This window comes from Polyodon spathula, chromosome 19 (assembly GCF_017654505.1).
Source record: "Polyodon spathula isolate WHYD16114869_AA chromosome 19, ASM1765450v1, whole genome shotgun sequence".
NCBI lineage: Eukaryota > Metazoa > Chordata > Actinopteri > Acipenseriformes > Polyodontidae > Polyodon > Polyodon spathula.
In genome coordinates, this window is record NC_054552.1 from 20,028,600 (window position 1) to 20,089,547 (window position 60,948).

At 36.7% G+C, this 60,948-nt stretch overlaps 1 protein-coding gene across 1 annotated transcript; it reads right to left on the bottom strand.

Moving 5' to 3' along the window:
• Positions 1–24,118: 24,118 nt before the first annotated feature.
• On the bottom strand, positions 24,119–60,398 carry LOC121294520 (neuronal acetylcholine receptor subunit alpha-7-like). Its single transcript, XM_041218314.1, has 10 exons — positions 60,185–60,398; positions 51,694–51,833; positions 48,552–48,596; positions 41,244–41,353; positions 40,593–40,672; positions 37,399–37,566; positions 36,667–36,861; positions 28,252–28,338; positions 26,338–26,447; positions 24,119–24,866 (listed from the first exon to the last, which is right to left on the bottom strand). Exons 1-10 carry the CDS (start codon positions 60,396–60,398, stop codon positions 24,354–24,356), a joined length of 1,662 nt encoding a protein of 553 aa, XP_041074248.1. The 3' UTR covers positions 24,119–24,353.
• Between the last annotated feature and the right edge of the window lie 550 nt (positions 60,399–60,948).

A 60,948-nucleotide genomic window follows, 5' to 3' on the forward strand; every position in this document is an offset into this window, starting at 1 on the left:
AAATGAGCTCAGTAATGAGCATAAATGTGAAGGAAACACTTTCATAAAGTAATACTTAAAGTACAGCAATTTCCAGAGATGGAGTCTTGAGACCCGATCTCTTTCGCGAGGCCACATTTTAAGATCTTGGTATTGGTCTCGGTCTCAGGCCATCTGGTCTCGGTCTAGGGTTCGGTCTAGGCACGTCGGGTCCTGGTCTTGACAGCAGGCAGCACGTAGATTGGTCTCATTCATAAACATTCTCAAAATTATTTTATTTCCTCGATTATCATATATCCTTTTTATCCTTCAAAATGCACTCACTTTTATACATTGACAGCTATTAAATACAAAATAATGTAGCCATTATGCTCGAGTCTAGAGAGCAGCATTCAAAATGACTAAATTTAACGTATCAGACTTCGTGCTGCTACAGTGTCTCTCAGCCTCTCCCATGAAGCAAACTTTCCTCCTGCCAATGAATATATCTCTTGTAATATATTAGTTACTTTAATAAAATTGTGTCAGCAATACAAATACCTAGAAATAGTATTATCTGTACATATCTGTCAAGTCTTGATCAGGACCCTCCCGTTTTCAAAACCAATCTCCTGGTTAGAAACAATCTCCCTCCTGGGGCCCATTTAATCTAGGAATTTCCTGGTTTCTAAATTAGGCTAAGTATATTATTTTTCTCTTATTTATTAAAACATATAACAACCAAAAAACACATCTTGATTTATTGGCACAGTTAGGTTACAATTTTGGAATTATGTATCACTGTTTTTGTCAAGCGGAAAATAAAATATGTCTGCACACCTGCATTTTGTGCTTTGCTACGTTTTTTGCTACCATGTTTGAAACTGCACAGCGCTTTGAGATGCTTTGCATTTAGGCGCCATATAAAGTAAAAGTTATTTATTATTATTATTATTATTATTATTATTATTATATTATTAATTTATTATTATTATTATTATTATTATTATTATTATTATTTTATTATTATTATTATTATTATTATTATACTAATCGCCCCTACGCCCCACTGCAATAATGTATGAAGTTACAGGTATATTTTAAATGACTAAGCTGCCCGCTGGTGCATTCACAGAATAATGTACCTGATCTTATTTCCATGTGTGTGTGTGTATACACACACAGACAGATATATAGATATATATATATAAATATATATATATATATATATATATATATATATAATCGAAGCTTGCAGCAGCTTCCATCGTCGTGCTTTTTTTTTCATACGCATACGTTTTAGCACATTTTTATTATTATTATTTTTTTTTTTTGGAAGGAAACATAGCTACTGACAGATTCCATAACAAATTCAGACCTCTCAAGTTTCTATTCTCTATGAGCTGAAATGGCATTGAAGCAGCCGCCGTCATTCAGTTTGCCTACATCAATTTTGAAATTGATGAACATAATAAAAATGGACGGCAACGTGCAAGCATTGTAACACAAAGGTGACAGAAGTGCAGGGAACTTCTTTTTCAAGGTAAGCCGATTTTTTTACATGTGTATAGCTGTTCTATCTAGTGAAACCGTTTGCAGTTAGTGACAGGCTCGTGGTTTTATGAATATGCGTCATTTATTATTACAACCAAGGTTTGTGTGTTATGTTATATAAATCAAACATCAAGACACAAGGTGTAAAAACTAAAACAAAAACAAAAAAATGTGTAAATATGTTGCACTACTACAAAGGAGCTACCATCACAATTTATATATGGAGCCCTGGAGATCGGGCCAATTATTATTATTTTTTTTCTTTTCAACCACATCTCCTGGACTCCGTAACTTTACATCACAATGGCAGCTTATACTTAATTCTATATCATGCTTATTGCTTATAAGAAGAAGAAGAAGAAGAAGAAGAAGAAGAAGAAGAAGAAGAAGAAGATTTGCTGAGTTAATTTTATTTATTTCTAAAAGTTTGATGTGAAAGATGAATTTTAGAAGCGCCTATCAATGAAAACCAATCATTTACATTAACATGTTTGGAACATAATTTTAAATTTGTTGCCAAAAAATAAATTGTAATAAAATGTTAATTGTGAAGGTCATTAATGTTAATGTACCAAATGGTTTTACTGACATGAGAATGATCAGTAAGTACAGGAGCACATTTGTTAAGATAATTCCATATTCATTTTTTGTTTTCTAGGCATCTAAAGCGAAAACATCCTTCTATTCATGTTCCCGAAGCTAAGTGCAGCTTCTGCTTCTAGCTCACAGCCATTTGTTGCAGTAATGTTTTTATACACCTTTTCAGGGTGTGTTTGGAACTGGAAAAAGTCAATAAAACAGATTTTTCAGTTGTTACATTTGTTGTGTTTATTTTGTTTATTAAAAGAAAAATAGCTATCCAAAAAGAAATAGTTCTTATTATCATATGTGTTGTTCTTCTATCAAAAATTAATTTAGTTTATAAGGTTGGTCACAACAAAAATATATTGGTCTCTTAGTCTTGGTCTCGGTATGTTTGGTCTTGACTACATCACTGACAATTTCTAAGGAAAGGGTCACTGCCTCATGTGACTAGAGCAACAGAGTGAACTTTCTCAGTCAATGGATACCATGGCGAAACAACGACTGTGCTAACTTTTGAGAAAACATTTTTTTTTTTTTAAATGTACAACTCCCAACTTTGCCAATAAGAAAACTGTTTATCTTTCTAATTTATGATGCATTCATTTTTTTAGTGCACAGGTGTAGAGGTGATGCAATGCTTAGAAACAACAGTTCAACAACAGTTCAATGGTAAATAACGAAGCTTTATTAAGGGCTTTTAAATAATTATGATTATTAATAATTATTTTTAAATAATAATAAACAATTATGTGTATAGTCAGTAAAAGCACAGGTTTCAGTCCTGAAATGATAATAACAATAAACACACACTTTAAAACACCTACATGATCACCAGTCCAACAGTGAGTGCTCCGGGTGCAAGTGGTGTTGTGAATACATGAAACAGTGCTAATGGTGGTGCAGTGCAGTCCTGGTTTGATGCTGGCTGAATAACGACAGCTCTTGGATATTTAGCCATCTATATGGCAAATAACAACAGTTAATGAGACAGACAAGACAACTCTTAACACTCACGGTTTCGTTTCACTCCTCATGGTCATTCAGTAACCATAAAAGAGGAAAAGATCGCTCAGTCACGGCCCCTTTGGTAAAGCGTGCAATCACGTCTCCTCCAATCCATGACTGACACATCGCCTACTGAAGTAAGGTGCTGACTTCTAGTATTGTGGCTTCCCCCGTTTTTATGGATGGCCGACATCCATAAAAAAAAAATCAGCTCTGAAAAAGCAAAATATATTCAAATGGTCCAGCAGCTTAATATTAACTGGCCATAGCCTATTTATTATGAAAGAGCTTTACTTTAGTCTCCTTCTTTAGCTATCTACTGACACTATGAATATGTCACAGCAACCTCTATCTTGATCTTCTTTTTTTGTAAATGCAGCAACAGTACAGTTGATCTCAGTGGGGCTTTGAGGCTTGCATGACAGACACAGAGTTCATTCTCAGGCTGTGCTCTCCTAAGGTGCTCATGTCCACACTGTGCACACAGTTCAATCTTGGACTGAGGTCTCCTGAGGTGCTCATGTCCACACTGTGCACACAGTTCAATCTCGGGTCGGGCTCTCCTGAGGTGCTCATATCCACACTGTGCACACAGTTCAATCTCGGGTCGGGCTCTCCTGAGGTGCTCATATCCACACTGTGCACACAGTTCATTCTCGGGTCGGGCTCTCCTGAGGTGGTCATGTCCACACTGTGCACACAGTTCAATCTCGGGTCGGGCTCTCCTGAGGTGCTCATGTCCACACTGCATATAGTTCAATCTCGGACTGTGCTCTCCTGAGGTGCTCATGTCCACACTGTGCACACAGTTCAATCTCAGACTGTGCTCTCCTGAGGTGCTCATGTCCACACTGCACACAGAGTTCAATCTCGGGTCGGGCTCTCCTGAGGTGCTCATGTCCACACAGACTGTGCTCTCCTGAGGTGCTCATGTCCACACTGCACACAGAGTTCATTCTTGGGCTGGGTCGACCTCAGCTATGGTGCTTTAGAGTATATAACCATCTGATTGTTCACATGCTCAATAGCTATTCAGTAAGTGATCCATAGGTCCACGTGCAGCCCAGAATATAAAAATAAGTTAATAACAGATTGTGACTGCAAATGAAAAAAAGAACAATCCTCAATCACAGTAAGAGAACACATTAATGTGCACCTGGAGATAATATCCTATAATAAGCAGACTACCGATATAGAGTCCATTCCATGATCACCTAGCAACCACAGCTCAGCGAATGGCTATCATACCTGCACAAAGCAAATAGAGTTTAGAGATGTGCAAGAGCAGTTTGAAACTTCAGTTACCATCAGGAAAAGATAACTTTTCATTTTATACTGTTATTATCAATCACGGGCCCACTTTTATCACATCCCTTGTGAAAGTTTACTAAATATTTTTTTTGTACAAACACATGAGCGTTGGAGCGTTGTTTTGGATTGACCATGCTTTTTAAAATTAAAAATGTTTACTTGGTCTTATTGGTGCTACCTGTCTTTAGCACCCTGTAATGTGGTTTGATGCTTAATATTAAATATTGAGGATTGACAAACAAGTCTATGTTTAACAAGTCTATGTTTAACATAGTTATCTCATTATTTTTTATATTAATCTCAGTACAGTCCAAAATAATTCTGACAGTCTGCATAGGAGAACAACTCAATTCTTTTTTTGAACCCCTGTCAATAAAATTTCACAATGTGTCTTGGATGGCCATTCTGGCCCTTCGAACCAGCTACAAGCAGGGTGGCTTTGACTCTTGCAGAAACAGTGGAACCAGTGACTTTAATGCTAGATTACCATTAAGTTAGAAAGTTAGCTGACTGACTTTCTGCCCAATTGTATATCAACCTGTTAGTTCAAACTGTGCAGTTGTCCTATCCAGCATTATTTATATAAAAACAATTAAACCTACTGAACTCTAAAATGAGGCTTTTAAAACTTTTATGTTCGGTCCCCTTGGAGAGCCGATCCATTTTATTTATACAACCTTGCTGCAACCAGGCACTAAATTTGAGTGAGAGAGCTGTTCATGGCACAGCGAAGTGCAGCAGAGAGGAACCTATCTGTCAGCAGTTATGTCAAGCAATTAGCCAGAATGGAAATCCAAACACTGTGATCATATTTATTTGGGAGCTGGCACAATTAACTACAGTGTTTCTAAAGAAGTACTAACCACTGCTTGCAAATCCATTGATAGATGTTGTATAAAACATACATACATGTGTGGGAGGATTAGACTGTTTGGCCCAGGATCTCGACTTCTGGAACTGCAGGAGCCGCCCTCAGTTGAGGTGCAACCTACAGCATTGGTCAGGGGTCAACCAAGACTCCTCAGAAGGGAGATGCAGTTGCAACGGAGGCTGGGGAGTGACGGCAAAATATATACGAGGAACAGATAAAAGTCTTCCAGTAAATGCCCGAACCGCTCACAGCATTTTCAGGGACTCTGTGAGCAAGAGGACGAGCAGGCAATCCCCAACTGGAGATTAATGACTCCATTAACATGATCTTCTGTGCAACGAGAACCCTTCCCGTGTCAATTAGGACCTTGCAACAAAACAAAACAAAACAGATCTGCGCTTCAGAGTTCAAGACAAGATAAGAATTTCACACACGACCTTCATCACTTCCACAAGGTTGAACATGTTATTTTATGGTCCATTTATCTCCCCTTTCTTCCCTTTTGTATTATTTACTGAAATTGTTTCATGAGGGAAAAAAGCATTGGGATGAAACATTTCATTGTGGTTTGCATCCCAGACAACATCACTGACCTGTAGCACACATTACACATACAACATTGTGGGACCTATAGTGAAGCAAGCGCAACAGCACATTTTCAAAGAGGTATGAAACAATGATAGCAGTACACATCCAACAAGAAACCCAGTTACAGGAAGGAGGTGTTTAATTGTTTGTCTGGGTAGGTTATTGCTAGCATGACAGAGGTGGAGGTTGGGCGCAAACCAATAACCACAAGACAGCAAACCACTATGCAAAAGAGCCAGGCTCATCTCATTGACAAGGGTCAGAACCCATAACGCCAGTGCGTTACACATCACTGCCCTTTACACTCTTCCTCCTTTAACCTTATCGATCGTCTGAAGCTAATCCTTGAGTCCCTAGTTACAGCACCGATGTGACAGAGACGAAGGCTTGGTGCAAATTATCGTCAATGCACAGAGCATTACCACTGTACAAAAAAGCCTCTTAACCACCTTGCAAAAGAGCCAGGTTAACCTACATTCATGGTTATTGAGCTTTCAACCTCTTCTCCCCACAACACGCCCCTTACACTAGCCTAAAAATATGGCTCTTGTTTAAGGACATCATAGTAGTGAACTGAGGACCCTGACTTTTCAGCGACTCAGGTCTTTCATGCTGTCAGCCTCCTCTTAAATAACAGCTTAGCCTAAAAAAACCCTATTTTAAATATTGCTGTGCTATTACATTACAGTATGTATCTATTTGCTTTTTGTAGAAAAAGCAGAAATTATTATTTGTAGTGTCCCAATCACTTTTGAAGTGTTGTTCAAGAATATGCTCTGAAGATATGAACTGAGTTCATGCCTTGTGTCGAATAATGCATTTTCCCACATTGCAGTACAGAAAATATTTACAACCTGGAAAGAAGAACATTTTCAAATTGGCTTGTTACTGCATAAGAGTAGATGTTATTTACTTCATGTTAATATTGGACTCAGCTTTCGCCAAGATAAAATTAGATAGTAGTGGTGGGGACCAAGCAAGATATAGCTTCACTATAATATATTAGGCTTAAGCGATTTTCCTCCAGGCAATGTGGATTTCCTATTGGCCCGGTGTTGATGGCTGAAGTGTAATGCTGTCTCCAGGGATCAGCCTATTTGCTGCCTCCCTGATGCATCAGCACACACAACGGTGATGATGCTGGCTTCAAGGATCAACCAAAGTGCCACCTCCCTAGCGCCTCAGCATGGCGAATGTCTGGAATGGGCTGGGTGGGCCACTTTGTAGCGGTCTTCAGGTGGGCAGCTCTCGTTTTCTGTGTTTTGTCGACTAGCCCATAACACCTTGGGAAGGCTCGACAGCAATGCTGGCATCCCAGTACCACTTACTTTACTTACCTTAACCATCCATTCCTTTTCATTGATGTTAACTTCATCCGTCACCTCTCTTTTGATGTCCCAAGTTGGCTTCTTTCATTCTCAACCAGAACCCAGCCAATTAGACTTGCCCAAATAATTGGCATAGGCGAACCAGATTCATCAACATCGATTTTGAAGTATGAAACTAGACTCACCCAGGATAACCCTGAAATTCAGTGAAAACTGTTGAATAAACAGGTTTTGCCCAGTTGTCTTTTTCAAGTATTGGGCCAATCTAGATTCACCTGATTGGACATGGGCGAGTACTGAAAAAAAGTGGTAACTTCAGGATTCGCCCAGAAGCCCTTGTGAAACTAGATTGGCCCGGGCAAAACTAGACCTGCCAGACCATCGGGTTTTGCCCTGACCTGTGCTAAGAATGTGTCTTACTTCGGCTCACTGCATGAGATCCTAACACCTCTCCAATGCAGCCCCCTAATCGCCCTCCCCTCCCACACATGCCACTAGCGTTGTGTAAATGCCCACGTACACTTACGTTATGTTGCAGCCTCTTTACAGTATGAATGAGATTGCAGACTTGTCCTGTAATAAAGCTACCCTATATTTTTTATGTATTTATTTAATTTTATATACACTTTCGTGCATATAAGAAAATCTAAGACACGACCCTATCTGCCATTTTTTTTATGCCACTGTTTCTTAATGATGTCATTTGCAAAAAATGTACTCCAAAATCATAGGGTTTAGTATTTGGGATTCAGCTTTGTTCACATACTGTACCTGCTATTTTAAGTGGTTTAACTTAATAATCAAGTTTTCAATGTTTTATGAACAGATTTACTGCTACTGTAGACAAACCAAATAACACTACCTTGGTGTCTTTGCTGTCCAATCCTAATTTGTTTACAGAAAGCCTGTAGTACATAAGATTAAAATCTAAGGAAGATTTTCAGGCTTAGAGGAAATTCAGTTACCTGAAAAGATAACAGCTGTGTCATCAGTAGGCAGACTCTTGATTTACACAGCATGACAGTAAAAAAGAAACATTCTAGTAGGACATTCTATAATGAAATGCTACAAGTAATATTTTAACGGAGTTTTAAAATGTTGATTTAACTATTTGTGTGCTATTGCCATGCTTGCTTTGTCATATTCTTTGTCAGTTCCCCCATGAGTAACAACATAAATATCTGAAAGAAAATAAAACCAATGAGAATTACCTTAGGCATGACAAGAATCCCCTTAGGAAACACGACTGACTAGTGATATTGTGTTAATGGATTAATTACTAAACATCAATCAGTGTCAGTCAAGGGGCTTCATTCAAGACTTTGCGCTCTAGTCAGTACAGGCATGCTGGTTTTGATTTCATTAGCAGACAGCTCTCCTAATTATTATTTTTTCTCAAGTCCATGCAGACATCCAGCACTGAAATAATTAGCATCTTTAGCCTCTATATCATAATAGAGACAGATTGGTGTTAAGTACACATTAAAAATGTAGGACATCTGAAGGGAGTTAATGAAAGAAAATATTATTGATCAGTGCCAGTATGTAATTAGTCTCAGCTGTAAACTGAGGGTGCCAATCACATGATGTGCGATCAGTCGACTGCCAGTTTTTGAGGTCGACTTTAGAATGCTACTGCTCGACTATTTGGTTCTACCCCTAGGGACAACATCAGAAACAACAACTTTTATATAATGTGTACTATTTTAATAAATAAAACATACATTTTAACGAACTGTTTACCTTAAACACATTTTAAAATGGATCTTGAACGACTGTGCATTTGTGTAATTGTACAAAGCCACCTTTCAGCTGAACAGAATATTCAGCTATTTGATAATCAGCTTTACACAGTAAATTGCATTTTAGTATAACCTGTGTCAGCTAAAGAAAGCAGCTGAGCATGTAGCTGGGTGTATTAGGTAACCATTTACCAGTAATAAGTTATTAACGAGCAGTGTTTAAAGAGCCCAAATCAGCAACTACTAGATCAAATTCAAATTTTGAACAAACACTAAATTGAATAACTCGACAGGTTGTTAAATAATTTCATAGATTCTCATCCATTCACTATATAGGCCTCAGATATGTAGTTTTGAAAGAAGCCTATGTTTTATCAAACATATATTTTCATTTTTAAACATGATATCTGGTACTGCACTAGATTGAAGAAATCTCTGTTTTCAAGCCTTGCTTTCAAAGGAACTTGGTCATTTCACCTGTAGAGTGGAGTTCTCCCCACCTCTTCAGTCTTCATTCCTACCAGTAACCAGCCTGTGGATTATCCTCATGACTGACATGCTTTGCAGACAGTTAGATACTTGAGTCAGTGAACCGACCTAGGAGGTGAAGCAGTAACAGATTTTCTGGATGGCAAAGTAAGCTAACTCCCTTTAAAAGTAGTGTAGTTCTGGAAGCCATGCTTTACAATAAAGATACATGTTTGCTATGACAAGCGTTTTTTTCAAACCTGCACATTCAAAACCCAAAAAGCAAATGGAAGCGCACCAAAGAGAAGATGCATGAAATTATTTTGTTAGCTACAACCACTTTTAATTTGCATTGTACACTATTATATTAACTAATCAGTCCATTGATGAATGGTTAACAAATAAAGAATGAGGGTAGAATGCACCACTAACCATGCAGAAATTGAAAAAGGATCTCCTGCCTCCCAGATCTCAGCTTCAACTGTCAGGCACAATGATTTACAATGGACTCTCTGAACACCTCTCAAGGCTAACCATGTAATTATATTCAGCTCCGGACCACAAAGCCATATAATTTAATACAATGTCTTTATCAGATTACCTTTCACAGAGATGTAATGGCCTTAATTGTGTAACCGGCCTAACAGCCCCCCAGAAACATGATTCACCAGTGCAGAAATGCATTTAAAATGCAAATGCACCCATTTTTAAATGCATCAGAACAGCCTAATCAACTTGCAAGGAGAAAGCTTTTTCTGGAAAGATGCTTGAATAGATTTACAACTAGGAAAAAACACAATCTTCGGTGTGAGGAGTAGGATGGCTCAGCTAAACTCAATACTGGGAATCATGGCTATCCAAATATTGTTTCTGGACAAAACCAACATCACATACAAAACAATATTTTAATATCACTGGATATATTAATGAAACTGTATACTTGTATGGGTTGAGATTAAGAAGGGAATTACATTTTAGCACATATTTATGGACAGATTATTTTAGACAGGGTTCAACTGGTCTCCTTCCCCTTCATCCAATCAACATTAAACCAACCAGTACGCTTCTGAAGACACTACTTGACTTAAGTGGATTTTCTGTGCAGAATTGTATGCAACCTATATACAGACTTTATCTGAGCATTCCATTTATTTAGCTTTTCAGGGTGTCCGGTGTGCAATGGTACCTTGGCTATCTTGTAGGAGATAATGGAAGTGAGAAAAGGGAGACAAAGAAACTTTGAACCACAGCGCACAGCCTGGCAAATTAAATTGTGCAAAAGAGGAAGGCAAAATGATTCAGATGGGGATAGAGGAAATGGAAGTGCCTACAGACCAAGCCACTGAAGCTGTGTTCAGGACCGCCTACTACCTTGCAAAACATAACCAATCCTTCAGTGACCATGAAAACCTGGTGGAGCTACAGCAGCTAAATGGTGTCAACCTCAGAATCATCTTGCATTCCAGAGGCAAACAACAGCCATTATGAACCACATCTCAGTTATTCAAAGCTTTCTGTGCTGATAGAGAAGTCAACCACACTAAGCTGAAAAGCAGTGCTAATAGTCAACATGAAGGATGTAATAGGAGACTAGGACCCTATTTTTACATTCTTGGACTTTGTTGAACTTTAGGTACAAACAGCCAAAGCCACTGGGCTTTAGCCACCGCTAACTAGAAGAAAACTGTTTTTTTTTTTTTTTTTTTTATTAGTGATGGGGCATGTGTCATGCTGGGAAAAAGTAAGTAGTTGCAACTCGCCTTTGTAAACAATCCTCATTGATCTGCACATGGCACTGAACCGGGCTGGCTGTAGTTGATGTGGTAAATTACTGCCATAATTCATTTCAAGAACTTCGTGGACACCATTCTCTACAGTAGCTCCAGCAAGAACAGACAAGCAACTTCAGGACAGTACAAGCTGTTTGTGGATCCTTTGGGGTCCTCTTCAACCTCTTTAAAACAGCCGCCAACAATGAGTAATGAAACAGGTACGATGGACGCTCCCTGAGTTCTTGTGTGACCTCGGTTTGATATATGATGTGCTGTAGTAGGTGTCTAACTTATCTCAAGAACTTCAGGCCTGTTCCATTACCTTGCACCATGCAGAACACATAATGAGGAGGACCATGAATCTTGAGTTCATTTAAGGATGCAGCCGGGAAGAAGTGTAAGGAGGCTTTGAAAGCAAAGAGTTTAGGCAAGTTCTGCTCTGTCGCTCTCAGGCCAAATCTAAAAAGTCTATCTAGCACTGCCATCTCAGGTTTTAGTAGATGTCACTGTCCTGGACACCAGAAAATTGCCATCCTTCACAGACATCCACTATAAAAAAAAGGAACCACAACTTTTATAAACGCTTCAGGCTGGATGAGCATTAGGACATTGATGGCACGAGGGATTTTGTTGAGAACTCAAAGAGTGAACCCAGTGATTTAAAACCTCTCCTGGTATGACCACACTCTTCTGTGCACCATAGCTGAGTGTAAAAGAGCAGAGATGCCAACTGCTATGGTTTGGACATAGCAGCTAGGGCTTTGAGGTGCTGCTACTGTGATACGGGCCAAGTTAAAAAAAGGGCCAAGTTTGTTTTTTTAAATTAGACTCACGTCAGCGCAACAAGACAGGTGCTTCTTTTTTGTTTTTGTTTTGTGTTTTTGTGCTTCTATGTTAATGATGGTGTTTCTGCGTTCCCATTTTTGTATTTTGGGGTGTGTTTGCATCAAGACCAATTACAATGGGACATGCACCGTGGTCAAGGCTTTGACACAATGAAAAAAAAAAAAACAAGATCGGTGATTGGATGGCCAAGATATATTTAAAAAAAAATAAAATAAATTGTGCCTCGACAGCAAGTAAATGGTAAAGTAATAGTGGCGGTAACTTTCAATATTTTAATAAAGGAAATGGCAACACAAAGACTTCGGATGAATGCACAAAGGTTCAAAGAAGATTACACCAAGAAGTATACAGTCATAAAAAAAGATATCAGAACATCATGCTTACTGTGAGTACTGCAGGTGCGATTTAAGTGTCAAGCATGGGGGAATAAATGATCTTGATGAACACGTCAGAACCTCGAAACACGGGGAGCGCAGGAAAATAGATCATTGGACGTTTTTTTAAAACAGATGGCGAAAATGACGTGATTAAAGTGGAGCCTCTTTTTACAAACTTCATTTTAGAGCACAATTTACCAGTTGCCGTTGCAGATCACATAGGCCCACGTGTGAAAGTGGCTTTTCCTGGTTGTAAAATTGCTTCCAAGTATGGCTGTGCGAGGAACAAAACAACAGCAATCACTGAAACATTAATATCTGTTTCAGCTATTGAACAGGCCTCGGTTTTTTGCCATTGCAACAGACAGCAGCAGTGACATGGAGAATCTGTTGTATCCAGTTGTAATACTTTACCTCAGTGAAGAAATTGGTAAAGTGGTAATGCAGCTGCTTACTTTACCATCATGTGAGGGTATATTGGCAACTGGAGAAAATATCTTTAAGACTGTGGCTATAGTATTGAAGTAATTTGAAATACCATGGAAAAATTGTGTTGCATTTGGAGCAGATAACGCAGCTGTAATGCTGGGTGTACATAAAGGTGTAGCTGCCTTTGTAAAAATGGCAAACAATTCTGTCCATGTACAAGGTTGTCCCTGTCATTTAATTTATATTGCAGCCCATGATGCTAACCATATTGATAGTACCCCACAGTAATGCAGACACAGAGTGAATATTCAGCATTGTGCATAAAGTTCACACAGAGTTCCGCCCAAATTTATCCAGGAAAATGCTAGAAGCTATTTCTGTACAGAAGGTGAAGCTCTTGTCTGTAGAAAAGAAATGCTACGAAGCTTTGTACAATAAGTCTGTACTGATTAAGTGCAAGAGTGCCACTTACACTAAGTTACATATGTGAATAAGCCATAACACTGACCTGATATTACTGACTGAATTGTGTTCTATAGTTTACATTTTTATATATAGCAATATAGCATAATAATCTGTAGAGGTAAAAAACGTTTTTTTTTTTTTTTTTTTTTTTTTTTTGGCTAAAATTGAATGCCTTTTCTGCTTAGTTTCTAGACTAGACTAGTTTGCCAAGACTAGTTTATATGCCTATATCTTAGTTCAACTTTAAGTTACAGTATCAATGTTAAGTTTCAATTATAGATTTAAGTTATTGTGATTTTATATATAATTTAGATATATATATATATATATATATACATATATATATCTATATATATATACATATACATAGGTATATATATATATATATGATATCAAAGAGCCAGCTGCCCTGTGGGTAGTTCTCCAAGATGTTTGGGCCAACCTACCTGCCGAGTTCCTTCAAAAACTGTGTGCAAGTGTACCTAGAAGAATTGATGCTGTTTTGAAGGCAAAGGGTGGTCACACCAAATATGGATTTGATGTAGATTTTTCTTCTGTTCACTCACTTTGCATTTATTTAATTGATAAATATAATCTATTAACATGTCTATTCTTACTTTACAGCATTTTTTCACACCTGCCTAAAACTTTTGCACAGTACTGTGTGTGTGTGTGTGTGTATATATATATATATATATATATATATATCTATATATATATATATATATATATATATATATATATATATATGGCGGCAGTACTAAGAAATGTATTTATGGGTTCAGAGATGCTAATTGCATATACATGCTTGTCCATAAACAGTAAATACTCTGTACTGTGAAAAAAATAATTTTGAATCTCCTTGTCTCCTGTTTTTAATTTGAAAAGCTGTCTTACTGGAGCACAGACATAAAAGTATGACTTTAATAAAATGTCTTTTAAATTGTTAAATAATTAGCTCTGAATTATATTTCTGTCTAAGCATTATTCTTGTTGAATATTGATTGATTTCCTCCTTAAAAGTGCAGAAAGAGGGCATGGATAGGGTATGCTAGGGTTTACTAGGGTTTTCTTGATGCTTCGCTCACTAGGTGCTAGGATATTGGCATCTCTGAAAGAGATTTCACTCTCAAGAACAGTATTGCTACAGACCACAGAAGATACTCCTTATCTCAAGCTCTGCAAGTATCATGTTTGTGAACCATTAACAGACCACCTCTTCCCTTGAGGAATCCAAAGAAGTATATCAGATCTTGGATACTAAAGCACAGGACAGGAAATGATAGTGGCAGTTTAACAACTTTAATATGGACAGAATCATTGTGTTTAAAGACTACTTCTTTTTCAATTAAATTCAGGTTTACACAGTTTTACACATTTTATATTTTGCGCACCACAGTTTATATCATAGAACTGGATGCAACAAAAAAAAAAAAAAAAAAAAAAGTTAACTTTTTATTAGGAAGAATTTATATTCAAACCATATACATTTGCAAATATTTGTGAAGCTATTTTTTATTTTTCAAATTTTGATGTTACAAAATTTCTGACACTATTTTCGCAGAAAGTGACTAGTCATCCTTTATTATTTACTTATCCTTGTATCATTTTCTTAATAACATTCCAAAAGATATTTCTATGTCACTCAAACTACAATTATTAATGAGATTATTGACCAACTCTTAACTGTAATTAGGTTCTTTGAAATCACTGGCCTCTCTCCATACTTGATATTATGAGGTTATTGGAAATCCATTTTGTCACTGTCTTTGAATTTGGATCTGGTCTGACATTTAAATTGAAGTGGTCTAGAGAGTGATGGTGATTAAGAGTGGAGGACTGAGGGCTAGGTAATTGTATGAAGAACGCTATTGAAAATTACAAAGCTCATATACATGTTTTTAAAACTTGAGAAGCAATTTCACAGCAGGATTAATTGTATCTCTTGTAGTGTTTTTTTTTTTTTTTTTTTTTCACTAAATTCAACTGCAATTTAACTGCAACCAGTTCCTGAAGTACTTAATCATTATGTGTTACCATATAATCTTGCAAATACTTATAGTTGGGTACATGCAGTTCATATATAAGATCATTCACCTCATCACTCTCCTGAGATTAGTTCAAGTACAAGACATTTTTAAATCTGTGCATTACTATACACCAGGGGCCTTTTTTTCAAAACATGTAATCTGGATCAAAGTGATTTTGTAATCCTATATTTTGTGATCGAGATTACTTTTATCTGGATCATTTTGATCTGGTTTTTTAGAAAATGTCACTGCTGGATTGCATTTATCCAGTCAGATTAATGCGCTTGATCTGGATTATATTATGTGTAAATATTATATTCTAACACTCTATTTGGACATATAGTGTGTGTTTGCTATGACAAACTATCGATGTTCTATGATCATTTAAAAGCTAAATCCACCTCTGCAGTAGGATCACAATAATTCTGGTATTTTGGATCAAAGTAATCCTGATTGCATTTCGATGTTTTGAAAAACCCAGTTGCACAATATAATAAAGATCAAACACGGAAATATGATTACCAAAGTTATGAAAAACCGGCCCCATGTTACACTGTGATAAATATTAGGCCTGTGCAAGTATTTTCAAAGTAATTCCCATTCATATGTTTTTTTGGTTTTTTTTTTCATTGGCAGATATTAAATGGAAAAAGGTATTAGATTAAGCCTAACAATATTTAAAATGTGTTCATTTTCTAGTTGCATTTATCTTGTCTGTACAATTGAATACCAACCAATGGCAATTAAGTTCTGCATTCAGTGATTTACAAGCCTGCACTGATTACCAACCAAAACCACTTATATATTTGCCTGTGACTATTTGTCTTACCTTTCTTTTGTCTGTGTGATATAAAATTATTTTGATTTAACTTCCTTATTTTCACTTTTCCATTGAAATGCATCTCTGTGAGCAATGAATTGTGATTGGAGTCCTGGGCAAGATTGAACCGTAATTAAACTCCCCAACAACTACATCTCACAGTATACAACAACAATAGATAGTTCTAAAGAAAGGTCATGTCAACAAATCAAGGCATTTTCTAGTTTTCCAATATAGCAGTAAAAATGTCAGTGCTCCAAGTGAAAGGAACATATGCTTCCAACCGGCTTTTAAACCACTCAGTGAGGAAGGTAAGTGCTCAGTTGTATAGATGAGGGAAATGCAGCTTTTCGTGTTGTGAAATGACTGCATTTTAAATTAGGATTCATTCCCTGCATGCTTGCAAAAGCATGTTAAAGGGAATTAGCAAATAAGAGTGTATTTGCAGGACACGCATTACATTCTTGATGGGGTCTGTCACCAATAATTGGGTTTTAATTGCTGAAACTAGCAAGGCTGCTGTGGCATAGAGCACATCTGATTAGTACAATCATCACCAGCTAATAGGCTTATAATGACGCTGATGGCTTTCTTACAAGTTTTCAGGCAATAGGGATTAATTTCTGGCAATCCTGCTCTGAACAAACAGTCTAAATAATTTTCAAAGCTGTTCGCTGTGCATTCTGTGCAGTGTGTAGTGCATTGTTTTGCTACCTGATGAAGATCATTTTAATGTTGGACACATTTGAGATGTGACAATGAATATGCTAAGAGGAGGGTGGATTACTTTTCCAATTTCTTTCATACAGTATAAAATTAATATTGCCAATTACTCGCTCGGAGTTGGTATTTTGCTGTAGTGGGTCATTACATTGATATTTTATTGGTTTAACTGTGAAATATAGCTCATGCTCGGGGCGGTTATAGGAACATAAAAAAGGTAAGAAACAAAGAGCTCTACTCCATAATGGTGCTTTTTAAAAATGTATTTTAATTTAGTAGGCCCAATTATTTTACTCCCGATTTCCTTGCTAATTTAGAATGTCCAATTCAGTTGTGCCCCTGCAGCAATCCCTCACAAAATCTCAAGAGGGCTGAGGGCCAGTGAGAGTCCTTCTACACCACAACTGAAGTGAATTTGCTAAAAATAAGACACATCGGGTTTTATTATGCTGCATGTTCAATAGCATTCAGACTGTAGCAGGGAACGCATGGGGCAACTGCTAAAGTACCATGCAAATTTACCATGGTAAACTTGTTGAGAGCTGCATGTGTGCTTTCAGAAGCATCCCTTGTACGCATGCATCAACTACCTTATTATTGCGTATTATAATTGAGGAAATGCAGTTTACTATTTTTTACACTTTTAAACCAGAATTCTAGGTAAAGGATCAGCAGAGTATTATTTTCTTTATCAAAAGGGCAAACTGGAAAATCAATTCATAACAAAACCAGCCTTTGAAAGCTACAATTTGAGCCGATAGAGCAACACAAACACCCGTGGGTCATGAAGAAAAACATATTACTTAATTGAATTTCGATTTTTATTTGTCCATGAGTTGTTTCTGAAGCAAAGTTAGAAATTATAAATGCTGTCCACAGGATTGCAATCTTCATATCTAAAGTAATTGTAAGTAACAAAATCATAAATCAAACCTGTTTCTCACTAATGTTAATCTAGAGAACATAGGTAAAGAAGAACCATTTGGGACAGAGATGCGGTTCAGCCTGTCAACGCTTGTCTCTTCTTAGCACACTGTTTGCTCCTATCAGAGGGATCTAATTTAACATAAATCACCAAGACCTTTTTTAATGTTCCTAGTGTTTTAGATCCTACAAACTTGTAGGCTATTCCATGCATTTTAACTTTAAAAAAGTGTTTTCTACCGTCAGTTCTGTACAGACAGGCGGTTTGTTGTGCTGGTACCCATATTCATTTGTATTAGGCTGGATTGCATGGCTATACAAGGATGTGCACCTGGTGGAGCAGCAGGTTTTGATTAGGAATAGTATTGAGACACATGGGTTTGTATATGTAAATGAAGTGTGCAACTTTAAATTCTCCCGAATAAATACACCTTTCCCAAGAAGTGTGTTTTTTCATGAAAACAAAAAGTTAAATAAAACATATGAAACAAATAGATTATAGTCAGATTTAATATAATAATTACATTGTTTAGTCATTATTTGACATGCTTGTTGTGTAAAACAAGCCTCTGGCTAGTTTGAACTTTGAAAGATTGATTCCTAGATTTGAGATTTTCATTTTGTTTCTGCAATAATTGTCTTATTTTACTATACATACTGGATTACCATTTGGTGTAACTGACTGATACATCAAATACAAAATAAACATTTAAAAAGTAGTAGTTTCTAGTAAGCTTTTTTTTTCATGGTTTTGAACATTTAACTTCTTTAAAACAGGATATTTCATATCATAGAACTAAATGATACAGTGTATGTTAAGCTCATTGTGACAAGGCAGCGTTGCGGGCCCAGGTGGTATTGGCAGGCAAGGAGACTCGGAGACAAGGAAACTGCGGTTTAAACACTGCTGCACAAATTTTTAATAAACACAAATATAAAAAGGTTTAACAAAACAGAACACTGCTACTCACAAGCAAAAATAAAAGGTTAATCAAAAACAAGTCATAAACACAACAGACAAGGAACAAAATAACCGACTCAAGGGCCAAAACAAAATGCTTAAACAAAAAACAAAACTGTTCAGGCTGGGCAGAGCCTTCATTGAACTTTACCCAAACTACAGTAACAAACTTGTTCACTCACCAACTCCCACTACCAAACAAAGGCTTTTCTTCCATATTATACCATGTGGCTGGAGCCTAATTATCATCAATTATTTAATTAGCTCCAGTCACATTCTCAAATGTATTTTGGCAGGCATAGGAAATTAACCCCATCCCTGCCAACCACCACCAGGACACCACAAAACAATATTTACAGGCAGGGCCCTGCCCTACCACACCCATGTTAATTCTCAGATACATGAAACAATTCTTCATCAGCTGAATACTTTACAGCACGTGTGTCATATAATGACTAAAAAACATCAGAAATGTCTGGGAATAGCTTACTAATCAGTCATATAGTACCTGTAGAGTTGTCCTATCGGTGGGATTATACCTGAGGAATTAACACTGTAGGTGCCATCTGATTTTGGGCAGTTGGAAGTTTAAGTAACAGATAACCAGGACATGTACATGTTGCTTGAGCTATTAAGTATTACGACATGGCAGGTTGTGTGATTTACAGGAGAATCATACCCCTAAAGGTGTTAGAGGCACGATGAGATTGAGAAAGCAGTTATTTTAAAAAGAATGACATCATAATACTGCTTTGTTGCTAGCGCTGTGGTGGATAAACTTGGACTACTACTGCTAATAGGGTGGGTGTCAAGTAACAAAACATTGCTAAGGTGGGGTGTGATTCAAAAAGGTTGAGACCGCCTGAACTAGGAAATTCAGTTTGCATTGATTTATAATTATTATTATTATTATTATTATTATTTATTATTATTATTATTATTATTATTGAAGTTACATATTTAATTAACTCTGGTGGCCACTAGAGCAATATGATCCCAATGTGTGACTCATGAAAATATAGAGAATAAAACAGAAAACTGAGGAGTCAGCATGGCACAGCACTGTGGCCAAGTATCCAGCTGGATGTCTGGATTACATTATTTTGTTAAAGGTGATATCTATCCAAAAGAGTTAAACAAGACACACTCTTCCCCCACTTCCTTATTCATGTTTCATTTCTTAAAAATGCAATAAAAAGGAGTGGCCAAGTTTTGCAGTAATTATGGGGAGTTCACATTTCTGGTACTTGAGCTAACCTTACTCTGGGGATTATATTTTAGCAAAACATGAATGCATTGTTTTTTACTAGTGCTGAAGCTTCACAGATTGGTTAACTGTATAATGTTACCTAAAACAAAAATGTTAGCATGGGTAGAAAACATAAAAGAAAAAAAACAAGAAAAAGACAAAACATTGGGCTGCAACATAACTGGTTTCTAATAGATATGTGAAGACATTTTATTTAAAATTAAAATGGATTTAAATAGGTTTTTGCCACTGATTAACACAAAAAAGTCCATAATGTCAAAGTGAAAAATAAAATCTACAAATTGTTCTAAATTAATTACATATATAAAACAGAAAATAATTGATTGCATAAGTATTCACTCTCTGCTGCAACCAATTGTCCTAAGAAGTCACATAATTAGTTGAACGGCATCCACCTGTGTGCAATTAAGGTGTTTCACATGATTTCAGGTTAAATACACCTGTCTCTGGGAGGTCCTACAGTTGTTTAGTACATTTCCTAAAAAACTACATCATGAAGGCGAAGGAACATTCAAAACAAATCCAGAATAAGGATCTTCAAAAGCACCAATCAGGGGTAGGATATAAAAACATTTCCAAGGCATTGAACATCCCCCGGAGCACAGTAAAGTCCATTATTAAGAAATGGAGAAAATATGGCACAACTGTGAATCTGTCTAGAACAGGCCATCCTCAAAAACTGAGTATCTGGGTGAGAAGGGCACTAGTCAGGGAGGCCACCAAGAGGCCAATGGCAACTCTAAAGGAGTTACAGTCTTCCACAGCTGAGTTGGGAGACACTGTGCATATGGCAACAATAGCCCAGGTGCTTCACAAAACTGGCCTTTATGGGAGAGTGGCAAAAAGAAAGCCATTGTTGAAAAAAACTCATATCAAATCTCAGCTAGAGTTTGCCAGAAGGCATGTGGGAGACTCTGAGACCAAGTGGAAGAAGATTCTATGGTCTGAAGAGACCAAAATAGAGCTTTTTGGCCTCAATGCTAAGCGTTATGTTTGGCGCAAGAAACCCTGCACATCATCCTGAGAACAACATCCGAACGTGAAGCATGGTGGTGGCAGCATCATGCTATGGGAATGCTTCTCTGCGTCAGGGCCTGGAAAGATAGGAGATAGAGGGCAAAATGGATGCAGCAAAGTACAGAGAAATCCTGCAGGAAATCCTGCTGAAGTCAGCAAGAGACCTGGGACTTTGGAGAAGATTCGTCTTCCAGAAGGACAATGATCCTAAACATACAGCTAAAGCCGCACTGGAGTGGATTAAAAACAAAAAGGTCAATATCCTGGAGTGGCCCAGTCAAATTGAGTTGAGTCTCAGTCAAATCCAATTGAGAATATGTGGAAAGAGTTGAAAATTGCTGTTCACCAAAGGTCACCATACAACTTGATGGAGCTTGAGCAATTTTGCAAAGAGAATGGGCAAAACTTGCAGTGTGCAGATATGCAAAGCTGGTAATTGTTGCCAAAGGTGCCTCTACCAAATATTGACTCAAAGGGGTAAATACTTATGCAATCAATTATTTTCTATTTTGTATTTGTAATTAATTTATAACAATTTGTAGATTTTATTTTTCACTTTGACATTATGAAGTTTTTTTGTATTGATCAGTGGCAAAAACTCCTAATTAAATCCATTTTGATTCCATGTTGTAACACAACAAAATGTGGAAAAGTCCAAGGGGGGTGAATACTTTTGAAAGCCACTGTAGAAGGAAATCTCTTAAACCAGGAGAACACCTGAACATCCTGCTCTGGTCAGTGCAAAACCATGGTCACTTGAAACCCCAAATAGATTATGTTTGAATTATCCATGAAGAATACTTGTTACACACAATTAATCATGTTAGATGTAATTAAGTAGTATATTGTTGCAGATTAAACATTGCTGTGGGGATCTCTGAATCCACGGTTTGTCGAAGATGTCATTGTGACATTACTGCTACAGCAGTATCAATCTAGGGCTTCAGTTTTCCGGTTTTTATTAATTAAATTTTTCGGTGCTTATTTTTAGCTATTTCCAAGTTATATGTAATTTTTTTTTTTTTTCAGGGCTTTTTATATACTGTATGAAATTATTGTTTTCTGTTACTTTTGTTTTTTTTTCTGTCGCAATATTTATAGTAACTCGACAGTAACTTTTGACATTTTGACACAATTTGCAGTTCTGTTTTAAATTCCACGAGCGTGTATATACTATGTACTGCAATATAGCTCTAAATCTCGCTAGCAAGAACATCTCATTTTAAATGTTGCAAGCGTGTTACAATCCTCTGATAGAAATGTGGGAATTGGCTATCCCTCATTAGTTGGGGTGGGTTTGCTGCATTCAGAACAAATCAATGCAAGATACAAGACTACACTGGTAAAAGTGTATAAGATGCGCATATATATATATATATATTTTTGTTTTGCTTTTCACAGAAAAGGGGTCTAGTGTAAACTGTGTAAACTGAGTAACCACTTCCAGTGTTTTTCCAATGTCAATTTTATTTTATTTTTTGTATCAGGAGTGTTTTATCCACTTTTATCGGTTACAATCATTTGTGATGCTGTGTTTACATGTGAAGGTGATGTTAAACCGCCTTGCTAAAAAACACTGACTAAAATGACCAACAAACCTCAGGAATAGCCTCAGAAACCACAATCGGAGACACTATTTTAAGTTTTTTTTTTATTATTTTACTAGTCACCAATTAAATTGTTACCTCATTTTTCTCCCAATTTAAAATGGCCAATTGTATTATTTCTGTAATAAGGAAACATAGGCTGTGGATACAATTTATTAATGTTTACATATATTGCATAGGTATGGATTTGATCAAATCTAAATGTGATCTTTTGAAAATTGCCCCTCCTGGCTGGGGGGAGATTTTGGAAAGCCTGCTTTCAAAAAAACTGTTCGTCTCTTTCTGATCGAAAAGACCCCCCACTGAGGCTCCAGCTTCAAGGAGGCTCCCAGCCCTTGAGCAGAAGCTAGTTTTATTGTTTTGAATAAACAAAACTGGTCTTGTTAAGACAATTAGTCTTTGGATGATACTTCAAAGAGACTTGCCCTCTTGTGTATTGAAGACATCTATTAAGATATACAAGGCTTTGTCTGGAGAAAATGGGAGTTGTTTGTTCACAATATGACCAATTTTGTTTGTACCAGAATTTGTATTCTGTGACTTTTTATAAATACCCAGAATTCGATTTGAAGCAATCACTGATATGTGTTCTAAGCTATATTACTGGATAATTTGTAATGGAGTGCCTATTGATTCTTTCTAAGGATTGAAAATGACTGTTTGTAAAACTCAGGATTCTCTCATGTTCTCCTTGCTCTCTCTCAAAATAAAATTTAAAAAAACAAAACCTCTCTGTTCCATTCAGCTCTGCTCTCCAAAAACAACCTCTGGCTGAATAACACTGCAAGCTTCTAAAATGACCACCGCCAGGAATTCATTTCTTTGAGGAATAAAGGAAAATGGAAAACAAACAATCTTTACAATATTGGGAACAAAATCATTCTTTCGGCTTTGCTACATCTTCTTTAACAGGAGGAAGCAAAACTTTATTTTAAGACTTTTCAACTTATTTCTAAACCAAGTACGGTAAATATGCATATTTATAATGTTCACGGTACATATAAATTATAGGATTACTTTGTAAATGGTGTATAATGAAATGTTAAATAATCCATTGTTTGAACATAGCTGGAATTCTTAATCTGATAAAATATATGAATGCATTTTTTAATGTTTTAGGTATATTTAGAATTCTGATAAAATACATGCTTTAATAATTTTCTGAACACTTTAAAAATCCTATGCTGATACTTTGACTACCTAGTTTTGTAACATTGAAATAAACAAAAGTAAATGTACTTTTAAACTGAGTTGCCTGATGTTAATTAAGCACTGTTAAGATGCAATACCTATTAAATTAATGGGGGAGATTGTTTATAATATTAAATAAGCTATCTACAACAAACATTAAAAAATTATATATTGAAGTAAGTTCATCTTGGTATTTTAATTTAATTTATTTACATTGACTGATAAATAGCAGATAATTAGATAATATTTTGTGTAGAGATGCTATAATTATTGATATATTAAGCTATGTAGTTTTCATAATTGACCTAGAAAATCAACATTAAGTTAAAATATCCGCTACAGGGTTTTATTATGCAAATGAAGAAAAATCTTAAGAGAATATGAGCTAGTTATTGAGCTAACAGGAGGTACTGCATTTCAGTCACTAATTACAACCATTTAGCAATAGGAGTTGCTCTCAGTCTGTCTAAGGGTTGCATTGTGGATTGTGGTTTGTGGAGATGGTCAGGGATCAAGTAAAGTCTTTTGAGACGGCCTCAACGAAATTGGGCGCCGACATGAGAATACCGATGGTGAGTAGGATGGTAAAGACAGAGAACGCCATAAGACAGAGCCGGTCGATGACGGAAGCAGCAAATTTCCACTCGTTGCAGATGGAATCATCCTCGTCTTGGTCTCGGAAGCGATTGGCGATGTAGCGCACCTCCTCCAGGATCTTCATGAGATCGGGGTCCCCACCCCCCTCCGCTGGCAGCAGCACGTCCTCCTCGCCCCCTCCCATCAACCGCCCGCACATCACTCCTGAGTCAGGGGTGGGACTACAGGGCACTCCCTCCAGCCCACGGAAGCCGATGTAAAGCATGTTTCCGTTGGTGGAGTGCGGGACGCTGGTGCTGGCATTGAGCTCCACGCTGGAGATGCTGCTGCGCCGCTGCTTGATGTTGCAGGCTGGACGCACCTTGTCCTCTCCGGGCCTCTTCATGCGCAGGAACCAGGCACACCAGTTCAGGAGGATTATTCGCGTCTGCAGCCAGAGGTAAAGATGCATTTAAAATGCCGAAAGGAATAAAACAGCTAGAAAAAAGAATCATATTTAACTGCAATTTGTTTCTTACTATGCACAGCCAAAAGTTTTGGATCACCTAGAATTTTAGGACTAAGCTATATATATATATATATATATATATATATATATATATATATATATATATATATATATATATATATATATATGAATATAATTTAGATTTTTTATTTAACATCATGTAATAAAAGAAACTACAAATAATTATATCGCAAAAGTCTACCCGAAGCCATAATTTCAGTACAGTATTTTCAAATGTCAAATTTTTAAATTTTTGTCAGTATATGGGAAATTAAAAAGCGGTATGTAATTAAATATTTTAACACAACATTATTCAGCAGGTTTCGTTTGACTTTATGAATCAAAATGTGTTAATTATATAGGGTGATGATAAATTTTTGGCCATAGCTGTAAATATAATATTGAACATGTTTGTAAATATCACCAACATATTGGGACCACTAGTTTCTAAACACCACTTTCAGGTGGTGGCTTCAGTGGCTGTGGAAGCAGGTTTGACCATATATTTTATTTAAACAGTCAGAGAACTAACTGTAATTACCAGAGTGAATTTTAATAAAAAGAACTTCAACAACTTAATTAAAGGAGTTGGGGCAAGACAAAGATAACCCACAAAGGTGTGATCTTTGGTTAGATTTTTCAATTCACTTATTGAATTTGTCTGTATTTTTAATTGAACTACCTGCAATTTGAAAGGAAAAATGGAGAGGTTTGATATTTAAAACACATTAAAGAAAACAAAAACAGTCTGGAACAGTTTTGCATGTTATTCAAAAACACATTAATTAGCTGAAGAGGTAAAGCTTTGTGATAGGGCACATTCACACGTACACACAACATTAATTCATATATGCATACATACTGCACTTATGTACATACAGAAAGGAAAACCAAGCACAACCAGAGCTCAAGACAAAGCTCTCAGTGACTGCATTTACTCTGCGCTACATGACAATCCTATTGCAATGTGGCACTGCTATTTTAACCACATTTCCAGATTGCACATCTCTTCTATATTTTCTTTATGTCTCCACAAAGTCTCCATCAAGAATAAGCCTCATCAAGCTTCTACATTCATACCCCATGCCTAATCATGCTAAGGCAGTTCCTAATGGATATTTAGTTGGCAAGAGATAAGCTCTTAACAGGAATAGAGGAGGTGGCAGCCACATATAACATGTTTTCACCAGCTGTTTAAAATTATTACTTATTATGTTTTGATATACCTAAAACATAGGTTTTTGTTTATCTTCAAATGTACCAATCATTTCACTGTTAATATAATTCCAACAATGTAAGGCTCTGCCCATAAAAGATCACAATAAGGAAGAGGGACATATTTAATGTGCATTAGTAGGTTTAACACTGCTGCAGTAGTAACTCTACTTACCCATTTGGGCATTTTCCCCCCGTCAGGATCATGATGGTGGAATTGTAGAACCAGGACGGTGACGACTACCGACAAGCCAACAATAATCATGGTGCTGGCAAAATACTGAGCTGCATCGAGAACACAGCACTCGGGTTCATTAAAGATATGGAATGGGCTTTCACAGGAAGCCAAAGCAGCAATGAATATCAACAACATAGATTTTGAGTCAAAAGGAAGCACTACGGTCATTTTTACATAACATGATGTGTCACCTTTTGAAATATGATTTACCATACCTTACTGGGCTTTACAGTACTTACCTTTGCTTTACCATGTCTTCATTATGCTTTATTACAATTTGGTATGCTTTAGGGGAAGCTTTTATAAGGGCTTCCCTGACTAGAAGGTTTATCACCAGCTAGACATTTAATAACTCAGTGATATGAATGAAAACTGCATCATACTCATAATACTGGAGATTGCTGTAGTAATGCTGCATAAACACTGTGGAATGTTTACGTAGGGTGTATCGTTGTGTGAAGCATGGTATTTTGAATCATTTCACATTTCCCAATTTCTCTTTAATGGTTTATATTTTAATTGTATAATTATATTTTCAATGCCCTAGTACAAAATGTGTATCCATAGCAGATCATGGTTTCACAGACCCCGATTAGCTCTATTTTTGGACTACCTAATGTTGCTTTAGGTAAGACCAGTGCTTTGTGTATTTATTGTGTTATAGTTTTACTGATAAGACAAAAACAACTATTGATAAATAGGAAAACATAATATGTATTTAAATAGTTACAGCAATATATAAAACATTAGAGATTTTATAGTTTCAAGATATTTTGTGTAATAGCCACACTCCCTCATTCCCCAACCCTTAGCCAACCCCTCCTAAATGTTGCACAGACAGTAAAATGTGGGATTTTTACCAATAGCATATCTCTGATTGTGATATTACTGAATTACCGCAACTCATCTACAGACAACCAGTGTTTAGTCTGACGCTAAATATCCCAAGAAAAACATATAGCATGTCAAATCTTCAGTTACCAAAACATAAATGGGAAATCCAGCTGCAGTCATGCTGAACAGGAACTGCTGTTTCCATCACATTACGTTATGCTGATATTGTTAATAAGAATTACAGTGAACCTTTAAAACATGTATTCAGTTAATTGAAGCACTCATTAATTATTACAATATGTGGTGAATGAAAGAAACACTAGAGAACCTCATTATAATTAAACCACAAAACCACAGAAAGAAAATATGTACTGTTACTACAACTTAAGAATTAAAAATCTCTAGCATACGACAGCTGGGACTGCATACAATGTAACAAAAATGAAATAATGTTTAAAAAGACCAATGAATTAGTACAGTAATGAACATCTGCTGTTCAGCCAGTCAGTGGCTGGAGCAGCTTACCATTGGAGCGCTGACATGTGCTAATTAACGGTAAGGAACACTAGATTGATTGCTTATTGTTGCTTAATGGCTCAGTCTAATGGCATGGTTACTTCCATTTTAAGATTTACAGAATAGTGTTGGTTTTTTTAACAACAAACCTATTTTTTTATCAGGTGGTCTGTTTTATATTTATAGTTTCCTAAAATTGTGTGGTATTTATATTTTCAGATTCTGTAGCAATACTTTTACAGGGTTTACACATGTCTGCTAAGGGGCTACCTGGAGCAGGCAGTGGCCGAGGTGTGCCTGACTCTATGCAGGCTGTGTAATGTTCCCTCTGATCCCACTACCAAGACCCTCCTCTTTATACCTGACCTACTGGCCCCTGGAGGACAAAGACCAGCTCTGCAGGAGTCTGCTTGAACTCCCTGTCTTCCAGTATGTATGGGTGATTTTGCCTCCCTAAACCACAGGAGTACCATAATCAACATATTTGATATTGAAACTTACCTATTAGAGGCACCGAATCGGACGTTGCAGGCATGATCTCTGCTACAAGCAACATGAAGACAGTGAGAGACAAGAGCACCGTGATTCCTGCAAGACAACACAAGTAATCCAGACATGGACCTTCAACACATTCTCAATCACAATGGACAGCCTTTTAATAATAAGGTCAGATACCTTCATAAACCCAACGATTATTAAAATGCACACAGTACTGTAAATATAACAACAACAGCACTTACATTTTAAGTGAACAGGAAATAGTTCATCAAGGTAAATACAGAAGGTTTTTTATTTATTTCTGCTGTCCTGTTTATACCACTATGCTATAACAGGCAGTGTTGTGTGATGTGACCCGCCGCACAGATGCTGATGAAGATCTAAAGCTGCTTGTACACACAAGCATGGACCTTTTGTGAATGGTCACCAGTTAGATTGTGTTACAATAGCAAAGCACATCCACACATCACGTTGGGGTACTAGCAAACGAAAAACCATGAAGGTTTGTTCTAAACGGCACAGAGTGTTATCCCTTTAATAAAGCTCATATCACCCCCAGACACCCATACAGAGCCACTGATAGACCTCATATTTTCTTTGATGTGAGACTCCAGGAGAGTTAATGCTTGTTATATTCTTCAGAGCAGGGATTGGCAACCCTGGTCCTGGAGTGCCAAAGACACGTCTGGTTTTTGTTTAACCCAGGCCCCTTAATAAATTAATTGATTTAATGATTGGCTTAATTGGTTAGAATTGCCATGTGTTCCAGGTATTTAGCAATTGACAATTAAGAGATACCTACAAAAACTGCAGGATTGTGTCACTCCAGGTCCAGGGTTGCCTACCCCTGGTTTAGAGAGTAATAATGACATTCTGGAAAAGCAATCACTAATTGAAAGGTTAAAAGACACTATATTATTATCCAGAGCTGTCATACATGACATATGACGTGTAGGCTGAAAGGTTGCTTTTATCACAGCAAATTCTTTCAACTTTGTGCTCAATACATCACTGTTGTATATACAATATTTTATCTTAATTGCATTGATGCCAGAAGCAAACCACATAAAGTAGCAGCACAGAGGTGGGGAATTGTCTCTTGCCACTCTGTTGAACACATTACTGTCATGCAGGGCAGCAGAGATTGATCCATCTTCTTCACTTGCTCAGTAATATAGGAATCCGGTGAACTCAGACCATTAGCTTGATATACACAGATATAGATATATGCATTCTACCACCCCACCCAACCCCCCAACAGGAAAAAGATGCAAGTCTGTGTTTAATATCTTGTGATGAATGTGGTCTTCTTAATAAAAGAAAGCATGTACGCAGCTAAACATAGCAAGGGTTTGGCAGTTGTGCAGGGTCTGGTGCCAGGTTTATCTGCTGTGGTGTAGTATATCCACTGGGCAGCCCACATACAAATAAATATGTCTAACACAGTGGCAGAACCAAATAGTGGGCAAATCTAATTGTAAGGTGGCAGTCTTCATGTGATATCATCACAGTCATCAATTTCAGAGCAGCCACAGAGCAGCATTTTACTACCAGCAAAACTACAAACTGAACACAAGAACAAGGAGGGGCCACTTTAAAACATTTGTATCCACAACATTTCTTATTAGATCCACCTCCTCTGGTACTTTTGTCTTTTAGCTTACAGTCTTATCTGTGATTACACTCAACCAGGTTATTAAAGTAATACACACTGTCACTGAGAAGGACCAAGTGCTCCCTCATAGTATTATTGTAATTGAATGGTATTTGAACATTTTTTTTTTTTGTTGTTTTTAATGTAGTTATTGTTTTTTTTTTTTTTTTTTTTTCTGTGACAAAGGGCTAGTTTACATGTGTGGTTTCTTCACATGAAGTGGCCATGCGCGTGCATGTTGAGAAGAAAAACTCATGAAAGATCCTCCAAAAAACAGCTGCAGTATTTTAACAGGAAAGTCTCAAGGAAATTCTCATGAAATCAATGCCCATTTACACATGGAAACATGAGTTTCTCATGAAAATGTTAATTTTCTTATTCAAGTGCCTTACCTAAAGCCACTATAATACAAGGAATACTTAAGTTACCATGGCCCAACGATGACAGCAGGGAAGTGCATTTTCTGTTTGCAGTATTTCCCTTATCAGAGTGATGTTGCAGATAACCCCACTTAATTCTTGGTCTTCCCTAATGCTTTGCATAATGCTAATCATGCATGGACCTAAATGCATTTGTAAAGTATTATACATATTGTATTTATTGTTTAAAACTGTTTGATAAACTGCATTGTGTGCTTGTGAATTCAGATGGTTACAGCTACTGTACAGTACTTCAGAATACACTTGCAAATAGCTTTCCAGGTCAAAATGACTTTATTGTAAAGTACTACTAAGTATTATGTTTAAAAATGTGTATAACTATACTCCAATGCAATTTCTCCTACCTATGTCTGAGCAAAACCTATGTCAATCCTCCACTTATGTCCGTTAGAGTGATGAAGATCACAATGCACAACACAAACACTGTTTAACCCACTTTCAAAATAAAATGTGGTCTGGAATTTTCGCGAGTTATTTCTCAATATTCCAATATTTGATTTAGCAGAAGCAGTCATATAAGTACAGCAAAAATGAGGATGCTACATTTGGTATAAAGAGATACAAAATAAGCTAATGAAACAAAAATGTGATACAAAATAAAAGTACACTGTTGGGTTACAAAAATAAAGATAGCACTGTATCTCTAATAGCAGGACTCTTACATTTTGAATAAAATATGTTTTTTATTTTTTTCTAATATTTGTCTAATGTCCTAAAATAATTAATATTCAAGTACCACAGATAAAAGGAAGGAGGGTGCGGTCCAACATTTCTGAGAACCACTGTTAAACTACCAGTAGGTATGGGGACCCAACAACTGTGTCATAATTCTCCTCTTTGTATTTTTCAATTATTTGCTGCAGCACTGGATAAAAAGAAATTTTCAGTAGTTTATGTTATTAATTTTTTTCTGCAATGAATTTCATGCTGGTCAACCAGATATGACTTGGACCGGTGCTATATTCCAGATTGTCTACCTGTGCTTTCCAATAATATAACCATAACACTACAAGAAGTGTAAGATAAAGCATGCACCACATGTATGCCATTTGCAGGGTCAATGAAGCTGTAACTGGATTAATGACAGCACAGGCAGGTCATTAATGGTTCTCATTTGTGACACTAACGTTAATTAAATGGTATAAACTATTAAATATGAATAATAGATTTGTGTTATATAGGTTGATATACTCTCTGAAATATGGAAGATGTTTTAATGTGCAAGTTTATTCTCAGCTGGGTTGAAATCAGTGGATTGTGTGGGCTGTGGCAGGTATGAAAGTTCTGCTTCTTATTTCTTGAACTGCACTCAGAATGAATAGTCGTATTGACAACTCTTTGGCTCACAAATAACTTTCAGTGATTCAGCATTACAAGCTGAGCTAATCAGGCTTTAGCGATTCATACTGCCGGGAACCAAACACTATTATAGAAATAAAGAATACCATTCCTAGGCTTCTGCTGTTGTTTTTCTATTAGTCTCTTTTGTATTTAAATCAGTGCAACTGACAGTCGCCTGTGTCTTAGAAAATAAATTCAGAAGATTTAACTGCAATACATTATATTATGTAACACAATTTTTGTTACTGGGTAGTAAGTGTTATTTCCTAATTGCTTATGCCTCAAAAGTATAGAAAATGGCTATTATTCCCCACAAACTTTGCTTTTGTGACCAGGACAGTGATATTTTGAAATTTACCTATTTCCAATGAGAAAACGGGCGAATGTGTCTTTTCGTTCACATAAAGTCAGAAAAAAACAACATATGAATCCAAATTAACATGTATTTATACTAAAGTAATACAAAAATGACTACAAAAGATTTAGAAGTGAGTAGTTTTTCAAGATTTACGATTATACTGTAAATCACTTTCACGAATGAGCCCCCAAATATCATCCCATCATGTTCTTGTTATACTGTCCTTGGTGGCAGCGTTCAAAGTCCAGTATATCCTGGTGGAAGCGCTTGCCTTGCTCCTCCGAGTACGCTCCCATGTTCTCCTTGAATTTATCAAGATGAGCATCAAGGATATGGACAAAGCTGTTCTAAGCCACTTTCTCCTTACTAGTGAGCTTCTTGGGGAATTCATTGCACTCCAGGATCTTCTTTATCTGTGGTCCGACGAAGACACCGGCTTTGACCTTTGCCTCAGACAGCTTAGGGAAGAAGTCTTGAAGGTACTTGAAGGCTGCCGACTCCTTATCTAGAGCTCTGACAAATTGTTTCATAAGGCCCAACTTGATGTGCAGTGGTGGCATCAGCACCTTCCGGGGGTCCACCAGTGGCTCCCACTTGACGTTGTTCCTCCCCACAGAGAACTCGGTCCGCTGTGGCAAGTCCCGCCTGTGGTAGTGCGCCTTGGTGTCCCTGCTGTCCCAAAGGCAAAGATAGCAGGGAAACTTGGTAAAACTGCCTTGGAGACCCATCAGGAATGCTACCACTTTGAAGTCTCCTATGACCTCCCAGCTGTACTCATCATACTTCAAGGCCATCTCAGAAAAATGCAGATATGTATCCACTTAGGCAGCTGGAACTAAACTGAACTGGTGGGCTTAAGGCCCCTGTATTTATACTACTATTTATATTACTAGAAAGTTCTAGAAGTTACTCCAAGTTTACTCAGCACTGAATCTATCTGGAATGTTCTGGAAAATAGGTAAATTTCAAAATATCACTGTCCTGGTCACAAAAGCAAAGTTTGTGGGGAATAATAGCCATTTTCTATACTTTTGAGGCATAAGCAATTAGGAAATAACACTTACTAACCAGGAACCAAAAAAAAAAAAAAAAAAAAAAATTGTTACACGGTGTTATTATATGCTGTGTGAGTTGCATATTCTGGTTTAAAATATATGTAATAACTTAATTACAAAAAATTATTAACACATAGTTATGGTTTAAGCCTGAAGCCACAAAAGTCAGGAAATTGCTTCCATAAAAATGACAGTTAAATGTACTTTAATGGTGCAGCTTAAAGCCACAAAAGTCAGGAAATGCCATTGTACCCATAACTCAGCTGCATCTAGGTTAGGCCTTTAGCATAGATACTGAGATGTAATGGGCAGGGTAGCATTCACCGATAAGTCAGCAGAGACTGCTAACTCGGCACAGAGGAATATAGCTGTAGCTCTTAAAGCTTATTCTCCACTTCTGCTGAAAAATTACATTATAATTTGTATTGTACACAGGGGGCATTTTAAAGTTATTTAAAGTAGGGATGCTAGATTTGATTTAATTTCCGAAACATTTAAACTTCAGAATTAAGCAAGTTCAAATGTTTAAACTTGGAAATGTTTGTACCCCAACAAGATAGACCCTCCAGTAGTGTAAAACCTGCCAAGAGCAACCACTCGTGGGAGATAGCAAAAGTGGTTGCTTGTCAGAGGTCTCTCTTCAAAGGTTTGCTGTAAAATGGGCACTTTTACTATGTATAGAAAGGCTACTATTTTTACCGATGACTCATGTTAAATGAACGTTACATACAGTATACATTACAGTGCTGTATTGTATTTAAAATCTCTTGGTGGGTTTATTAATACAGTAGTATTTATGTTAAATTTTGGCTTGCGCTTTTAACATTGGACCAGAGACATTTACATGATGAGTGACAGTGGATTTAAACCACTCGTAAGTGAGCAAGTTGACTTCTTCATTTCCAGTTTTGGCGTGTTTACTTTTGATTGAATTGTTTTCATTTCACTCATAATCAGCAAGAATTTCTGCGTTCTAGCTTACCAGGTTTTGGATTACTGTTTTTCCAACTCCAAACTGTTCAGCAAATTAACAGCAGCTGGTACCAGCTTCTAGCTGTGATATTGCTTTAACACGTTGCTCCAGGGTAAGAAACACTTTGTTTTTGGTTTTTCTGGGGCTTTTTTTCACTTTCATGTTGACTTCTTTTAACTTTAAAACTATAACTTACAGTCGTGTACACCTTTTGTTTTAACATGTTCACATCTTCCTTTAAGTTCCTGCTTCTTCAAGTTCAAGTTCAAGTTCTGATTCATGTATTAGGTTCGAGTACTAAGTCGTACAATGCAGAAACTGTAACTGGAAACTTCAAAGAAACACAGGCTGATAAGCAGAGACCAGTTTGTCCTACAGGTTTGTTTTTACAGATGAGAGTAAGAAAATGTGGTCGCTGGTTGCAGATGACAGGTGGTTGCTCTTCACAGTTAAATTATAGGGGACAAAATGTTGCTCAAGAGAGGTGGTCTCTCTTCAGGTGTGGTCGCTAAGGCAGGTTTTACTTTTTTTGATGCACTTTAACAGTGATGTATACACTGAGTGTACAAAACATTAGGAACACCTGCTCTTTCCATGAAATAGACTGACGAGGTGAATTCAGGTGAAAGCTAAGATCTCATATTGATGTAACCTGTTAAATCCACTTCAATCAATGTAGATGAAGGGGAGACAGGTTAAAGAAGAATTTTTAAGCCTTGACACAACTGAGACATGGATTGTGTATGTGTGGGTAAATGGGCAAGACAAAAGGTTTAAGTACCTTTGAACGGGGTATGGTAGAAGGTGCCAGGAGCACTGGTTTGAGTGTGTCAAGAACTGCAATGCTGCTGGGTTTTTCCCATGTATATCAAGGATGGTCCACCACCCAAAGGACATCCAGCCAAAGGCCAGTGGTCAAAAACAACTCATTGATTAAAGAGGCCAAAGAAGGCTGACATGAATTGTGCAGAGCAACAGATGGGCTACAGTTACTCAACTGACAGTCCAGTACAACACTGGTGCCGAAAGACCCATAAAAGAATGCACAACTTGTCGTACCTTGACGTGAATGGGGTATGGCAGCCGACGACCTAACAGCGTTCCACTTCTTTCAGCAAAACACAAGAAACTGCGGTTGCAGTGGGCTAAGGAATGAAAACATGGGACACTGGAGGATTGGAAAAACATTGCCTGGTCTGATGAATCCCAGTTCCTTCCATTTCACACTGATGGGAAGACTAGGGTATGGAGAAAACCACATGAGTACATGCATCCATTATGCCACATGTCAACATTGCAGGCTGGTGGTGATGTTGTGATGGTGTGGGGTGTGTTTTCATGGCACACATTGGGCCCCTTGATAAAAGTGGAGCAATGTTTGAATGCCACAGGATATCTGAACATCATTGCCAATCAGATGCACACCTTCATGGCAGCAGTGTATCCATCTGCTAATGAATTTTTTTCAGCAGGACAATGCTCCATGCCACAAGGCTAGGATTGTCCAGGAATGGTTCCATGAACACGACAGTGAATTCAGCTTACTGCAGTGGCCTGCACAGTCACCAGATCTCAATCGAACTGAGCATCTGTGGGATGAGATGGAGCGAGCTATTCCACTACCAGCCAACTTGACACAACTGTGGGAAGCGTTGTAGTCAACATGGGCCAGCATACCTGTGGAACGCTTTCAACACCTTGTAGAGTCCATGCCTCGACGAATTGAGGCTGTTGTGAGGGCAAAAGTGGGTGCAACTCACTTTTGTACACAGTGTATAAGACTACATGTGTACATGGAAAAGACTATTGAAAAAATAACTCCGGACTGTAATGAAGAGTAATATATTGTATGTTTTAGGATTCAGCGGTGGGCATTTTAGCTTTTTGCATGGCTAGCCTAAGGGCTAAGCATGTGATAACCATACCTGTATTGCTGTATTGAAGTATTAATGTTATCTAATCTGTAAAGGCACTGGAATCACCCAGATTGTCTATTAGCAGGGATCCAAAGTGGCTAGCAAGCACTCTATCCCTTATTAAGAATTTGATAAACAAAAGGAGCATTATTACTGATCTGATTCATTAAAAATTCAAATTAAATGAGCCTGTGTGATTTTCTTGATTATTAAAAGTTATCTGGATACACTGCAAGCCCAGTGCACAAACAATTTATTTACAGGAGTTTAAAACATTTCTGTCCTCCTTAAATGTCTCCCCAGAGTTTAAGAGTGTGCTCAGAGCAATAAAATAAGTATGTGTGAATCTCAAAGTACATATCCGTTTGTACAAACACTACAGCTAGATCTACATTTTGACAAGCACATCTTTGACATTGGTTAAATGCTTTGGAGCAGTGCCAAAACATTTAACATTTGGAAAATGTTTAAACTCTAAACTAACATCCATAGTTTCATTTTCACTGTTTTGCACTTGAATTGTAAACCAATGCCCTAGATTATCAAATAACGTTGCTCTCCAAGTCGCCAATAACACAAGTAATATTGCTCTTACAATTTCTGCCATCTTGCTAAGAACCGGTTAAAATGGAATGAATATTAAATGGATTATTTTTCTGCTTAAATGAATACTAAGCTCACCCAGGGAGATCTTTTCCCCTGAGCCCGCAGGCAGCAGGAAGACAAGCAGGGCAAGGCCAGAGATGAGGACACAGGGGATGAGCAGGTTCAGACCGTAATACAGCGTCCGCCTCCGCATGACCACCGTGAACGTCACGTCCGGGTATGGCTCCTTACAGCAGTCATAGAACCTCTCACTGCGCCGTCCCGGGACCTCTGCAAACACACACAGACAAGCAAGTCATACTCTACTCCGTGGACCTCTGTGAAAATTAGTACAACTGGAGTAATGTGTTGTTGGAATGTAGAGCACCTCTTTGATGTCCAGGCCAAAAAAATAACTCAATGGGAATATTCTGGAATATATTAGTGTACAGATTTGTTTTGCAACCAGCACTATGGTAACTGGCATGAACCTATTTTATAAAAATACAACCTACTGAGAAAGTAAAAACACTCAAAAAATACTCCATATCTATGTATTTTGATACATAAGACTGGATACTACCAGAACTTTTAAAAGTTATATACAATTTGCAAATTGTAGCATGTAGTTATATATAAATATGTCAGTATTTGTAATAGCAAGTGGAACTTATTTGTTAATGTGTTTACTTGGTATAGTAGATTCCTGTTTTGAGTTTGTGGAAATGGGTAGATGCAATTGCTTCACTTTTTCAGGGTCAGCCTGGGTAATACTCCCAGTCCACAGACTATGACCCTCTGATTAAGGCAGTTCATCTGTTGTCTTACCAACAAGATCCCATTCCCCATTGGGGATATAGCCAGTTATATCAGCTTCTATCATCTGCAGATCCAGGGACCAGCCCCCATAGGTCCAAGAGCCAAACTTGAGGTCACACCTCTGCACGTCGAAGGGGAACCAGCGCACGTCGATATAGCAGGAGCTCTTGAAGATACCTAAACAGGACTGCAATTAGAGCACTGCAAAGAGGAGGTTAGGCTCCCTTTGAAAAACACTTCAACAACCCGAGGTCTGTAATCAGATTTAAATATGTAAGTATAGGCAGAATCTCAAATTCCCTTTGATAACCAATAACATATCATGGTCACATACACTTTTAGCATGTTTATATAAGCCTGCACATATATATTCACTGCCTCTCTGAGATATGAGGCTTGTGACAGTGTGGAGGCAACAGATATTTTAAATTATAGACAAGGCAGGGTTTCTGGTCCATTTCCCAGAATTGAACTTGAACTAAATGTAATAAATGTGTAGATAACATTTCAAGGATCTGGAATCCAAAATGTGACATGCCCATAGTATGGCAGCCAAATTAGGTTGCAGGTGAGTTTTCACAGCACTGCAGATATGAAGTTGGCATTTCAAACACTTTATAATATGAAGTGTTAAAGAATCAGGGGTGACAGTAGCCTAATTATAAGATCACATTCAGTGCATGGTGCTCTATGAACAAGCTTGAACAATTCTTCTCATTGACTTTTAAAAGTGCTTTTGCCACTTATGTTCTTGAAGTGCTCTCTGTTTTCATTTTTAATTGACTTATTTTAATTGACTGCAGTAAGTAATGTTAATTGATAAATCAACTTAATGAACCAATGGTTTTTAAAGCAGTGTGTGGTCTGGCTGTATCTGATGGTAATGAAGTATTATTATTGTTTAAGCTGCATATCACTGTATCTCTGTATTAATTGATATGTTATGTTCAATTTTACTTAATTTGCTTAAAGTGATTGCAGCTAACCCAATCATTCCATCATCTCCATGTCAATGTACATTCATTTCCATGGATCATTACATGGGTCACATGTGTGTATTTATCTGCTTTGCATTAATCTAAAACTTCCTTGGTTATTTTACCCGGAGAGTAAAATTCACACCACCAACAACTAAATTCCAGTGATTATACCAACCTTTTACCCCCAAAGACACTGATGAGGAGAAAGACCTATGAAGGGAAATAGTATCAAACTTCCTAATAATAAGGCAAGCACCATAATTTAACCTAGTTGAGTACCAGATATCATGTTTTAAAATGATAACTATGTGCACATTTGAGACACTAGAACTGCCGCAGTTACCTAAAACCGCCACCAGCAGTCATTATCACGGCTACATGGTAAACAACATCAATATTAAAATGAAAGACAAACTATCAGATACAACTCAAGTTTTATTCAAGCACGTCATATCAAACATCTGTACAGTCGAAAAGCCATATTTAAATGAACAATTAAACATAAAAGGGTATATTTTCTAACTTCCCACATATAAAGCACCACTTCAAAAACTGAAAAAAACTATAATAAAATAAACATTTCAAAAGAAAGTAATGTGTAAACATGTATATGTACATAAAAAACTAAAAAACATTTTTTTTTTTTTATTTAAAACAAAAGTAACATATGTTTTATTTTATTTTTTTCTCACTTGTGTCACTCGGTGCAACACTAAATCCAGGTTGAGCTGCAGCAGGCTGCTTTTGCCTGTTTCTGCTTGAAATGTTTCTGCCGAAACGCTGTGGCTAGCTTCAAGAAAAAAGCTCACGAAAGCTCACGAAAAGTAAGATTTATGGAATTATTCTGTTAGCTGCAGCCACTTTAAGAGAGAGATGTTACTGATTTGTTTTATTATTAGAAGATATTTTTGCAGGCTGGATCCACTGAGATGTGTCATACTGTACTCATAGTGTTGTGTGTTGCTGGTACTGAAAAACTAAACTGCAACAACTGACAACCTTTCTGTCTTGTCTCCTGCCAATCAAAATCAGAACACCACCCCTGCACCACCCCACAGTCTGTCATAACTCTAATATGGGTGCTTAGCTATAAGGCTTAGCTTTCAGCCTTTACAGCCTGCTATTTCAATGGCTTGTACAGTATGTAAATTACACAGGTAAAAAAAACAAATAAATTAAAAAACAATTAACTTCTCTGTATGCAGATGTTGTAACACTTCATTGGACTTTTTAGCTACAGTATTTAAATGGTCTGTTACGTACATTTGTGGGGCTGCGTCAGTATTGCTAACATGTTGCTATGCTGCTGCTGCTGCTGCTGCTGCTGTGTTATTCCTTTGTCAGTCACATTATGACAGTAGAATTTAAAAACAGTCACTTTAATATTGTAGTCAGGAAATCAAGGGACCTGACTGTTGTACTGAGCCCAACCTGCATCTCTTACTACCCTAGCGGTGCTGGCTATTATATATTCAGACACCCGCATAGATTGCATGATTGTAGTCAGAGCTGATCTATATAGAAACTTTAACAATTGACCTAATAGTATAAGCAGAAAACCAATCGAGAACATTTTACAAACTGTAAGCAATGCTGAGAATTAATCCAAAACTTAAACACGTGATCCTTAAAACCTATTCAAACAGCAGAAAGTTCTTAGGGATTAGTTTGGTGAATCTACGCCCTTTTTTAAGATAATTTTCCAGCACTGGGAAATCACCCAGGAGTGCATCAGCCCCCAAACCCTGCCTAGTGATAACTGATACAATCCAGGAAGCTCTAAACTCTTCTGCAAATCTAGCTGTGACTCGGGTAGAGGCTGATCACAGCAACTCCTTTGTCTGATAGACACCTTTCGAACCATTTACAGTACGTGTTACAACGGTACATTTGTGAAACTGGAGCACAGTAATAGCATCATGACTTATCCAAGCTTTTGTTTTAAATTACTGAATCACACAGTCTTATAATAGAATATCTGAAGCCATTTAGTAAATTGGTCCTCCCATAGTTTTCAATAATAAAGAGGGTATGAAACAGGGATGTGTATATATATATATATATATATATATATATATATATATATATATATATATATACTGTATATGTGTGTGTGTGTGTGTGTGTGTGTGTGTGTCCTATTTATATATATAGATATATGTATCTATATATATATATATATCCTGTAATTCAAAAAGTCATTAAGATGGATGTTTGTCTTACCTGGAGGAAGGTATTGACAGTGCCCTGTAGAATTCACCAAGACATTGGTGTGAAAGGTGGCATCGAATCTCTCATCTGCACTGTAAACAACACAACGCTTTATCTACAAGAAATTAAATCCAGCTTACTTAACACCCCCACTCCCCAAACCAATCTTAGATGGCTTACAGTAAGGCACTATTACAGTCACTGCTAAAGAAGACCATAAATCACCTCATTAGCCAGCCCTAGAAATAACTAAACACTTACTTGTCAGTAAAAACATTTATGTGGGTTTGTGCTCTGGTTTGAAATGAGTTGTTGAGTTTGAACAAACTGTGGCAGCTTCAGCATTCACATTCGTAGTATGGATGTGCTATGGAGCCCAACAAATGATCTTTTAAACTAGAATCATTCATCACTCAAGGGATACCTTAACAAAAGTGGCTTAGATTTTCCCATTTTTAATGTAAAAACTACCGCAATGTGTTGGGCACAGACCGGATGGAGGTTTAGATGCTTACTGTACAGAAAGAGAATGGGGCTTCCCGGGCTGTAAAGGAAACACCATCTTTCACCAGTACAGAGAAGGGGAGAGGCCAGTGGGAACATCTACAGATCTGCCTTGGAACTCTTCTCTTTTCTGGGTGAAATGTGGTGAGAGACAGTTACCTGTTATACAGAAGGATGTCTGGTTTCCAGATTTGCCCATCTGGAAATCGAACGTTTTTCACTCCTGGATATTCAGATAAGTTCCACTGAAGATAGTAATCCTGCCAGTACTGCACACAGAGGACACAAGAATGGAATGGCTTGTATAGAACATTCTTCATACCCTAAAATAACAGCAGCAGCAGCCTAATACTAAGAGTAGCAGCTATACAAAATTGATTTTATGTATTAATCCACTATTTACAGCATAGGTTACATGACTTGCGGTGACAGAAAAAATAATTTAAAAATAATTATCTTTATATTTGCTTTCATATTTTTTTCAAAGTAAAAAATGTACAGACGGGGCTCTAAAATAATGCTGAATGTCTTGAAAACTATAGCACACGATAACTCTTGTCTTTTTTTTTTTCAGAAAATGTCACTACTAGTTTACTTTTATCCAGATTACAAATAATTACAATTGCAATTTTCTTTTTTTTTTTTCCTTCAAAGAATCTCGATCACAAAATAAAGGATTACAAAATCTGGTTCACTGTTATCCAGATTATGTTTTGAAAAACCAACCTCAGGAAATTACATTAAAGGAAAACACTGCAGTTTGAGGCAAAGTCTTTTATGCACAGTAAAGAAAGGTGAAGTGCGAGGAAAATTCACTTCATGATCAGCTTTAAAACACTCAATGCACACGTTAATTGCCATTGATTAGAGCTCAGTTGTAAGGTGATGGAAGGTCAGTTTTTCTTGTTTTGAAATCAACACATTAATGGATGGATTTATTTGATGTCTACCGACAAATACTTCTTAAAGGTAATTACTCCTAAAATATGAGTATCAGCACAGACCTAATAGTTTGATTTTTTGCTCACTCCTATTAAAAATAAAAAAAATGTATAAAAACAACGTAAAATTATACATTATTATAAAAGCATGACAAAAAATACCTATTCCTAAACATAATTTCACTGAAATTGTAATTTCTACCAAAAATAACATTTCACAAGGTACAGTGAGGATGAAAGATGAAGTTCACTTTTGTAAATTTCTAATTTGCAAAGCATCTGCAAATTTTTTGAGATAAGAATAAACAGAGCTCAAAAGGCCCTTTGTAGCAGGAAAGGGCAAAAAATTGCATTATGTAGACCAATGAATCAAAATAACATGATGAAATGTTTTAAGGCGCAATCCCTTTTAAACTCTGCATGCCAAAACTAATTTCACAGAACCCCAGCTAAACAGCCATCATCTAGAAATGACTGCCAGCACTTAGGATCTGGACTGCTCGTATGAAAACAACTGCTGTTGACAGATCTAAACACTGGCATGGATGTTAGTGCTTAGTAGGGCCCTGGGCTTATTAATGTTAAACCATGGAAAACTTTACAGAGAGTGGTCCAAGTTGCGGTTGCATCCTAGATATTAGTGAATTTGTAGTTAAAGCACTTTTCTAAAACCAAGAAAAAAAAAATGTTACAGGATGTAATTAGTATAAGATAGCCATTTCAGGATATTGGGTACAATAATTATCTAATCATACCGTATGATATGACTTTATAACAATTTTCATGGTGAGCTAGTCAGTGTTTCATGATTGGTTCTTTTTTACTGGGGTAAAAGACTACAATATATTATTCAAGATGGCATGTAAAAGGCTTTGCAGGAAACCATTTGTTATTTTAAAGCAATCTGAGGGGTGGAATAAAGATACAACACAAACTACAACTTCTGTTGCATAAAAGAAGTTCAAACACACATTGTTAATAATAGTATTGTGACTAAAATGTATAATGTTAGAGCTGGTTTAGCTAAACTACCCTGGATTTAACACAGATCCTAGGGGAGCGTGCTTATTGTATGCAAAAGCTGTTGGGCCAATCATTTCCACAGAAGTCATCACTTAACTTTTATTTTTTTAAAGAGTAGACACCAACTTCCATTTTTCAACTCCTAATGAACAGTTTTGTCTGAAAAATGCATGTCCCTAATGTACTGGCTTTCTACTGGTGAGAAGCCAAGAGGACTCCAGACTGCTGACAGCAACAGGGTGCACTTGAACCAGGCTCAGTAAATTAAGAATGAGGCCTACAGAGGCCTGGGATTAGACTGCCGAAAATGAATACGAATAACCTTCCAGGAGACTGGAAACTACACTGGGTAAAATACAGCTCTGAGTTCCCATGCCTTAGCTTGAAGAAATCTGTTACACGTGCACTGCCTAGGTGATTACACCTACGCACTATCTTCAGGGTCAATGTTACTGACTGAAAGCTTGACAGCAAAACCAGCTGGTTCTTTTAGGTCAGATAAAAATGAATTAAAGATGTGTGACCAAGGAAGTGAAATACAATCTAGCAGCATGGCTGGCAAACAGATAATTATTTAGATTAATCCCATTCTTATACATGGGAGTAGTACAATATGTAATTCCTGTGTGCCCCACATCAGACCCCGAATAAACACGGCAAGCAATACCACAACTATGCGAAGATCTTAGACCCAAATCAGAATCTACTACCAGCCATTCACATGCAGCTTCTGTTGAGGCTAAAATGTTATCATTACTTTTAACTAGCAGTTACAGTGCTGTATTTTTGGTAATTTTACAGCATTTGTTTTATAATATATTAAATAATATACATTCCGATAGAAGAATATCCTATAGGATTCTTGCAGACCGTTTTATAAGCCACATGAACTGACCCGATTTAACAGTTTGGTCAGGAGATCGGATCGCCTGTCACATAAATGGTTATATTGCAGTGAGCGATTCATTTGGTAATGTTTGAATCAATGACCAAGCAGTTTATGGATTTGTTGATTAGCCTGTTAAGTAGAGTAGATGTGTAAAACAATATATATGATGCAATAAATGACGCTACGCTCAGTGTAGCTTGTCCGGGTTTGATCCAGGCAGTCCAGGAATTGGCCTCTGTGTCCGGCACGCGGGAATGAACAAGCCCAGACGGTTTTAAATGAAATGCATAAGAAGCACCAACCTTCCTTTAATATTTTCTTTGACAAACATTAGTTGCTTAAACAATTTCCACTGTCATATTATAAATGTATATTTTTGTACTAATCTGTGCATTCTACTTTGTCCCCAGTATTTGAATAATGCTGAGGAGGGAAAACAGACATATCCACATGATGTAAACAATCCAATTGAGGGGGTGCAGTCACATGATAGGGGGATACACTGCCATACTGGAAGTCAAAACAACCATGGAGGCTAATGCAAAAATGATATCTTCCACAGCAAAATGTTATGTATTTATAACCAGAGATATAATGATAAGTGCTAGATAGATACTTTGTGACTCCTACTGTGCACCTCCGGTGAGCGAGCACACTTTGACGTGATTTGATCCAAGTTTCTTTTTTACTTTTAAGCAAACATACTTACATGTTACCAATTATGTAAATATACATTTTCAAAAGTTTGTTTCAAAATAAAGTACTAATATGAATAATATACAGTATTTCTATGTTTGTATACAAAAGTTTAACATCTTTCGTTAAACAGACTCACAATTAAAACAATGTATATGACATATTTGGTATAGAAGAGTATCATAACTTTGTATGGGGATAAAAAAATAAAGTTCTACAGAGCATCAGTGCACAGGACTACACTGTGCCAAAATGAGCACAGCATTAACAATATGTAAGGTATGTGCATAACGATTTCTGTTCAGTTTTCAAGTAGCCTAACAATTCTTCAGCTTTAATCCAAAATTCAATCAGTCATTCTACTGCCTTTTTTTTTTTTTTTTTTTTTTTTGCATATGGTAATTATTTGTCCATTTCTGATTTAAAGCCAGAATCAAATTCTGGAATACAGTATAATGGGAGGGCTTCCAGATCCAAACTATACACTTCTTGTGGGTCGAATATCCTTCTTGCCATCAGAAAGATATGAGCTGGTTGAAAAAAACATGGCTTCTTTTTGCATTGATCCGGGTTGTAGTAATTAGCCAGTTTTTCAGAAACATCATGGAAGTTTTTTACACACGGTTTGTTAATTGCGGGGTCTGTGCTGGATACCTCTTGTGCCATTACTCGCTATGTATTGATTAATTCTAGAACTTTATTACGTTTGATGGACTCTCACTTCACAGCTTTCAAACCACTGAATCAGATCCACCAGTCCCTTGGCATGCGTCACAAGTAGGGAGAGTTGAGATTTTAAACTTTTCACATCTTTAAGCAATTTCTGGAGGTCCTTTAACACTACAGTGCTTGGTGAAATGTGCATTTCCTATTTGGAATGATATTCAGCAGCAGAATACCAAGTGCCCCATCGTGTTGTGTGCGGCTCAGGTGGCAACTTTATGGGTAAAGTACAGCCTTCTTGTTGGATTGCTTCTGTCAGGTGGTCTTTAAAACATAGTTTTCTGCTTGAGCAATGATTAAACAATTTTTTTAACGGATGCAACCAGCTTGTCTGCTTTTGGAAAATTATTTGCCCAGATATTGCTGGCAAGGGCTATTATGTGCGCATTACAAGTCAAATGTACTGAATTTGGCATTAAACCTCAAAGAATGTCATTGTATGCCTTGATCATGTAACTGGCATTATCAGAGCCAAATCCAGTCTTATTATTAAAATTAACTTCAAATGTGTTTAAACATTTCACAACGCCCTGTGCCATGGATGAGTAAAGCACAGAGTGCAGATTAACTGTATTGGCTAATATTACTTTCAGTTCGACCGTATTCAATAGTCCTTGAAGAACAAACAAAATGTGCAAAACATATTAATCTTTTGCATTTTTAGACTTGTCAGTAACTACAGATACACTGTCAGACATCTTTACCAGTTGTACAATTTACATCTTGTGCAACTCAGCAGTTTGGGGTAGATATTCCCTTCTCAGTTGACCTGCTGTAGGAATTGCTCCCGCATTTATTACATGTTTCTTCAGAAATGCACCTAGTTTGGGATTATCTTTTTTTTTCCAGGGAAATATTAGCACAAACAAATACCTCTGTCAAATCGAAAATAACATCTCTTCGGCATTCATAATTTTTGTTCCCTTTACGTTTTTTACTGGAGGACGCCGTCTCATAGCTGTCAATCTCAGCCTTTCGTTTTCTGTGTTTTTCTGATGATAAATGTCGGTCTATTGTTGACTTTCGAGTGTGGTCCAAAGATAAATTGCAAGTTGTGCAGAATAAATTATACCCATCGGTGTAAAGAACACCAGGTGGATATTGTTGCTTGCGTTCACTCAATGAAATGTTTTTTGATTTCCATGTCTGTGACTCCATGTTTAGGTCTCTTGATTTTTCTTTTAACGCATCAATCTATTCAGTTACCATTTATACTCATCATAATTAGCTTTCATTTTTTTAATTTGTCAAAGCGTAATGTGTTGATTTCTTAATTGTGAATTTGATTACTATAACTGGAGTGGGTGCAGGGGCATCTAGCGGGTAGCAGTTGAATTACAATTGAAAAAAACAGGTTGCATAAAACTCAGGACCCTAAGCATAATGTATTCTGTTAACACTAAACTAAGATTGTATGTAAGGACTGGGAATCACCAAGTGTAATCTCCGTAAGTGCACACATATTTCGGTATTATTATTATTATTATTATTATTATTATTATTATTATTATTATTATTATTATTATTATTATTATTATTATTATTATTATTCCCTGTAACATGCTTAATTGTATAACCAATTTTTTTTCTGAAATATTTATATGAAATCACGGAAACATCAGTTTATGACATATTTAAATGGACAATAATAAAAACTACATTCATCTACATGTAATTTTAGGCTACTTGAAAATTGAACAGAAATCATTACCAAGTTTGATTGCAAGTTCGATTGCTAGAAATATCAAGAGCACAATACTGTATATACTGCACGATTATTGATTTGTATCGAGATCTGGTGGTGTTGTGTTAAGCTGTATTAAAGTATGCAGTTTTGAGACACCAAGGCTGACTGAGAAATATCTCTGGGTTTGGTCTGTGGAAAAGGTGGCAACCCCAGCTCAGTGTGGCATTTATTACATTTTCATTTCAGACACTACTACTGGGTAAGCCGGGAGGCACCAGAACAAAAATTGTTTACACTTTATACAGTATAACAGGAAGAGTGTTGATGCTTTCCATGTTCAAAGCTGATTGGACTTTTAAATTTTTCTTTAGTTTTTTTGTTTATAGTCAGTCCATTTTTTAAAAATTACTGTTATTTTTGTTTGACAAATAGCATTTAATGTTCTGCAATACTGATTTCTCCTTGGTTGACTGTGTTTTGTTCCTTGACTTCCAAATATCATTTTACAGTTATTAATAGTCTCTTCAACAAAACACAATTCAGCTGCACATCTGCCTAGGGCACTAAAACCATACAAAACATCTTAAAAACTATACCACATGAGTACTGTAATCTACACATTAAAAAATAATTTGAATTATAGATTTTTTAAGGACCCGTCCGGTCAGTTTTCTAGTGGTAGCATTTTAATTTATTAAAAATATGTCAGCGCAGTTTTGTCTTGGTGCTGCTTTCACCCACTCCCTGTTTTAATATACAGGTAGTACGACTCAAAAAACATGAATTGTAGTGTGACATTTAACCACTTTAACTAATTCAGGGATTGTTTGAATGCTGATATCTGGCATGTTTTCTCAGTGCCTCAGTAAGTAAGGAAAAAAATCATTCCCATTTTAATCTCACTAAACAAATGATCAGTCACAGAAAATCATACACAGCATGCAATAATACATTGCACATTAACGAAAGTAACAGAAATAAAGCTTGAAAGAAAAAAATATGTTTTAAACAACCCATGTACAAACTTATATTATTAGAACATGAATGTTAAAATATGCCCCCCTGTCAAGCCGTTTTTCATTAAAGCAAAGGCAAGTGATATTATCCTATTACCAGCTGTAGTGAAGGTATTAGCGCGTGTCAATTTATCAAAAGGTAAGAGTCATGCTATAATGCAAATTAATTCATGTGAGCTTCTAAAACGCCATGGGAAAATGGAGTAAAGTTTGGAGGAATGATAATAACACACCCCCAGTTTTAGTACTGGCATGTGAATTCGGCCCATAATGTTCAATAATAATAATAATAATAATACTAATACAAAGTTTATTATAACAGTGTGTCTTTCAAAACTACACATTTTAGATGTATATAACAAAAGGAAGTGCATAACAGATAAGATTAATGGAATTATGTTGTTGGGTGAATATGGCTAAACATATGGGAGGCGTGGTATCCAGGGTGTCTGGATAATGACTTTTTTGTTAAATAAATTGATGATTACTTACCAGCTGTAACCAGACATTAGTTGTTAAAACTTGATTCTTCTCATCCTGTAAAACAATTGAATAAGTTGGCTGAAGATTTTAGTGGGGTGTCAATGGAGTACTAAAGGAGTGAAGCTTAGATTTGACATCACCTTTTGACCTGTCCTTTAACAGAACTGCAGCCTCTAAAGCTTATATCCTAGAACACTGTATTAGTGCCTGTCAGTTATCGCTAAAACACTTTGACTAATCTGTACCAAAATACACTTGGAATGATTAATGACATAAACACACCCATGTGCATCTCTCAATAATCAGTTTCTGTCATCCTGACTATCCACTGCAACTAACTCAAATGTAATTACATTTAGTCAGTATGAGACTGCAAAGTACTCTAGTGCAGAAACCAGCTGAAGATAAATTATTTGTCAGTAATATCCCTTTCTAGGCTGTGGACTTTCCAAGTGATAATCAGTAATAAACTAAACATAAACATTTACACGTTTATAAAGGTTCTAGGACAGGTCACATGATGGACAATGTAGTGCACTAAAATGAACGGTAGGATGTGTCACTGAAGCCTAGCCCAATTGTGCAGCAATGCTGAGTGGTTCTGGGTGGGGTGGAGATATTGGGTCTGTTTTGTGGTACAGACTAATGTTTATCCATATCGAGTACAGCAGAGTCACTGTCTGGGTGATAGTTAACTCTTCGGGGTATGGGTGATGTTAGTGCTTGTAGTTGTGGATGCCAGTCCTGCATTTCAAGGGGAGAAGGCAGCCATCACCCACTCAAAGAATCTGGGGAGGCCAGGTGAGCAGGATGGACAAAGCTGCACACTACCGTCCCAGCAAGGGAACTGTCTGCAAATATGCTGTTGGCAACTGCTAGATGAGTGTTTGAGAGTTAAAGTGGGGGGATTGATAGGAGAGGCAGGCTCCTGTGATCACTTGAAACTCAGCCTATGCCTGTGAGGTTTGTAGTTCCCAAAAAACTGAGCCTCTCCCTTCAATCAGCTGTGTGGTGGTGGTTCTTGTCATAAAGATCCCCTCTAATATTAACCCTTTGTGGTCCTATGTCAGACCAGGTCCGACATTACAATTTTCCCTTTCCAGTCCATGTCGGATCCTGTCAAAAAGGTCTCTAGTCGTTTTTTCTCTGGAAAAAGCGGATAAAACCTTTCAATAGCTGAGTGACACCGATAGGAGCCGAGAGAAGCCGAAAAAAAAGGGGGCAGGTCTGAGCAATACACATAGCCCCAGCACCACAGAGATAACACAGACACAAACAAAGAAGACAGTTGCTTCCGCATCCAGCGCTCAAAGAATATCTGACTTTTTGAGATTTTATAGTAATACAATAATGACTTAGATAGCATTACTGGGGAGTTTGGTGATAAAACGAGTGATCAGGAGAGGATTTATCAGTATGCACAACTATGAGGATGTATGTGAAAAATACAGCAAACAAGGGCTTGGTTGGAGTGCAGTACTGAGTGTCCTTTTGCTATGCAGTACCTTTTAAACCTGTTTTACTCTGAAAAAATATAGATTTTAAACAGCGTGTGTAAAATAAACAGTGTGTGTGTGAAATAAATTGGACCTGATGCGTCTGACAAATACTGAATAAATGGACTGCTAAGGGTTAAGCTGCCACTACCTCTTGTCCAGCTGGTAGGCTTTACTTCAGCCACAACCAGGATATGAACCAGCTGATCGTATCTCACGCTGCATGCCAGACAGATGCCTATACTGGATGAGCCACGAGGGACCCTATCAATTCTTTCTTTCTGTCATCATTCAGCTAGCTTTCTGGCAGCATAAGTAGCAATACCACAGACTAAATGACTGCAGCTTTCCAAAATACTTCAAACTAAAAAAGCTGTTTTTAATGATGACCTAGAATGGATGTCAAAATATAATTGTCTAAGGTACCTACATTAATGACTTATTCTTCGTAAATTATTAGTTACCTTTCTTAATGCTAAAAAATAATTCAGTCAAAAATCCTAAATATGTATGCTGTGTGCAGCTGAGGTGCTATGTCTAAATGTGCATGAGAGCTTAACTCTTTTCTATCCCTAGAATGCTAATAACTGCCTTCAAGTGTTCAATTAAAAAGCCAATATTCTATTTATCTCCTGGAGCTAAAAAAAAAAAAATGCTGAAAAATAACCGCCGAGGAAGTGTTCAGGCTTTGAATATTAGAGTACGGTAATCAAAGGCTGACTCAGCACAGTAAGAACTCTATCACTTGCAAAACTAATCTCTCAGCTCTATAGGACTTCATCATCTAGCCCTGTCTGTCCAAACTAACACAGCCCCACACTATCTAGAAGTAGTGTTTAAGAACTAGGAAAAGCATGATGCAAGGGACCTTACATTTTTACAGACTAGACAGCATTGAGATGCCAAAAACATGATCACATTGCTGTAGCTTATTAAGTTAACTGACATGTTATATGTGTTTCTGCTTTGGAAGATTATAACTGCAAGATCATAGTACAAATTGTGTTATATGATTACTCGATCCTATGGAAGAAAGGGCTGTTCGATAGTGCTGTACTGTACTGTTCAGAGGCTTTTCAAAAAGAAAGTAACTACTGGAAACAAAAAGTTGAAAATCTAAAAATGGTACTGCAGGGATCTTTAAAACCTCAATCATGAAGCCAATAAAAACGCCAGATTTCAAAACATTTCAGTGCATCTTACTTAGCCATAAGTGTTGTCTTGTGCATGGTAGAGTACCAACTAATACAAATTCTAAAGATATGGATAACAACATTATCTATGCATGATTTACATAATGTTAATATTTACTGTTGACCTTGTCTCATGGATTAAGAGTGTAATTTGATGAGCTCTTGGGTGACAGAACCTCTTGCCTACCCAAAGTGCTCACAAGAAGATACTCTTATACCATAAAAAAACATGGAGCTCAGTGCTCCACTACAGTTCTGTAGCCATAGTTAAGAGACTGTGATAACTTTTGCAGCATTTTAACAAAAATGCAAGTGGTAGTGGAATGGAATTGTGGAGCAATTAGAATTACCTTATAACTTGTTTAACAGTATACCGGACAGCCTTATGTATAACAGGGGACCACTTTATTTCACTGATTTCATTTTGTAATAATAATCACTAGTGTCATTGACTTTACTTACCACATCCATTATCTGCATTAGGCTAAGACTGAAGGAGACAGTTAAAGCATGGGAGTCATTTGCCACAGGTCTCTCAAGAGGGTTGTAATTCTTCATCAGCTCCTTGTATAGTTTCCTCTGATACTCTCCTTGAATGGAAACTGGGGGAGTGAGAGTAATACAGGTTTTCAAGGTAGCAGAATCTGGTCCTGTTGTTTACAATCGTTCAGGGTTACCCTGGACCTTTATTTACCAGCACTCCAGTATACAGCATGTTTCATGTGATTTAACTATGCATATTATTAATGTAATATAATAGTAAGCATATAATTGTTCATAATTTGGTAGTAACTTATTTTTTCTCTGATTAATTATAAAGGTCAAAAAAGATTAGTTCTGAGGTAAATGTCTATGTTGGGAAAAAAAAAAGCTGTTTTTATTTTTGTTTGTTTGTTTTATTTTACAAAAATGGCTGCTAACAAAGTATAATAAAAAAATCTGAGTTTAAAAAGTAAAAAAAAAAATGTAATTGATCAGGAAATTCTGTCAGAACAATGTTTTCATGAGGAAATAGCCATGTTTATGATGGAGAGCTGTCATTTAAATGTGAAAGGAAAAGCTTTTAACAGACAGAACCCTTATAAGTTATAAGCTATAAGTGGGGCTTCTGATTTTCAGTTTTAACTGATAAAAATGATAAAACACCCACCAGTACAAACCACTGGGAGAAGCAGAGGTATTAAATAAGCTACAGGAGCTAAAAAAAAAAATCTGGACAAGATTAAATGTATCCCAGAGTGCTTAAGGAAAAAGTGTAGAAATATGTAGACCACTGGCTACTATCATGACAAAATAAATAGAAACAAAGGAGGTTCCTGTAAAATGGAAGCTTACAAATGCTGTGCCAATATTTAAAATGATACAACAGACCTAGGTAATTACAGAGCTGCAAAATGCAAACTGAGGGAAGCACTATCAAGAAGTAATCTTGAAGACTATCTGTACATCAACAATGTTTTGTAATAGGAGATATCCAGCATGAATTCAGAAAAAGGAGGTTTTACTTAACTAACCTATTTAACTTTTCTGGGCGTTTATGATATAATTTACCTTGATTTTCAAAAATTCCCACACAAAAAAGATTTAATTAAAATCAGCAGGAATACATGTAACTGGACAGATAAATGGTTAAAAAAGTGGAAAGCAAAGACCTTTTTAAATTAGCAGATGATAGAAAAATAGCTGGAGTAGTGAACTCAGAAACAACAGCCAAGATAATTCAAAGGGAGAATTCAGCTATTTGTAAGACTGTTAAGGGAGTACAATGGCTGGTTCCTAGAAGTGAAAAAGACCTTGATGTATCACATCCTTAGGAAACAAATATTTTTACAAATCTGGAAGGTGTGGGGTCCTAAAAAAGAGGGACCATCATTTGCAAACTTCGTTCAACTTGCGTATTAAGCCATTGTTAAGCATGCAGACACACCACCTGTCTGCAGTTACAATCAGAAGCTCTCCAGTCGTCCCTAATGAGTTGCAATGTTTATGAATTCTGGGGTAGCCGTGGCTGTCTGTTCTGGATTCTGCCTCCTTCCTAGTGTTGATCTGAGCTGAGCACTGCCTGCTTCAATTGAGCTATTCTGAGTGATCTTGCTTCTTTGATGTCTGCATTTCTGCAGTGCAGCCAGCACTGCTAGTGTGGTTTTGTTTTATTAACTGGGTTTTTGCTCTAATCTGCACTGTTCTTTAAAGTTTTAAATATACAGAGTGGCAATACATATTGCATTAGCTGACATTTCACACTAATTCAACATTTTTTCTTTTTTTTTTTTTTAATGATGGAAAAGTTTTTAAGCATGGTAGATAATGATACGTATAGAAACAATTTGATAATTATATCATTTAATCTTACTAAACAGACAAGAAATTAAATGGGGGGGGGGTGATTGCACTAACGTAAGTGAGGGGGGGGGGGGATTGGATTCCAAATTGGGGAGAAAATCGGGTGTAAAAAAAGAAAATGAAATAAAAAAAAACTTGGTTATAAAATGAATACATTTTGAAGCAATATACATGTGATAGGAAACATAATTGGTACAAGGAGCACAAATGAACTCCCTGTCAGACTGCTGGTTACAGGCTGCAGAGAGGTGAATTGGGTATAGCCAGAAAAGAAATTGTCTTTAGTTTTACAGTTTCAACAGTAACCTATGACCGTCTCCCTCTAGAGGCCATATTATGCCGCAACATATTCCTTTTCTTATACGCTGGTGCACTACCCACCACTTTCAACACCTCTGCTTTCGTCTGTAGACTTTTTTTTTTTTTCAAGGTGGTCACTCATTTTTATGCGTCATGGAAATGACACTGATGAGAGCACTATGGGGTAACAAAGTGTAGCATAGGATCAGTAGTCCCCAAAAAACACAAGCATATAGTACAGAGACTCTAATCTGGACGGAAGTACATTTCCCAATACCTTCACACTCAGCTCCAAAATAATTAGCACAGTGAATTTGTGTTATAAGAAGTACTTTCAATAAGTGACTGCTAATCTTGGTTGGGGCCATGTAGAGAGATAAACTTTTAGACTTGTAATAAATAAACAAATAAATACATCACTGGGGATTTTAAAATATTTTTGGGGAATTTCATTTTTTAAAGGAATGTTGGGTAAGCAGTTTTGTTAGCACTTTTAGCAAACCCATGTTGTATGAACAGGACACAATGGTGTTCATTTTTATTTTTGGTGTCAGTGTAAAAATTGGACTACCCATACTTTAAAATCTTACAGACTATATATATATATTTTTTAAGTACTACCATAAATAAATAAATAAATAAATACTGATTGAAACAGAACACACAATCGTGGCCTAATAACCTACCTGTTTTTGTTCTGGATTTCCAATGATAAAACAGGAGAAAAGAGTACTGCACCTTTGACAGTTCTTACAGTCGGGACTACTTGAAGAAGGATGCCACAAAACAAACATCACTTTACACTTACCGACAATCGCCCCTGTTGCTGACAGTCTAGGGCAGGTAAGGAGTGGACTGCGTCTTCAATTATCAACATAAATTGTACATCCATCATAGTTGGGTTTTGAGTATACAGAGTACTCTTAAATAAATACAATAAAACCAAATCACCACGTCAGCCCAACTACCTGTAGAGATTACCTGAGAAACACGTAGACGCATGTACAATGACATACAACGACTGGTAAGAAAATGTTTATGCCCAACGGACCTGCTGTGAATAAAGAAAAAGTTAAGAACATTGTACTTAATTTAAATAAACACACGAGAGTTAAACATACCACTTACCATTCACCAAACAGAGGATGCATATTACTGACAGGTTAAAATCCGGTATCCACATCGTTAAAAATAATATAAATTATATCTTCTTCCTCTGAATATATAATCCCGTATCCAGACCTCTGCGTTTTAAATAAAGTCTCGGTCAAAAAAGCATTATTATGGAGCTAGCCAGGTAAAATCTGCTAATTGTCATCAGATTCACTTTTGTGTTCGTGAGTAGTGGTGTGAGCGCAGGTTTAAGGTCCAATAAAGCCGAGGCGAGACAAGGAAATCGAGAGTGAAGTAAAGATGGACAGAGTATTTCACACACCTTTCCTCAAACGTTCAAAAAAGAGACAGCGGTGGTACGACTATATTTTTTGACACAAAGAAACGTCCGTCTTCTCTCTGAGGCAAAATATGGTAATTATTCTACAGAATAAATTCAGTTAGAACTCTAGAAAATGAAAATAGAATACGTTTTTATTTTATTACAAAACCAAATCGAAAGAGAAATGGGTCACAATTACACTGCTATCAAACCTGCTGCCACAACTAAAAAACCGTCACCACACAAGACGAGAAGAAGACATTAACCCCTGCGTCACCACATTCCTCCTCCCCTCCCCACAGAGAAAGCAATTCTAAATCCAAATCAAGTCTACTTCAGCCCGGCGCTCAGCCCACATATTCCTACCAGTTATGTTGATCGGCCCACCTCACTGTTTTCTGACCCTGTTCTTTGTTACTGTACAGTAAGTGTTTGGTTAACGTTGTATGGCCAGAATACAGACTTTTTAGAATACCAGACAACCTCCAAAAACGCACATAAAACATGGTATAAGCATAGGTTAAAACAAAACCGGAGATCAAGTATTTAAATATATTTGTGCACAAATCTAAGTGGTCTAAAATGGAATCAACGCTTAACACTATCAAAATATGAGAAAGGGCACTAGCTACCTTAATTAAAGTGCATCACCATGAAGTGAAAATGCCATAAGCACCATACAGGGTGGAAGTGATAGAAGAGTGCAGGGTCATGGTTAACCCTGGTTATTAAAGTTCCAGATGCAAATATGAAATCTAGTGCTTAAAATAGGAATGTATATTCATTTGAATAGTACTTCTTACTTCTATTTTAGCATTAAAATTTGACATTGCTGTAGTAAACATGTTTGGGTAAAAATGTGTAAACATGTCTTTATATATATATATATATATATATATATATATATATATATATATATATATATATATATATATATATATATATATATATATATATATATATATAGATAGATAGATAGATAGATAGATAGATAGATAGATAGATAGATAGATAGATAGATAGATACAATAAACAAAATAAGATCTTTTAAGGTTTGTTTTTTGTTTGTTTGGTTGGTTTTTTTTTACATTTTCAGTCAACGTGGTGTCATTTATCATATTTTGGCCAAGCATGCCCCTCAATTCTTAACCCTCAGGGTCTAAACATTAAGTAAAAAATGGCCTGCAAAGTACAGCAGACAGGGTCAAGTCTACATCTCATTTAGATCTTAATATACATCCATTGCAATATCCAACTACAACCAAGGAACACTGCCTTGTAAAATCGAATGCATGTGTTCAGTAAAGATTCATATGAATTAAATAAGTGAGTCGATAGTTCGAGAGATCAATATGTCTAATTCAATTCACATCATATTATTCCACAGCTTAGAGGCTGACAGGTGGATTTGTAGGGAAACAAATGTATTGCACACTGTTATAGATTGAAAGAGTTACGCTCCTCGTAAAAATGATGCATGGACATCTAAAACTGGCAAGAGAAAATGGCAGCTAGTTATCTATAGAACTCCAATGATTCTGTAAAATGGTTGCTAAAGATTTATAGAAATATATAGACTACAAACAATTCTATAGAAAATGAGATATATGGAGGTCACTATACAAGGGTATCTTTCCTGTTTTTTACTAGAGAATACAAGCTGACACAGGGGTGGGCAAATTAAAATGTTTAGTGAATTATACAAATTCACAGTTCCAGTCAGCATTAGTTATGATGGAGCAGACAGTACACCTGAGGGTTGATTGTACTGTAGGTGCTTGGTTCAGAGGTGCTTCCATGACTGGCCAAAACAATGCTCTGTTTTATTCAGAGCTATACTTTTAAATATCAATGTAGGCATTGTAATGACATTTAACAAGTACATCCCAAAAATAAATAGGGATACAAAATTCTGTGATGGATGCTTAAAGAGTAAGTAGCGGGGTTCTGAAAAATATGTTACATGTCCACACTTGTTGCTACAACTGTTTAAATAATGTACCGGTAATTTTCTTATCATTGTTAACATCCTGACAAGTTTTTACACTTATAACTAAAATCTGTTTCAAAATGGCCGCTGTAGTGCACGGGGTTTGAGATCTGTCCTCTAAATCACTGGAGGAAGAGAGATTTAAAAACAAAACAAAAAACATAACAAGTGCTCTTGCGCTTCTGTTCCATACCACATCATGGGTCATTATGGCTGTGCTACCTGTTGGATAATGTGGCCTTACAATATCAGTGCAATAGGGCAGCCATTTTGAAAATAGCTTTGAAGCACACTTTAAAGTTATAAGTGTACAAGTTGATGTCTTTTAGGGTTTAACAAAAAAAAGTTAGTTTCTGCAAAGCTTTCTTTGTTTAACTGTTAGCTTGACCCAAATCTACTTGGCTTGGTTGTGTTTCAACCTACTCTGTTATTTCAGCTTCTTTATATGTCAATATGTATGTGTTAATTCTGAATTCATTTCATAGGTAATTCTAATTTTGCAGCACCTGCATGCCAGAGTTAAATGGTGGCTCGGGTTTTATTTTGTTCCTGTTAGCGACATTCTTCCTCTAACATCAATTCACTATGTAACACAATTTTTGTTCCTGGGTAGTAAGTGTTATTTTCTAATTGCTTATGCCTCAAAAATATAGAAAATGGCTATTATTCCCCACAAACTTTGCTTTTGTGACCAGGACAGTGATATTTCAAAATATCACTGTTTCCAATGGGAAAATGGGCAAATGTGTGTCTTTTCGTTCACATAAAGTCAGACAAAAACGACATATGAATCCAAATTAACATGTATTTATACTAAAGTAATACAAAAATGACTACAAAAGATTTAGAAGTGAGTAGTTTTTCGAGATTTACGATTATACTGTATTTACAGTATAATCGTAAATCTCGAAAAACTACTCACTTCTAAATCTTTTGTAGTCATTTTTGTATTACTTTAGTATAAATACATGTTAATTTGGATTCATATACAAAAATGACTACAAAAGATTTAGAAGTGAGTAGTTTTTCGAGATTTACGATTATACTGTATTTACAGTATAATCGTAAATCTTGAAAAACTACTCACTTCTAAATCTTTTGTAGTCATTTTTGTATTACTTTAGTATAAATACATGTTAATTTGGATTCATATGTTGTTTTTTTCTGACTTTATGTGAACGAAAGACACACATTTGCCCGTTTTCCCATTGGAAATAGTGATATTTTGAAATATCACTGTCCTGGTCACAAAAGCAAAGTTTGTGGGGAATAATAGCCATTTTCTATACTTTTGAGGCATAAGCAATTAGGAAATAACACTTACTACCCAGGAACAAAAAAAAAAAAAAAAAAAAAATTGTTACACAGTGTTATTATTTACAAATGATTTTGTTTGCTGAAAGGAAAGAGCTGCTAGAAAGTAGACTTCAACCAAAAGCATTCTCATTGTCATGTGCAGTTAAAATTGGTATCCATGGCACACGCACAATATTTCTTTTTTCAGGGATCAGCCAATCAATACACAGTGCCATTTTTTTACTTCAGTTAATTGCAATTTTTTGTCTTTGTCAGAGCACCGCTGAGTTAGTGAGTTAGTCATCACCAGTCTCCCATCTTTCTGTCTTCTTCAAGCTTTGCTGTCTTCATCAAGCTTTATTGTCTTCATCAAGCTTTGCTGTCTTCATCAAGTGCAGTTAATTGGTTTTCGTTTGCATCTTAGTCATGCCAAGTTTGTTGGCTTTTCATCTTCATCTTAGTCATCTGTTTTCATCCTCTTGTTGCCACTGTTGATAAAATTGTAACACCTTGTCCACGAATATTTCGGTTGACGAAATTAACACTGGTGGTTAATTACAAAAAGGAGATGCATTTACAAGTTGCACTGGAAGAGGAAAGAGTTAAAGAGGGTATGTTTCTTGTTTTGAATAATTGTTACTTTAGTTACTGCACTAAAATAATAGCTCAGTGATTATCACATGCACGGCTTATCAAGCAGCTTGGCTGCTCCTGGAAGAATTAAAGCAGTGAATTTCTCATTTTGCTTTCAAGGACAACAGGGTTATGTTGTTTAAATACTCACACTATATTGCAGCTATTGCTTGCCTAAAGTAACACTGCCTACATAGTCAAAGTCATAGTTATGCAACAGATGAAGTCTATAATATTGAAGCTTAGTTATTGTGCATAGACCAGTGGTTCTCAACCCTGTTCCTGGGGGAACACTGCCCTGCTGGTTTGTGTTCCAACCAAGCACCCAATTAAATAACTGAACCCTTAATTGAACTTATAATTTGCTTAACCTGAGCTTTTTAAATACAGTAGCTTATAAAAAATTTAAGAATTTATGTTCATTATACAATTTTATACCTAAAGTGAAATCTCCATCTGTTTAAAATATTTAAAAAGCTCAAATTGAGCAAATTATTAGTTCAATTAAGGGTTCAATTATGTAATTGAACACTTGTTTGGAACAAAAACCAGCAGGGCAGTGTTCCCCCAGGACCAGGGTTGAGAACCAGTGGTCTAAACTTATATCCTGAATTTCATTTTCACTGCTGAAAGTGTTACAGAACATCCTGCAAAGTGTACAAGGAAGACATTGTACTACATTTGCTTTGTCCAGTGTCTGTATCGCAGTGTTACATTTTTAAACACATTGCCAATGCTTTTTTACATTTTTTATCACATCATGCATCAATAAACTGTTTTTTTTTTTGTTTTTTTAAAGAATTGGTAATTGCCAATTATTTGTTTTTTTGACTCGATTTTTTCCCCAGTTTTAAGCCTGACTCACTACTGCAACCCGTATGCTTACATGGGAGAGAAAGAAATGAGCACATGCGTCCTCTGAAACAGGTGCCATCAGCCATCCCCTTCCTTTTTACTCTGCAGGCCCGCCATGCGGCTACCTTGAGAGATACAGCGTCGGAGGACCATGCAGCTCTGGGACTCTTGCAGGCAGGCCTGCATATGCCCAGCCAATCTACAGAAGTTGCTGGACATCGACCTAAGCCCTCCCCACCTTGGGTGGCCCTTGTCCACGGCCAGCAGGGGAATACCCTGGACCTGAACCGGTGACCTCCAGGCTACAGGGCGCATGCTGCTCTCCACACAGAGTGCCTTTACTGGATGCGCCACTCGGGAGCCTCAATTTATTTTTATTTTAATGTCATTTGCATTGTTAGATGATTTGAGAATGTGGACTACATTTTAAATTATGACACAGCTATATTTATATAATTAGAAAACTAGGACAACCATTAGGAATTATTTAATGCCAACACTGCTAAAATTCCCCCGAACCATGAGTTATCTTTACCACATATGTTTGTTTTCTTATTTGCTTCTTTAAGAGTTATAATTAAAATGAAATCCCCAGGTTACATTTGGTCGACGGCGATATAGAGATTGGAATATATCATGTCTACTGCAGACTATATTATTTGAAAGTTACCATCAAACTAAACTGAGGCAATTACCATCATACTAAATTGAGACATAAGAAAGTACAGCCTGTTCATCAACCCTATAACAATGAATTACAGCAATTGTATTTAATATACAGGGTGTTCTAAAGGCATCACAGGCAATACCATACTGTATATTATGCAGATTCTTATGCTGAGGGTGTTTTCTGTTAAATCGAGTG

Bases quoted from the DNA above. Each gene is read 5' to 3' on its own strand.
- LOC121294520 (XM_041218314.1), bottom strand. From the start codon at position 60,398: ATGCGCCCTGTAGCCTGGAGGTCACCGGTTCAGGTCCAGGGTATTCCC. The intron at 48,597-51,693 runs GTAAGTAAAGTC...ATTGTTTTACAG, and splicing joins TAATGCAGATAATGGATGTG to GATGAGAAGAATCAAGTTTT. The intron at 36,862-37,398 runs GTAAGACAACAG...GTGTGTTTGCAG, and splicing joins TGGGGAATGGGATCTTGTTG to AGGTCCCGGGACGGCGCAGT.